We start from the raw sequence: 60948 nt of genomic DNA, 5'->3' as shown, positions 1-60948 counted from the left end.
GTAGTAGTAGAGCACACTGCAGAGACTATCTTCATTTATGCTTCAAAAACACTGGATGCTGAGTTGGATTAGCTTGGCAGGAGAAAGGATAGAGGGTTCACCGAAGGGGCAGAGCCCTCCATGACTCAAATGTGTGCTGACGATTCGGAAATCAGATAAACTTTAATTGTTTCTTTCGTTAAATGTGGCTGACTCTCGGATGCAAAGTAGAAACTTTCTCATTAAAGACTTGGGAGAATTGCACAAATGCATTTAGAAAAAGAAAAAAAAAAAAAAAACCCTAACAAAGACAGGCATTTCCCGTTTGGTGGTAGCCCCCTTAAAAACTGCAATAAAAAGGCGGTCACTTGACCAGCCTTCTTCTCTCGAGGAGTTACCTTAACCTCAGTCCTGAAAGATCTGGATCCAAGCCCGCCCCCCCCCCCACTGTGTACCGACACAGAAAGCAGGTTTTGATCCGCGAACGAGCCCCTACACCACTCTAATGACTGCTAGCTTAGCAGCAGAGGCCGCAGGCAGACATGAGGAGGGGGAGTGGGCCGGGACTTATCTCCTCACCAGTGAGCCTGTCTGTCTCTCCTGTAGCCTCCCTACGCCATACATTCCCCTAATACGCTGTATACTGTACGATGCTCCGCTCGGTCCCTGGCACAACCCTGGGTTTGATTACAAAAATAAGGAGGTGATGAAGCAAGTGAGTACAAAACTGTGCCAGTCACACCACACTCTGCCTGTTGCATCACTTCCCTTTGATTATAGTTCTAAGGAAAGGAGAACACCAGCGGGTGAGAATGTTTTCTTTCTTGCTTTCTTTCTGTCTTTTTTTTTTTTCTTTTTAACTGTATTCGGCACATTAGCAGCTGAGTTTGAGGTATTAGTTTTTGCATGTCAAAATGGAGATCAAAACCCAAATATGTGTTGCTAAATTTTTGTGGTGATTTTCAAGTAACATCAAAATATTTGTATGATCTTGGAAATCATTGGAAGAAAAAACAAAAAAGGTTCAAACATTTTGATCTGGGAGGGAAAATAATCCATTTCATTCTGCGGTGGGCCCTTCTCTGTTCTTCAAAGTTAATTAAGATTCAGCTTTGGTTAACTACTAAGGGGCTCATATACTGGATCTGCACTATTTTAATTGGAAATAAGTGCACTCTTCTTTAGCAACACCTTTTTCAATTCACATTTGCTCTGGAGCCTCTTGTATCAATAGAGAACTTAATCACACCTCTCAGAAATAAATAGCCAATGATATACTGTTTCAACAGCATTTGCTCTGGAGACTTAAAAGAAAAAAAGCAACAGCTCTGCTACAAAAGAAGCCAATCAAATGTCAAATGAAGTGTGTTTGTTTTGGGGCCTCTTATCAAAATCAAATTGTTTAGAAAAAATATGCCAATTGAATAGCAGAGTACCATATCACACCTCAAACTTTCCTATATATGTATTTTTAAGAACTCATAAAAATATTTCAAGAAATCAAACTCATAAATAAAATTATATTACATGTCTTTTTTTCCTTGCTGGACATATTTGGATATAATTCCAGTTTTTCTTTTCTATCTTCAAAATATAGATATATATTAACTTAAAAAAAATGAGAAAAAGGTTCAGTGAAATTAGAGCAAAAAGGAACCAGCAACAGAAAAGTGCATTTATTTGTACAATGATTTGCGACTCCTGCACTACCTGCCCTCCTGCTCGCCTGTTGCCTCTCCCTCTCAGTCGTCCGCTCAGTTCCAGCGGAAGGAGATGTGACGGGGCCGGTCGCCTCCCTCCTTCACCAGGGGTTTGTGAAACTCTCGTCCGGCGCGTGAGTGGATGGCCGCCCAGCAGTACTCGCAGTAGTACTGCAGACAGGTGACGTTGGCGCAGAAGAACGGTGCAAACTTCCCGCCGCAGCGAGTTCCCTGGCACTCGTCGCACAGCTGGTCATCCAGCACGTATGGCTTCACTTCCACCTGCAATCACAGGTGGGAATCATTTGAATTCACCTTACAATTTCTGTTTCTGTAAACTGCTGTTCCCTTATAGATCCAAGTACTGGCAGATGTTTTTCAGCAAAGTTGTAGGAAGGGAAACAGATGGGTTACCTGGGGGGTAGAAAATCTCGCAACATATGGTTGGTTTGGTAAATGCAACAAGGATACTAAGAGTATTGTTATTCAAATTTAGGATCCTTTAGATTTTCAGTTGAACTGTTTTTGATGTCATTTATGGTCAGTGCCTCTTCAAATAGTAGTGCTCATTGTTAGTGGCGGAGTCCGCCATCACCACAGATTGCATACCTATGCACAGTTGATGCAATTTGATTTACTGTTACTGTTCATGATTTTATCTGTGATAACTGTTTTCTGTTCACTCTCCTAACGCTGTATCACAGCTGTCTTAATGTGAACTATCTAACTAAAAAATTGTGACTAGCAATACATGGAGTGGCTTTTATTGTGAAGCAGACACAGGAAACGTGTTTGAGGTTAGCGCTGACTGTGACCATTCATTAAAAAAAAACTGCACATAACAAGCAGATTTTTTAGTTTAGTTCTTAATAATGCAGGGAGAGATGGAACCAGACGGACCAGCCACAGTGAGCTGTTAGATGAAGAAATGTATGCAACATCCTCCAAATGTAGAAATTTGTGGATTTCACCCTCCTATTCCAGACCACACTGTACACCGCTCACTTGCCTTTCCAACTGCTCGGTGATGAGGGAGTGCGCTATTAGCGAGCAATGTCACTAAAGCACCCCGTCTACAAAAATTGCACACCAATTATGCAAATGAGAAAGCATCGTACTATTATTCCTGCATTTTATATTATGATGTTCCCTCTTCAGTTGGATTCTGTCTCTCGTTATCTGATTCACTCACCTCTATTGTGCAAATGTGAATAATATTTGAGTCACTTAAAAGCCACAATAAAGCTGTGGAACTGTAATTCCTTGGCTGCTGATAACGGTGGGTAAGTCATTGATAGCCTTAGCTCTAAAGTGCAGTATTGGCTGTGGTTGACTTGAACAAAGCAGGCAGTGAAATGCTTGTAATGTTACTGCAGACGTCTCATGGAACAATCAGCTATGACAACTAAATCAAAACACTTGAACCTTTCTGTAACTTCAACGCTGTGCTCAATAACCGCCCACCTAACCTGCCTGCAACTGCTTTCATTGAATCTGCGCTTTATTATCCGTTCTAAAAACGTTTTACTTCTCACTGCATGTGTTAACAGGGTACTGCTATATACATGAGCATGTATGCTGTGGCAGCGTCGGGATTGGCCCCGTCTTGTTCTTCCATGTTTTTTTTCCCCTTTGTTCCAGGAAGTTGACGGGTGGAGCTGTGACCTTGTCAGAGACGCAACACACCTGAGCAGGCTCGGCTCAGGAGGCTACAAATCAGACATGCAAGATCCTCTCTCCCACATCCCCTGGCCAATACTGTCATTTGTGTGTACACACACATTCCTCACCATTGCATACATACTGACCTGCAAACAGACGCATCCTATTGTATTGCTTGTTTTATTTGCTTCATTAAAACATCTAGCATTATTTTAAGACTCACACAAAGTAAAGTTGAGCCAGGTTGTTACAGTGCTCACCCAACCTATCCTATATTGTGGAAATAAATAAAGTTTAAATAAAAAAAGAAGGAAGAGACATTAAATTCTGTAAGTCTAAGAGTCAGGACAAGGATTGTACTGACTTTCGCTGATCTTTTTAAACGAATAATTATCTAATGTGCTTCACTACCACAGATTCTGTACTAATAATCAAACAAATTCTACATAGTGCTGCATTTTTCACTCCTAAACAAAACCTAGTAAGACGTTCTCAAAGACTCTTTAAGCTATAACTAAGAAATGGGGCAAAGGTGAGGAGGGTTTGAGAGAAACAGAACAGGAAGTGAGGTGTGGGGAGACAAATGAAGAAAGACGGGGGCTGAGAGGGGAGACCAAAAAACACTGAGCTCCCTTTTCTTTCCACTCACCCGTTTATCGATTTCTCCATGCTGCAGCTGTACAAAGCGAGCACTGATAGCAGCAATGTAACTCTGCTGATTAGAGAAGGCGACCCGCCCCGCTCCCTTGGGGTACTTCAGCTCGGGGTCTGTGTCGATGCCAGCGTAGCAAACCCCGCCATAAAGGCGGTCCATGATCATGGCCAGCTCCACTGCAAAGGGGGAAAATAGACCTAGCTGAACAAAGTATTCATAAAAGCATGTTTGACACACAACAACAAACATCCTGGTAAAATCCAGCGATTACGTGCACACACACACACACACACACACACACAGGCTTAATACATGAACTCATGTCCATGCAGCACAAACACACCACACACCAAGTTGATGAGGGCTGTTGATCTGAGAGCTTAAAGCCGTCAACACAGATGGATTAAAGTTCAGCACAGTTTGATGGGGCAAATATGAGAGTAGTGTCAGCGGCTAAAATGGCTGCAATAAATCCCAACATGTTTATTTACAGTCCTGATTGTATTTTTGTGAACAGCAGTTCACAAATATGTAAATTTAAAATGCAGCTTTACTTAAAACATAAAAAAAAAAGAAAAAGGTCAAATGACAGTTTTTTAATATGCAGATTTTATACATGTAAATGTATTACACCGCAGGGTGTTACAACCTTGGTCATTACCACATCGACAGCGCATGAGTCCAAACACAGCTACCAGCAGTGTGGAAAATGTGAAGCACGCACACAGCACACATAACATTGCTATCAGGATAAAAAGGAATTTAATATTCTACACAGCACAGGACGCCACAGAGAGTACTTCCTGACCGGACTAGTGTAGGTCAAAGCCGATTTCACCGGCACAGTGCCACTTTTAGCTCTGCCCTCTAGCAAGTCTAATGTTTGTTATGAACACAAGTTGATCACATTGCAGCCTCTTACAGAAAGGAGGATTTTGTTACAGCTGGCATTTCAAAGATTGGGATGAAATTAGGCATGAGAAGTGAAGGACGGCTACTTAGTGTTGCTTCTCTGTGACTTACAGTGTAAATATATGCAAAAGTATAAAATGCAGATATGTATTGAAAAGAAGGGAACATGAAAACATCTATCATGAAAAAGACAACACACAGAATTCACTTAAAATGTGAGTGTTGTCATTGTAAAATGTAATTTTTTTTTTGTCCTGTGAAAAAGAGAGTCATAAGTAAAAATGAAGGATACCTGCACGGAGCGGACGAGGGACACCTCCCACAAAGATGGTTTTCCTTGGGTCCAGAGGCTGAGAGCCATCCATCACAAAGTCGCTGTCGTTCAGGTTCCACGGGCGGATCTGGACCTGTCATACACAAAACCAACAAGTTGCATCTAAAATAAATTGCGCTGAGCACAGTGTAACACAAGCTCCTCGTAAAGCCAAGAGACAGCAGGAGATACGAGCAGATGAGTTTGCGTGTGTTCCCACTGACCGGCTTGTCTTTGATGGTAGGGCTGGACACACAGAGGTACAGCTTGCCGTCCTCCTCAATGCACGCATCAATCAAAGCCTGCACCGAGCTCTCATCTTGGAACAGCAGGAAGGCGTAGCCTACACAAAATACAGCAATTATTCATGCTGCTGGGGACACACAGTATTGACAAACAGTCATGTTGGAATTTAGTGCAATGATTGCTGTGACTGTATATTTGATCCCTGCATTGTGCATCCACAGCAGGAGGGCATAAGCTTTTACAAACAGACAGAGAAACAGACAAAGAGTCCAGACACGCTCACAAAATGCTTCACAGCCAACAGATAAAATAGAGACTGCACAGATGCACAAATATTAATAGTATGCCAATAAAGGATGGAAACAGATGATCTGCTGTGGCGACCCCTAATGGGAGCAGCCAGAAGAAGAATGAAGAGGAGAAGAAGTAGTCGTAGTAAGTATTAGTAGTAGAAAACCAAGACAAGGAAGAAGTAGTAGTATGTAGTAGTAGTGGTAGTAATAGTAGTATGTAGTAGTAGTAGTTGTAATAAGTAGTAAACAAAGAAAAAAGGTAGAAGCAATAGCAGCAGTAGTAGTAATAGCAGTAGTACGTATTAGTGGTAGAAGTAGTAGGATTAATAACAGTAGTAGTAGTAAACCAAGACAAAGCTAACACACAATGCTGTGCCAAAGAAAACTAAAATCAGTTACCAAAAACATATCTGTCTTATTTTCACACACAAAGATGCCAAAGTAATGGCTCAAATCTGTAGTACTAATAAACTGGATCGAGCTCTGGTAATACAGTGACAAACACAGCACAGACTGAGGAAGCTGTGACGATGAGTTGACATACCTTTGGGAGGAAAATAGGATTTGCTCTCTGCTTTGTGAGGCCAGTCCACAAACAGGTGTCCAAAACGCCGGAAACTGGCTGTTATCTCATCTGAAATTAAGCAGACAGGTTTTTTAAAAAGAAAGTACTGAAGGAGATGTAGAGTGCAGGGAAAGTCCTGGCCTTCACTGTAAAGCATCCTCAATGTACGTTGAAATGCTTGTTTTGCTGGTGTCATTTTCTGATCTTTCCCGTAAGGTTACCAAGGTAACCCAAGGTTTCAATCGTAACCAAAAATGACCCAGTAATGAAATCCTTTTGATCTAACGTAGCCTCTTCACCTTCATCTATGTCTGGAGGCAGTCCTCCCACAAAGACCTTGCGTGAGTAGCGTTCGACACGCTCTCCATTCTGGTGTGGGAAGCAGTGTGGAGACCCCAGGCCTGCGAGACCCTGATCGCTACGCTCATCGTCAGGGAAACCATCCTCCATGGGGAAGAGAGAGGAGTGGCCTGAGAGAGTGAAGGAGGAGAGGAGAGCAGGAGAGATTTACTTCCTGAGGAGAGGTCACAGTTGTCGTGGTTACAGCACTAGGGCAGTAACTATACATTGGCGCTTTCATTTTTAATTTTTCATTCACTTTTCACTGCATTGAGTCATTGAGTAATCCATCTGGTGCTGGGAAGGATTAATATTACGGCATGCTAGCAGCATGTAATGCACATTACTAGGGACGCATTAAAACACATTGTGGTTTCCGTGGGCACCGTTCTGCAAATATGTTCAAAACCTCAGACTACTATTATGCGTTAGGAGTGATGGGTAACATAGAGCATGAGTAACATACAGCACACAGCGGTTAGTGTGGGATCATGTTAAGCTAAAAAATCATCTTATAACTATTTAAATGAAATGAGAAGCAACTACAGTCATTATCAAAAGTGGTTATGAGTTCATTTCAGCCATGTAGCATGGAGATATTGCCAAAGGTTTGGTCTGAACGCAAAACAAAAAGTAAAAATTAACAGAATGTTAAAAAGTCATGTTTTGTGTGTTTCTGACTACGTTTCATCATTCCTAATAAGTAGCGGCTGTATTGTCTATGGAGGCCTCTCACTGAGTCTGAATAGTTTGCGTGTGTGTGTTGTAGAGGTTAAGCCCTCACTATCCTATTCCTGCTCCTATACAACCTGCCCTGAGCTGCTTTATAAAGATTTATGCAAGGGAGTTAGCCTGGGCTTACAGTATGTCAGCTGTGTGTGTGTGTGTGTGCGTGTGTGTGTGTCCGGCCATGTGCCTGCCATGTCTGTGCTTCTGTTTTAAATCACACACTAGACTTTTTGTGTTTCATTAAATTCAAGCTGAATGTGACACTAACAACTATTGTCTGACTCAACAATCTTGCAAAATGTGTGTGAAAATGAGAAAAAGCAAGCAGAGTGAAGTACAAGAGAAACACACGTTCAAAGGATGCATACGATCACTTCACAAGCTTATAGCAAGGCTCGACACTTAGACAATCATGCAGGCAAACATGTCACTTCACTGTACGGATACGAAGCGCAGAGTCATTCAAAACTCTAAAGACTTTTAATTTACCGACAAAAGCCCGTAGTCAATGAAATTATAACAGCGCAGATTAACATCGAAAAATCTAACCTAGACAGTTGAACTGATGCTGGAAAAGTGACACAATATTATCCGTGATTATATTTTACCTCGTCTCCTGCTATAATTCCTGGCTGCATGTGGAATAAGGACAAATCAAAGAAGAGGGTGATTATAAAAGATGCATAATACACTGTACCTATAAAAGTGCCAGGTGGTCCATGACAATAGAGGGACGTTCCATTGTCTGCCTGCCCGCCCTCTATTTCATTAATCAGCTGCCTCCTAATTATGACTCATAATCATATAAAAAGGAAAGAAGTACTTGTCCTAGGACTGAACCTAGAGGCACACCACAGGTAATCAGGAACATAAGAGTGTAAGATAGTGGTAATGGACCCCGATACAAGTCGAGCAGCACTAACATCTGCATTACAGTCGAAGAAGATCATGTAAAACGCTGATCACAACAACAAACACATCAGTGCAGTCTGACAGAAACAAGACTGACATTCATCAAGTCCATTACTATAATCCAAGCTTTCCCAGTGGCAGTAGTTTTGTTTTTTCCTGTTGTTGATTCCAGTGCAGGGGAAGCACCCGTGTGGCTGTGGAGGGAGTGAAATTTTCCTCCACAACAAACCAAATGAAACTGCCAGTGGTAATAACAGAGCAGTTACCCGCAATTTTTTCTCAGCCGTTTCACAATATATGATTTGCTCTCCTACAGTCGTGCTTTAGACTTTTAAATAAAATGCATCTATGACAGCGGGCGGGTACCGTTGCAACCCCCATTGTTTCCAATGTAAATACGCTAGCAGCCCTGCAGCAAACGAAGGCAGCATTGGCACCGAGGAGAGAGAGGGCAGCTGGACGGCCTCTGTCATTCAAGTTGATAATTATTGAATTTTTCCTGGTAACCTCTGTGTGGTCTCGCCTTGTGCCCATCAAGGTTATTTCAGTTAAGTGAGTCTAAAATAAAAACTAAAACTCGGTGTGAAAAAACATTTAAATTACCTAAAATAAAAAGAAAAAAATAGACTTTAGGGGAAGAAATTACAACAGTATTGTGTGCTTAAAAAAGTGGGTACGGTAACCACAGGGCGCACATTGTGGTAAACAATAGCTTTAACCACTGTAGCATCGTCTAAAACCAGACAACTTTCAATCTGAGAGCACAAATGTATTCAATGTATGGCCATGACAATTGGATGCTGCTTTAAAGAATGATGTTTCACTCTTGAATTAATTCTGTTGAAAGGGGATGAATATATCCCAATGACTGGGATAATGACTGACTTTGCGTGATCATCTTATAAACCACTACAACACTTAACAGATTCTGTAAATGTAAAATTACCCTCACAAGTAATAGTAAAAAAAGTAAAAGCACTCTTTTACTTTTAATTCATGCCGCAGAAATCATTTTTCTGACTTAAAACGTGTCTATAACCCATCTAACAGGTCCATCAGCCCACACTGCTGTGCACTGTCACATGTGTACACAAGACAATGCTCTCTTTACTCCAACGCTCACTGCAAAGAGCTGAAGTGAAAAGAATTAAAATGCAGACACAGGAGAGACTGAAGCATCGACCCATCTAAAAGTGTAAGAACATGGAGGGGGGGGGGGGTGAAGAAGTGAACTGAACACATGAGCAATAATCCTCAACTCCCTCTGTGGACTTTCTAACCCAGATGGACATTAACTCTGGGCGGAAGGTCAAAGAGAGCTAGAAAGAGAGACGACAGACCAACGGGAAAGCAGATTGAAAGACAGCAGAGAAAAAAAAAAGCTGTGTGGGGGTGAGAGAAAATGAGAGTGAGCGAGAGAGAGATCAGGAGAATGAGGAGTGCAATCTGTGAGAGAGAGAGAGAGAGAGAGAGAGAAAGGGGGAGAGAGAGGGGGGGGAGGAGAGAGAGAGCGCTAGTGGCTAGTGTGCAACCTCTGAAACCTGCCTATTTGCTGGCACCATCTGTCTCAGGGCTTGATGACAGCTCTTGACCATGTGATCTCACCATGTGACCCAGCAATCTTGTGAAGAAACTACTGGCCTGTCCTGTTCTACATCCTGGCCCAAGACCAGAAGGCAAAAGCTACAACAACACAATTACACAATGATAAAGGGGATGAGAGTATGCAAGGGCAAAGGACAGGTAGCTGAATATTAAACTGTTGTTGTGGAAACTGCAGCATGTGCAAAGCATTTGCTGGATTTTATTCAACCACTAGGAGAGACATTATTTTCTATATGCAGTTAAAAAGGCTTTTTTTTTTTCTCTACTGTGCAAAAGGACCATATGAGGAAACACATGTGTGAAGGAATATATTTTAGCGCAAAATAAAATCTCCCAAAACTACAAAAGATCTGCACATTTTGCATCAAAGCCTAAAATCAGGTATGTCATGGCAGCTTAGTGGTCTAACACACATATAACATAACTGCAGCATCCCCAGTTTGAGTCTTTTGTGGCATGCCATCCCTCCACTGTATCTGTCAAACAAAGGCAAAATGCATTTAAAAAAAAAAAAAAAGAACCAAAACGCCCACGAAACCACATCTTGTAACATGAAACCTTCTACGCGGAAAACAGAGATGTTATTTACAGGACAAGAAAGTTTTGGCATGAGGTATTAAGATGGCACACATCCACCTACTTATTTCCTGGTGTCAAAAACTGCTACGTAGTCGCCTATCCTCTCATCCTCTTTAATTCCCATCTTCATCCATCTATTTATTTGAGGGACTAGATACAATTTCATAAACAGAAATGCTTGTTGGGTAAAACTACTTTTAAGAGGGCGAGCGTGCTAATGCCAATTTTATTCCATGTTGACATTTACGAAAGCAGTGGCACACAGAGGAGAGATACAAAACCTTTTTGTTGGATTCAATCCAACCAGGACACACAAGGCTTCAAAGTTACCAGCAACAAACTCAAGGTCATCTCACAATGTCCAACTACCTCCACCTGCAGCGCTTGTGTCTCTATATAGTGTTCCCTTCATAGAGATTTAACAATAAAAGTGTGTCCACTGACATGATTGACCTGAAGGAGCATGTTTTTTTTTTTTATACAGCAACTAGCTTTTTGCAACATGCCAGGAGGGTACATGCAGAGATTTTAATTTAGATATAAGGACAACACCATTTAAAAAGACATAGCCTCCTACAAAATGAATGGCGGATTGATTAGAATTAGGTTTTCATTTAATCTGTCAAATAATGACGTATTAAATTTTGCACACAAACTCACAAGGTCACACGCCCGATACAAGTCAGGGAATAAAATGAAGAGTAAGTTGTCGTGTCATACGTACCGTTGAGGGGCAGAGGGTTGTCCCCTCCTGGATGGGGGAATCCCAGACGACCTGCACAGTTAGACACAGAACAGACATAATTAACACGACGGGCTCTACATATATCCAAATGTGACAAACGGAAGTATAAAGTTTTAAAATCATTAAAAGATAATCTGAAGTTTTCATGCCCGTCTTGGAGTCATTACTCTTAACAGAAAGGCTCTGCTATCAGTTAAGCAATTTGTAATTTGACAAAACGCTGTGACCATGATAATAATGCTCTTCCCTGAAACAATATAGGTCATAGTAGATATGAGTGTTGCTTCCACATCAATCTCATTAGAGACTACATCTGTGTGACGCCAACCATCTCTTTCCCTCTCCTCGACCTCCATTTCCCCATGTGTGGCTCTCTCTCTCTCTGTCTAAGCCTCATATCATACATTTTACATTGAGCCATTTGCCAGGGCCATCTTGCACGCACGCACACACCCGCACCCACACGAATGCATGTTATGATGCCAAACAAGCTTCAAAGTTATGCAAGGCCCGCTTGCTGCAGAGGGATAATGAGATGAAAGAGCTGAAATAGTACAACCATTGTTGTATGAGTGCGGACCGCCCTGTGATTGGTGCATTCCGACGCCTCGGTCACATGGAAATCTGCTGGCCCCTCCCCCACACCTCGCCTATTGAGCCCCACAGTACTCAGTAGATGTGGTGCATAAAACAGAACTAGGACTCTCTGACCACAGAAACCAGGACAGACCACCCGTAGCTTTGGGAGCCACTTTACTAAACTACACTACGCGATACTATAGATTTCCATACATTCAAGGAGATTCATAACAGTCTGAATCAGACTGCATCAGAATACAAGTTTGCTCTGTCACTCGGTTTAATCAAAATATATTCAGAGGTGCCATCCTAAACCAGACTACAGACAAGCTAAATTCTCCTCGCCTGTGCAACAGTTTATCTCCCGCTGTAATTTAGCTTAGTAATATAAATGCCGATAGGTTCACCACCCAAATTCAAAGTCCATCTGAGCGCCACCCGTCATATTCAATTTTCAGGGCTTTTAATAGTCTCAGAGGACCAAGTGTGCAGGCACGTAGGCACACCACATCCCTGTGTGCCCGCTCTGTGAACCTTATTTGTATTCTGCTTGCTGCACACATGCACCGCACAGTAATAGTTAATGTACATGCATGTACAAGGCAGTGGTGTGTGTGTGTGTGTGTGTGTGTGTGTGTGTGTGTGTGTGTGTGTGTGTGTGTGTGTGTGTGGCTGAACAGAGGGATCCTTTCTGTCAGTCAGGACAATGCTGGAAGCGATTCAAAGCCACTTCTACTGTAGACATTTTGCCTCGCCTGTTCCCCGGCTTCATCGCTCTCACTTTGTTCAATATGTTCTGCTGGAATGGCAAATTCATGCCCTGCTTATATCTAATGCGCTTGTGTGTGCAGGCTGTCTGTGTTTATTATATTTGTGTGCACATGCGTGTGTGTGGAGCAGGAGACAGCATGAGACAGCTGGCCTGGAGAGGAGTCAACGCTCAAAGAAAATGTGCAGTAATTATGTTTTTCTTCATACTTTGCTGTGAGGGGAAAGGAAAGGACTCACTTAAATCACTGCTACACTTGGCATGGCACCGTCCAAGCCTGTACTATGATTATGAAAACACGTAATAAATAGAATAATTTTTTGAAGCGGGCCAACTGCTATGAGACACAAAAAAGGAGTATGGGATCAGATGTGGTGTGATGCATCATGTGAAGCAGTAAAGAATGAGGGACTGTATGAGGACAAATCTGAAGGAGAAAAATTTGAGGGAACATGTTGCGACACGATATATTGGACGAAGTGCAGAATGAATTGAAATTATACATATTATATTATTAAGAGAAGTTGGGATAAACATCTCTAAATTCTATGTAATTTCAACAAAATTTCAAAACCTTACATGGTTCGGTTTGTAGTGAAGCAGAAGCGTTTGCTTTTCAGTTTAGAAGAAAACTTGTTTAGTCTGCTGGTGCCAAACTCTTGGATCTAATAGTCGCAGGAATCGGTGCCAGCGTGGCTGGAGCTAAGACACCAAAACGTGGCTAATGAGGTAACCTTTCAGTCGTCCTCTCTTAATATTAAGGGAAAGATTTACTAAGGTTTGACAGCAGAACATTAGATCACAGCTGGATGTGGCTGAGCACAGTGGGTGTGAGGCTGAAATAAATATGAGGTGATAGTGAAGTGTCTGGACTTAAGAGTTTCCACTCATCTTGTTATTCTGATAGTGAAACAGGTGTGTGTGTGTGTGTTTGTGTGTGTGTGTTTTACATTGATGTGCCTTTTATGCAGAACATATAGCAATAATATTCAATACATGATTAAACCAGGGACAAGGAGTAACACACGTGCTATATTGGATTTTAACATTTACATTTGCTTTGCCATTAGACACACTGTGCATGCAGGCGAGAGAAGGAAAACATGTTGTCTCTGCCATCTTTTAAGCTCAAGTTAATCAATTTCTGGTCCTCAGCTCATTAGACTGCAATGACCTAAAAAAATGGTGGTGCAGTGGGCGTTGATGAAGCCCTGTGATGAGATAAAACACTAAGAAGCGTGAAGGCTGACAGTTTCAAATCTGCTCGAGAACTAATCAAGCTCCAGTGTCTCCTTTCAAAAGTATTCCCTTTCAAACAACGATCATTATCAAAACTACTCCAACAAGCTACTCCCTCTCTATTGGCCACAGTCTCTTTTGTTAGCAAAGCGCTCCCTATCTATAATAACTGTCAGTTACACCCTCTAAAACAATAAACAACACTGGCTACCTGCTGTATTCAATAACCCATTTCTGGGTTACCATTGACTAACGTTGCCTAACATCATTCAGCCAATATTGGACATTGGCTAGTCTCTATTAATCAATAACAGAAGCCAGTTAGAGTCCAATTTCCAAATGGATGATTGAACAATATATAATAATATAAATTCATATGTCGAGAACGAGAAGTAGTTAAACAAACAGCTGGCAGTGTAACAACACCATCAAATCCATGTGCAGAGAGCTTTAATGATCAGGAATGAGGAATTTACACCGACAGAGAAACAAATTAGTCTAATATCTCATTAAAAGGGGACCTATGTTGTTTGGCAGAGAGATTTGAATGTGGACATAGATAAGGATTCATGGCTTAAAATAATTTCCTCTATGGGATAGATCACAAGAGAAGCACGAGGGAAGCTCACTCATTATAAGATACTCCACCGGTTTTATTTTACTCCTGCACGACTTTTCAAAATGGGTATTCTCCTGAATAATCTATGTTGGAAATGTAACAGTCATGTAGGTACGTTTATTCATGCCATGTGGGCTTGCCCAGTTGTCCAACCATTTTAGGGGAAAATAATCCAAACAATACAGGAATGGTTAGGCACACATGTGCCTGTCTCTGTTCAATTGTGCCTATTGGGAGACAGTTCCTGTTTACCTAATGTTTCTAAAAGTGCATTTGCTTTGGTCCTAACAGGCTTTATTTTAGCTGCGAGAGTAATTCTTAGCAAATGGAAGAATCCTGATGGCCCTGTTTATAAGGACTGGGTTAAGTCCATGACAGATGTGACTTCCTATGAGCTACTGGTAGCTAAGGTACAGAATCAGAGGGAAACATACTTACAAATCTGGGATGGGTTTTTGTCTTATTTAAGGGGTCAGACACATTAGAGTCCACTTTATTTTTTACTTCAATGTGGTGGAATTTTGCTGTAATGTTTCAGTCTGTGCTGTTTATAGCACCTATAGAGTGCTACAGGGTGACGTATGTTTGAAGGCCCACGCAGAAGTTGGTATCACCCCGGTTCCCTTGACAAAACCCTGACTGGATTTTTCCATCAGATCTCTGTGGAAAATGACTTCAACATAATAACCACTAAGCTACACTACAATTTGAAAAAAGAAAAAAAAAAAATATATGTTTGCAAAACACTATAAATGGATAAGTTTGAGTTTGGTATTTAGTGATGCATTTTATGTCATAAGACTAAACATCTCTTAAGCTTGTGTTAAGCACAGACAGTATTTCAGGGATCTAAAAAAAACCCATTGAGAGGAGGGGACCTAAATGCTAAAATGCTAATTCATTTCTGGGTTTAAGGACTCATTCCTGCGACACTCGATAGCCGACATCAGTTTAACAGTATTGTTCGCTAACAAGCCAAATGTTTCCTCTTTACTTTTTAATGGCAATGTATGGAAAGTATGTTCGTTATGATTTGACTTAACGTTAAGAGATAAAACAACCACAACTTCACACTACAGGAAACAGCGACGTGCATTTGTGTCCGTCACAAATGCATCGGACAACTGTGAATCATCGTTGCGTTCAGAAAATTGTTATTATCCTTAAAAATGGGAAGCTAAGCAGCTGTGATCATTAGAATTTAATGACGACCAACAACTTCAGCTCAGATCAGTGGGAGTTCTTCCATCTCTCGCACAAATCCCCTCTTAAATACAAAGCCTAAGCTTTCACCAGCCCTGTATTCTCTCCAAAACGCATGAGAAAAAGAGGTCATACGCATTGCACCACGCTCAGGCACACAACTTACCAAATACATTTTCTCACAAGTGAGAAAACCTCTTTTTTTGTTTTTATTCAAAGTGGGAAGAGGAGAAAAGGAAGAGGAAGACAGAGGTGTAAACTGACTGCTACACAGGCTAACCCTTCTCATTATTGTTCTTTATGGCACCAAAAGAAGACACAATAGCTTAGTTGTCTGACCTGTGGAGGAAGCGAAACGTTTCTGCTAAGAACTGAGGCGTTAAATTGTGAATAAGTGTGAGTGCGTGATGAGATTCAATGACACCGACACACGTATCTTGTTAAGACTTAATCATTATTTTGGAGCTTTTCATTTATATTTTCAAACAATTAAGGACTAATGACTATGTAATAATTACATAGAGAAATGTGCTATATACGTATGCAAGAGGGGCGTTTTCACCTTTCAGGGTGTCCTGCTCAGCCCTCATGATGTCGATCAGGGAGCTCTCCAGCGTGTTCATGTTGAAGCTGTCAAATGACCTGGTGCGTTCCTAAAGAGAGGAGAGACAGAGGAGAAACACCATTTACTTTCATTTACCTGTTTCGTCTCAACAGTTTACCACGGAGCAGCTCCGCGGGAGCAACTCGAGCAATTAGATTTATCTGCAACTTTAAATGTAACATTGCCTCAATTAACCCAAGCTGGCCAAAGTGCACACATGAGAGGAAGAGAGCAATTATCTTCATTTACACAAGCAAATATACCGTTTTCAGCTCAGACTGCGTCACAGTCTGACCATAGTGTGATCATGCCTGACAAAGGTATGCTATGAATAAAAAGGGAGCAGCCAGACACCTTCTCAGTTATTTATGAAGGGTTTTCATTTGATTCTTGCTTTAGCTTGGGGTTTTAGAGAAAAAATTCAAAAGCTATGACATATAGCTTAATTTGTGCCAGCACATATTTCTTTCCACCTTGCTTTGATAAATGTACCAAGGTATTGTGGGGATTTAAAAAGTGTCAGTACCTTAATTTAAGGTGCTGACACTTTCTGTGGGAGTGACAAACAAAACCAATAAGGAGGGAGCCATAGTTTGACATAAACATCGCTGGAATCTCAAGAGATTCCCCAATATACTCTGCACACTGGAGTTAAAAGCAGAGATAAAAAGTAGTGAGGTCAACCGTATCAAAAAGATTTCTGTTAAGGGTCTGTGTGTTTTTCTGCTTGAATTTTCTCTGCCTCCCTGTTTTGGTTTTCTGGCCATCAAAGAGTTGCTCTAAAAAAAAAAAAAAAACCCTCAGAGGCATCTTTATGGTACAGAGATGTTTGCACCATTCGAATAACACAATGATTTTTATAGGATTAAAACTAGGGTTTTTATTGATTAAAACTCTTTTCGGTCTTTAATTTCACTTGGTCTTCTTCTCCCCGCTCCACGTGGTTATTGTCTGTTTAACTGCTGTGTTACTTGCAAAGTTAACTGACTGACTGACTAACTGAGCTGTAAACTCGCTCATTCAATTAAGCAGCATAATGGAAGTCAACAGTAAAACTAGCAGTTGAACCAAACAGGAGATGAGCCAATTCTTGGGCAGCAGCTTTATCACCTACAACAAGGCAACACGGGCATCCTTGGCAAACCAGCCATACTGGGGATGTTTGTATGCACACACAAACACATGTAAACACACACACACCCATACAATGTGTACACACAAAATATGCGCACACAATGAAAACATGTGCCCATGCCCAAGCATAAACACACAAACACACACACACACACACACACTCCAAGTGCAATGCTGATAAGGCTTCTGTCTTGACTCCACCTAAACCAACAAAATATGCAGCTTCTGACAACAACTTGTTCAACTGATAAACTCTTTTAACCACAATTTGGGCGAACAACGCCGCTGAACACCACAACATGAAATTTATATCCTCCTTTGAATGCTAAATGTCTCATGTGCCAGCAACATCACGTGACTGCTTGTCTAATCCCTTCCTCTGTCTCTTCCCCATTTTTTCGGTCATTCTTCATTGTATTCTAAATGTTTAGTCATGATTGTTTTTTTTCCAAACTGTCTGGTCACGACAAAAATAAACTTTTTTTTCCTACTTTCTGCATCATATCTATTGTATCAACCACTTGGATATTTTAAAGTACAGCTGCGATTAAAAATATATTAAAATACTTACATATATTGATGCAGATTATAAAGATGTATTCTTGTAAAATATCAATGCGGACTACTTAGTATGGTTCGATTCACAATTCACAAAAGTCAGGGGACTACAGGGTTGAAATTATGGCACAACTAAAGGCCTCTCGAAATGTACAAACTTTGTGGGCAATAGGGTGTTACGGATAATAAAGCTTCACTATGCTTTTTCTAAGCCTTATTCAGCAACTCAATTTGGTGAATGTGAACAGCCGTCAAGTGGTGCGTTCATCCAGGCTGCTGTAATAACAGTTTACATTGAGGTCTGATTGAAAAAGAGAATTGTCATTTAATGTGCAGCCTACTTGAAATCCCAGTGAGAATTGATAATTGTGAGCTAATGTTGCCAGGTTAAAAAAATAACACAATAACATTAAACAACAGGGATAAATGATATGTGCGAAATCCTGTTAAAGAGAAGCAAGAAGACAAAAGAAAATCTAAAATCCTGACACAAAAAAAAAGTGAATGTGCAGCTTTATGTCACCTCTCCTGAAAAACTTTCTGACATCAACACTGCATGATCAGCTCTGTCCTCGACTTGACTGATAATGGACAGGCCTTGCTTGCACAACATAAATTACGCGACGTGTCTGTCAACCTGCAAGTAACCCAATTGTATAGTGAGTCACTCTCACCATTCACCGCTTTGTCTTTTCAACAAATGCATCTATGCCTAACCTCTCTAGTATGTACTCATTTATCCAGTAACCAGGTTACACCCGTGCAAAAAAAAAAACTATAGGTCAATGTCTGTGGAGAACGGTCTGAAAGAAAAACCACCATGGGAAGAAAAGCTCAGAGCATACTACCTTAGACCATGAACTCCACAGGGGTCAAACACTAAAGGGTTCAGGAAAACAAACCTGAGTCAGTGAACCATATGACCAAGGGTCAGGCGTGCTGGCAACTCACTTTTTCATCGACTGTCTACTGTCTGCAGTGGCTCCCAAAATCTAATAGCTACTTTTACCATCTGATCAGCCAAGAAGCCTGGCTGGATGTCTGCCACACTGGCTGGTGAAACAGCCAAACTTCCCAGCTGTAGCCAAAATCTTACCAGCACTCTGGCTCGTGTAGATCTCCCACACTGACTGGAGGAACATACTACAACAGAGACGACATGGTAGAAGAACACACCCAGCGCACGCTCTCTCCCTCAAAACAAATATCAACACAGGGATATAGGCCAGACTATGTCTGCTATTTTCTCATATCCGCCACTGTATCTTATGTGGACTTAGGCTATTGCTTTAGGTCAAATAAATCATTCATAGACCGGAGAAGCAGAAAGAAGTGAAGGACTGGTTACTGTGGGAAGTATGCACCACTATGCAAGCACACAAACACATCATGCAAGACAAACAGGGACAGGTAGCAGCAAAGTGCAATATTTCTGGGCTTTGCTGTATTTCTAGTGTTTATGGCGTTTCTGTATTATCCTATGATAATTGAACAGCAGCAGAAGGCAGAAGCTTCTCGTACTTTTGTGCCATTGGGTGTCATTATTCTATATTGTATCATCTCCTTGGTACGGTTATATTTTGGCTGACGCAGTATCGCATGGTAATCCTATTATATTGTTTCAGGAGAATAGGAATTCATTTGGTGACTGAGCTGGACTCTATATGGCGGACATGAGACCTGGCTGGTGCTCTGCAGTTGCTAAGCATTAGGCCTTTGAGAGGTGCAGGCGGTGATTAATCATCAGATTCGTGCATCCTTCTCTCTCAACAACTGGCCAGCTGACCAGCAAAGTACTCATCCCTGACAGATTGCAGGGCGTGCACAGATAAACGCGCACGCTCACACAGTCATGGTCACTCGTCACATCCAGAAAAACAGAGAGAGGGAGGGAGAGAGAGAGAGAGAGAGATTAGCTGCAAGCAAGAGCAAGACACACACAATTTACAGTGCATGTGTATCTATGAAAGCTTGCCCACGCTAACCCAAGGCCATAGCTATAAACACAGAAGACATAGCATGACATACTGTATTATTTGCATGCAGTGTAGCTGGATAAACTGAAAAAATATATATATAATAAGCATGATGGGGTCCGGCTAAAGCGAAAAGGATTTAAAAGGCAAGACTTTTCTGCCATGACTGTCAATAAAAAAAAAAAGCCAGCATGATGGATTGATTTGCATTAAGCAGCATAGACTCTACTGAGCCATGTCGCCATTTCTGAATGTTTGACCCTGAATCAACAAATGTGCACTAAACTGATCTACGTGTACCAGGATTACACCAGCAGCGAATGCATCGTCAAATCTGTAATCATCACTTTAAAAAGAAGACAGTAGATCACAGACTGTGCACACATTAAAAAAAAAAAAAAAAAAGAGAGAGATGATGGAATCAACCTGTGTTGGCAGTGTGGGAGACTGGAAACTGAGCGAATAAGATTCAACTACAATGGTCTATTGGTTTACTTATTGTTGTTTTTTCAACCAGACATTCTGGTCAATCCAGCCTACATAGGCTTAGTGAGCATATATACATTTGTTTCTTCTTCTAAGAGGTAAGTCCTTCAGCATGTTCTCTAATGTGAACAGATGATTTACTGTCAAAAAGATGACAAAATAGTACCGTGAGCATTTGGGGTGACTTAAGAATATGCTCAAAATGTACCTTTTGATGAAACCCAGCTGCTTCACCTGGAGTCAGTCTATGGAAGATGCTAATTGCATGAGCTTTGAAGATAACAATATAAACGTAATTTGAAGAGCGGCAGCACACACCAGTCATCTGAGCACATGCCACACACTGGCAAGGCCATATTGACAGAAGAGGGATGTGCCCAGTGTCCAGGATGCGCCAATCCTGGTAGAGACCTGCGATAAAATAGCAGCTTTCTGAGGAGCTGTCGTCATCAATGTGCAGGTTTACATAAAATAACAGGTAGAGGTGCATCATATGTGTTACGGTTTATAAACACAACATTCAAAGGTGACCCCTCCGCCCCGGCTTGGCGCTGCGTAGCGTAGCTTCCCCTTCGATGACTGCTTATGATCTGCCACCAGGTCATCACGTTTTTATGCAGTCCCGCCCTCACATCCTGAGTGCCGTTATTGGCTGGGGAACACACACCCACTGCCCAAAGTCTGACACCCAGAAATGTCCCGAACACAGCAAAATAAGACAACACAGGCAGAGGACAGGATCTCCACCGATAAGGACAGCCACATACTGTCCTACTAATAGGTCACGTGTGATGATTGAGAGGGATTATTTTTGTGCGAGTACATACAATGTTTATTTGAAGAAATTCCTACCTATTCTGCCTTTAACAGTAGCCCATTATGCCACCAAAGTCAAACATCAGCTCTACTCTGAGCAGAGACCACAGTGAATAACCAGAATAACATTGTTGATTTAGAAGAATTTAAGTGAAATGAGTCAGTTTGAATGTCCGAGCTAGTGTTTAAGCATCTATACCTATATATCTATACATTCACAAAATTAAAGCAGCTATTAAAGCTTCACTTGATTGACTGTAAAGTGGAAAACAGGTTGAAGTGACAAAATGGAACAGTTTCCTTGCGCTGTGACTCAACTCCTCTCAACTCTAAATAGGTTTTCATCTTTAGCACCACAAAATAGATACTGTAGGGAAACTACCATCACATTTTCATGTCATGTTGGGAAGTAAAGAATGATTAAATACAGCATGCTGTGGGTGATTAACTCAAACATTAATCTTCCATGTCATCTGCCCGTTAATGAAAAATCTAAGTTGAGGGAGGAGTAAGGAGTAACAGAGTAAGGGACATTAAGAGCATATGGAGTATGCAGTATGAGTTTTTTTACAGGTTCGAGATCATTTCAACATCCACCTCACATTTATTGGTGGGAAAGTTACCGATTTTGCCCTCATTTTTTTGTGCTTCTAATCACATCCGCGAGACAACAGGGAGAGAAAGGAAGCCCAAAGCAAAGAGGGGAAGGGGAAAATGGCAGATGAAAGAAAGGGGATGATGGAGAGACGGAAAGCCAGTAGTGAGGTAAGACACAGTAAAGAGAGAAGAAAGGAGGGCAGGAAAGGGAAGCAGGTTGAGCTTTTGATGCTTGCGATTATGTTTCTTCCTGGTCAAAGTAATTCAAAGGCCTGCTATGACATTAAATACCCCCAACTGTCAAAAACAACCTATTACCAAGTGTCGGCTGAATGGTGAGTGTATGTGTGCGTTTGGGGTGTAACAGGGGCGGCAGAGGCAAGGGTTCCGGTAGTATTTGCATTGCTTGGGGATTAGACTGAGCTGACTCCTTTAGTGTATGCAATGAGCTAGGCTAAATACAATATGACACTTCCACATAGACTCTGCTTTGTCTTCTTCCTTTGTTGAGACACATGTGCCGAAGACATAGGCCAGGGACTAATTAGGGCTCATGCACACATGGGCATGTGCACACACACACAAGCGCTCTTTCTTCCTGTTTCAGAGCGTCTGTCAAGGGTGCGAGAAGGGCACAATGAGGCTGTACGAGCAGCAGAGTTATGTGCTTGCCAGCACATCTCAGGCCACTCATTAGTCTAAAAAACACTTCTCTCATTTAACACCAGTGTAACAAGGACCAGAGGTAATGGCTGAAACCTCGGGCCTCTACAGCTTAATGGCTCAGAGGGTTTGTTTCGAGACGCACATGCGTGCTGGAGAATTTGCATGCACACGTCATGAATACGCGAGAGAATTCCACCTGATCGGACCAAAACGTCTTCCTTCAAAGTAAACCAGTCAGCCTCAACACGGCCCTGTCCTTATCTTGGAAGTCTCTTGCCAAACGTGCACTGACAATCGCTGCACCATTTCTCACATTTTCCACCAGACATAGTTTAACAGAGGCTCAAGTCAGACAACAGGTGTTCAACATTTGTTTCCACTGCAGGCCTGAAGAAGTAGTTTAATAAGGTACCTTCATATAACAGCACTATAAAAGGCTGCAGCATATCCGAGCTACACAAACAGTGGAGCTGTAACCAAGAGTTACCCAAGTAGATTACTGAGACAATATCCTGTCCTGGCTTACACCCCTTCAGGCCCGGCAGGTCCTGCAAGTCACTGGCCAAATACACCAATCCGAAATAGCCTAGTACACCTGACACAGCAGCAGGCCTCTTCACAGGTGATGAATCAGCGAGAAAGGAAAGAAAGACAACATTCCAGTTTCCTTACACAGTATGAAGACATGTAGGTTAGGTTAATTTGAAACTCTAAAATATCCATAGGTGTGAATGCGAGTGTGAAAAGTTATTTCTGTCTTTGTGTCAGCCCTGTGGCAACCTGTCTACCTCGCCTCTGGCCACTGTCAGCAGTCCTCAAGGAAAAGCGGGTATAGCGAATAGATGGATGGACGGACGGAAGGGAAAAAGATGGCTTTGCATTTAAAAGTACAAATTTCTAGTCTGTGGCTAGTCAGTAGCTGACCAGTGTATTAGCGGTGAGCAGCAGTGCGCCTGGCCTGGAGCCCATCCCAAACACTAAAGCTGCTCTAATACAGCAGTGGCCTTGCCCGCTGCAGTAATAGCCACAGTGGAACATTTTCTCCCTCCGTGTGTCATGGTGCTGTACACCACTTTAGATAATATATCCAACAAATGGTGGACGTCCTTGCTCTCAAATTGGATCTACACATTCGCTCATATACACACAAATCAAAACACAAATTGTAGATTTCCCCGTCATGGGACAAATAATAAAGGAATATCTTATCTTATCTTATATCATGAATGTCATGGCTCAAAGCAATAACAAGATAATGTCAAACTCCTTGAAAGCAGGCAGAGCGGAGGATCTCTGCTTTAGTCGCTATCTGTTGTTACATACCACCTGGCCAGTGGCATAGTCCTCTTCTAATCTGAATCTACTGAACAGCATCTAATTGTACATGTTACAGGAGTGCAACTTCATGAGAGTCAGCTATCTGTAACACTCAACTCTAGTGAAGCAATCACATCCGATCCAAAAGGCTACGAAGAAACACTATGATGAACTAAATTTGATTGTACACAGGCAGAACAAAAGGAATTCTGAAGGAAAAGCCGCTGATCCTTCATCTGTTCTGTCGGTGCTAAAATGGAAACTATGCGAGGCAGTTGGAGAAAGCTTATAGTGAAACACTGTGACAACAATTCCTCATGGGGTCTGTTTGGTTCAGAGTTACAGGAGCTTTGGCATTTCAATTACCAAACCTGGTGGCGCCTTATGCAAGGCAACATATGTCATCAGTCAGTTGAACAGTGCATGATCTTGGCAAGCACCATTTTGAGTACAGTTTTTAAAAAGCAAAGCAAAGCTATTGGATTAGTGTAGAATGTTTTTTTCAGGAAAGGCAGTAAAATGGGAGTGAATGAAAAGCCAGTGGCCTAATTGTGCGCAGGTCTTAAAGATGGAGCTACACTGAGGAGGCCTCTGACGAATAAACTTGACACTTTGTTAGCCTGTGTAATAATTTAACAGTGGTTTCTATAGCGACAGCTTCAACACTGCAACATGATCTATATGCTGACACCAAAATGACACATTTTCCAATGCAGTTACGGGGGGGCAGGTGAAACAATACCGTCAGCTTACAGTTCAGGAGAACCCATGATATATGGTTCATGAGCGGGAAACAAACCCCTTAGTAAGACCAAACCATGTGGCGAATGCCTCCAAGCAGCCGTATTAATCCAGACGTCAGTGGAAGATGTTGAAAATGGACGAAACAAAGCAGATGCGTGTTTAGCAGCCTGAAGTGAGGCAAAAAGGAATCTGCTTGAGAAAATGTTGAGCAAACACTTGCAACTATGTCTACTGCAGAGGGGAGCGGTTGTGGAGGAAAAGCAGAGTTCTCCGCAAATTTTGAAATCGTCTGCTTGAGACAATGCTTGTTATCATCACAGCAAATATCTCTACTGTGAAACATTCATTGGCTCTGAAAACATCCTGCTGTTTTTGTTTTTTTTTTATCCAAGTCCAATAGATTTAAGGTTTAAATGTAAACATATATCTTAATTTCTTTTCCTAGACCTACCTTATCAATTCCTTGTTCTTCGTAAATGGGTTACACATGCATAAATGGGTTATACTTGCATAATCAGTTCCCCAAACACTCAGTAAGGCCCTTCTAAGCCCATCCTCCATCTGCCCTTGCAGTGTCAAGAGGGCAGGAGGACAATGCTACTTTGGCTGATCAGATTCAACCACAGGAGGAGCAACATACAGCAGCTACAGTAATGCTAGCTTTAGCTTTAATCTGACATGGGGATGACACAGAAGGGACTCTCCACTGCTCAAAATGGACGCAGAATCACAGTTCTTATGAAAAGCAAATCTTTAAATCTATATTCTTTTTATGCAGCATCTACAACCATTTACTGGTGCTAAGTAAGGTGTGATTTCTTTTACTGAAACAGAGCAGATTCACCTGGCTAGTGGCACATACGACTCCTAAATGTTAACGAGGATTAAGTCCTCATGATGTGGAACAGGTCAGATATGAGCCTGACCCCATGACTATCTACAGCAATTAGGCTGTTAGCTAACAGTAAGTAACTCCTTTGTTACTTATTCAGCAAAAATACCCAAGACATGTCAAGACATGTCAGAACAACATCCTTACTGTTTGGCCCGTGGTGCACTGAGTCATTAATTGCAAGTGGAGATAAAGAAATACCTGGAAAGGTCACAAAATTTCAGTTAATTGCCTGTTTGGTGGGTTTTTTTTCGTTCAGTCCTGAATTGTGTTAGTAAAGATTATGACTTAAACTTGCCCCATGGATGGAAATGGCCAGGAAATAAAGTAGCCCCACATTGGTGGTCTCAATGGCCAATTAGTAATGCTGTTAGGCTATTGACAAACAGCTGAAACAACAAAGGCAAGCAATCATTCAGCTAATTTAATATTATCTACTTCATCAGATATAAGAGTGGGAACCAGTAGCAACCTAGTTCCTATGAGTTTATTTCACAGGGCAAAGGAAACATTGTCCAAAGGTAAGGAGGCAAAGGACACGTATGGTACTTAATGAAACCTTTCATCAGGTCTTCAGGCTTAGCTGGGCCTATAGCAACCTTCCCCTCTTCACCCCCGCCTCCTTGTTAACGACTGACACAATCAATCATGAGCGAGATCAATATAATTAATTTATCTCCATGCTCCCTTTACCTCCTTCCATCAATCCTATCAGCTGTTTTCTACATGCGGTAATGCAATTATTCGAAGTCATCTTCATTTTGTGTGGACGCGGCTGTGAAAATTACACTATGAATAGGTTGGCATTTTGAAAAGCAGTTGCTAGGCTATGGCAGCCATGACCCGGGTGATTAATAAAGCAGCAATCCTGAAACATCATGAAGCATTAGGCCCAGGCTATCAATTTACAGTATTATCCTTTTTTTTTGTTTCCGGGCTGAAGTAAAAGAAATCCCCAGATGATGTCTTCTTTTTCACTGGTGTGTATAGATTTTTCTTTGCATCTCAGTCTCTGTCAGTCTTAGTCGCTCATTCCTGCGATCGCTCTCCTCGCACCTTCTCTCGCTTTCCCCATTTCTAACCTCCCTCTCCCATTTCCATATCCTTCTCCCCATCTTTCTCTCTCCATCCACGATGCCTTCCCCCCCCCACACCCCCACTCCCCCCCATCCAGCCCCCCAGCTTGTATATGTGGCACACACGACTGCAGCGACAGAGCCACATTAGTCATCATCAGGGACATACAGCTGTGGAAGTACCGAGCTCAGCGACTGATTTCTGAGCTAACACGATAACAGATGCATCATGTAAATCCATGCCCTCTCCCCATGTCTAAAAATAGCAGCTATGCCACATACTGTAATAAAATTTACAGCTAACATAAAAGACACACTGACGTTTAATCATTCAGGCAGCAAGTGGCCATTAATGAAAAATATTACCAAACAAAGGCATGAACACACACAGTGCATAAAGAAAAATGTGCAAGTTAATAAAAGGAATAGTATGGCAGAATTATTGCTTCATCATACAATGAGGCCAACTGACCGGAAAGGGGAAGATGTTATCACTGCGGCCGACTCCATCATCCATCCAGGACTTGGGATTGAAGCCTGCGGGACTGTTTCGAGGGTACTTCTGGGATGCCACATGGTTGTTAGGGAAGGTCTTCTTCAGTGGAGAGATAGAGTTGATGGGGGTCATCCCGCCGTTCAGCCCTCGGCGATAATCTCTGCCCTGAGACCCTCCCCAGCCGCCGCCACCACTCCCATAGCCTCCTCCGGGACTCCAGGAGGTGGAGGAGCCGGGGGAGGGAGAGGGGCTCTGGTAGCTGGCTGGACCCCAGGGGGACGGGGGCTTGTTCAGGCTGTTGGACAAATGCGGCAACTGGCTGAAAGCTGGATTCCTGTGCGGAAAGGGCGGTGGAGGGTGTGGAGAGGCCGGGGAGCGGCGATGCTGCTGGTGTTGGTTGTGGGGGTGTTGGAAGTGGGGGTGTGGTGGGGGAGCAGGGTGGTGCTGGGACAAGGCCGCCGCCGGTCCAATCTGAGGGGAGAAATTCCCACCAAAACCCGGACTGACGTGATGTGAGAAGTTCTGGAACAGCAGGGGCCCGTTGTTGGCAGAGGCCGGGTTGAAGAAGCTGACGTCCTCATTGATGATGGTTGATGGTGCTGGCGGGATGGCAGTTGACCAATTATTGAACCCAGTGAGCGATGACGAGGTTGTACTGGACTGCACCGGACCAGTTCCCCCAAGACCAGACGTCTCCTGGTAATCAAAGCCTGTCAGGACTGGAGACTCGAGACGTAGCTGCTTCTCCTTTCCGTTACTTCCTTCAGACACGCTGTCTGTCTTGACTTCCTCTGACCGGGCTTTTTCCAGTTCTGAAATGATCCCACCGCCACTTCCACCCTCCTGGTGACTCCCAGGGGACAACTGCTGCTGCTTTTCTTGCGTTTCTTGCATTTCCTGTTGCTGCTGTGCTTTGGGCTTCTCTGGGCCCCCCAGGATTTCGTCTTGCACGCTGTTGTGGGTGGCAGAGGCAGGGAAGAGCCAGGGAGAGCCTCCCGTGGTGCCATTCCCTGCGGCTGTGGTGCTGTTTATGAAAGCAGCAGGGCTCTGCGACACATTTTGGTGGTGGTGTGGGGGCTGCAGATGCGGGTGGATGCGGACCGGGAATGCAGACTTGTTGCCAGTGTTGTTTTGAACTAGGACTCCAAACCCGTAATCCCCCATTTGTTTTCTCCCCCCACACACAAATGCTATCCCGTGATCGTTTGGTCCTATTGAGAGAAGAGCACACAGGATGGCATGCACTGAGTTAGCAGTCAGCTCATCTCATTCCACTATAGATCAAGGGATTTAGACACAGCTAGGTGATGGACATAGACATTTTCTAGAGACATAAAATATCTTTTTTTTTTTCTGTTGGGTCTGTTTTACTCCCTCAGAGAATTCATACGTAGACATATGATAATCACACAGCACTGTCATGAATGAGCTCATTCTTGCACTGAACAATCTAGCCTTATTACTGAGGGCAGCTGAAAAAAGCCAACCAGTTACAACGTTACATCTTTAGCTAATTATAACCCCGCTACGTTGCCAGCTTGTAAGTCTACAGCTGAGCTTCTGGCAGCCACCAATATAGCTGGAAACACTGCTGTGTCGAGCCGACACAGTCTCCATTTGGAGACGTTTTCTAGACGCAAAGCAAACTGACAGACAATTAATTACCCGCGGTGTAACCTTAGAGAGAGCACGGCGGTGCTAAATATCAATGAATGGTGAAAATATTACCAATATAGCGACGTTACGTTCAGAGGAAAAACTCGACCTTGTTTGACAGCTGTCAGGAGTCCAGCCTCAAAATACATCAGATACAAGTCTAACACTTATTTTCTTTGCGCCGAATGAATACTGTCACACATTTCTGCTCATTATTAACTACATATTTCCACTTGAGGTAGCAGTCGACAGACGAAGCGGTTTAAGCCAACTAGACATGTTAGCCGGCCAGCTAGCACTTCCATCCGTTGCTAACGTTAGCTAGCTAGCTGTTAACCGTTAGCACAGATGCTAGCTAGCTGGACAGGCTTGAATACGGGCGAATAAAATGTCTTTTCACCTTCTGATCACCACCTTCGACCTCGGCGATGTCTTTGTCGAGATCCTTTCCTCTGGGCTGAGAACAAGGTGGTGTCCTTGAGAAAGTGAGTGCGTCAGGCAGAGGTTTTCAGAGGCGATTTGGTAGCTGACTCGTACAGTGCAAGTCGGTCAGCTTTTTTTTTTTTTTTTTTTTCCTCCCTTCTCCTGACGTGTCCTGCCTGCTCAATGACACAGCTCTCTATCTGCTGCTGCCTCTAATCTGGACCGTGTGATCGAAGAGCTTTGTTAACGTGGCAATGTGGGAAATATATTCGACCGCGGTTCTCTCACAAGCCTTATGCGACCGGTTTCATTGTTCGTTTTTGACTCCAGGGTAATTTCTCGCTAACTGTCTTTCCTGCAGACCCAGCCGATTCCTGTGTTGCTCTTCTTGGCTGCCCCTCTCTCCTGGAACCGACCGTGGCCGAATGACAGCGAGAGATCAGCCGAGACCCACTTCCGCTTCCAGCGCCTCCCTCTGCACCGCGACCCCGCCCCCGGAGAGCCACACCTCGGTCAGCGATTGGCCGGACCGCCGGCGGCCGCGCCCATCTTCTGCAACACTCAGCGGCCGTGCACCAATAATACACCCATGCCGCACATAAGCGCTGCCCACTGAGGTCAGAAATGTTAAAATATAAATCCTCCCAGCACGGTCCTGTCCTTTCACGACGCAGCCGGTATCAGGTCGTGAGAAAACTGAGATACCCAACCCCCCCTCCTCTTCCTCTGAAAGGATGGCAATGCATCAGGAAAAGAGCATCCTTGGCCAAAGCTTTCTGGTCGCATAGTAAGGGTGGAAATGAAACATGTATGGTAGGTGTGGTATCAGTGTAATAGCTGTTTATATGTCCCATTTTCTGGGTTAATCATACACAAGATAAGATAAGTATTGCGCATTGTGAAGTGAGGTAAAAAGATTAGTAAATATATTGCACACAGTGAGGTTTTATACCTTTATGAGCCCATAATAAAATGTTTGCTGACACTGCCACAGAGGTGTTAACCAAATTGTATGTGTTGACACAGAGGTCTTTAGAATGATAATAATAATGATGATGATGATGATGATAATAATAACTTAATATCAAACTTTATTTATATAATAAGTAATGGATGATGGATGGATTTATTTATATAGCACTTTTCAAAACGACAGTTGCAAAGGGCCTCACAGATTGTAATAAATTAAGTAAAATGCATCAACGAGCAGCAGTAACAGAAAGTAAAATACATTATAAAAACCGAAACAGGGGCACAAGATGGAAACAAAATAGCAGGACAAATGAAACCAATAGGTTGGGCAAAAAGTTATAAAAATGCCAGCCCGTACAAGTGAGTTTTAAAAAGTTTTTTAAAAACTGGAACAGACCCAGCTGACCTGATAGAGAGGAGGAGGCGATTCCAGAGAGTTGGAAAATGGAGAAAAGCACAGTCCCACTTTAGTTATGAGCCTGGACCGAGGGACTGATAAGAGCAATTGTTCTGAAGATCTGAGTGGTGTTGGTGCAGAGTGTTGTGTTATGAGTTCAGAAATTTAAGAAGGAGTCATATTGTGGAGAACTTTGAATGTAATCAGTAGGATCTTAAACTAAATTCTCAGGTGTTTCTAATATTCTGTAAATGTGATAGACGTAAAACTAGAAAGACCTCTCAGTATACTGTATTCCACTACGACACCGCCTTAAGCTATATCGTCCTTACTAACCATATGATTGAATTTACACATTTCCAACAATGTCAACAAAACTGAGCATATGAGGTTCTTAAAGATAGCGATTATGGCAAGATAGTTTTATTGATTGCAATAAGTTGTGCAAGGGTATCTAATATAGTGATCTTATATATACATTTTTCACCTTATTTCATCCCTCCCTGAAAACCATACATGCTTATATGAATGTTTCATGTAGTGTCTTGTATTTTGCATATGAAGTATGTGAAAGCTACTCTACATCATGTAAATTTAACACATTTCAAAGGTAGATAGTTCGTGCTAAACTAAGATATCTGCCTGCTGGCTGTATCTTAATACTTAACAGAGAGATATAAAAGTGGCATTGATCCGCTCATTAAACTCTGTGCTAGACAGCCACAAAAATGTCAAACTGTGCCTTTAAATAATCCTCCTCTTGTATTTAAAAACTAAAAGCATTGCAGCTATCGCCTGCATCCAGTCTGATGTGCTAGTTTCAATCATCATTCCCTCCAGTTTTTATACAGCATGTCGTGCTATTTCCTGCCGCAGACCATCTAAGAGATGTGTCTGCTTCGCTTCACCACGCTGTCTGACCATCCAACCCCTTTTCCTTCACCCGCCCACACCATTCCCCGTGTCACTTTATCTCCCTCTCTGTCCTCCTCTGTGTCCTTCTCTCCTGTACGGTCATTATCACCTCGAGGTCATCAAACAGCTTTGACTCTGTCAGTCTCGCCGACCCTCAACTGGCAATGTTACATGCAGCCGCAAATGGCTATCTAATAAATCTGTCACTTCAAGTCCAGCTGGGAGAGAGTGATAAATTAGGGAAACGGCGGTGTTCTGCATTATTAAGAGTGTACAGAAAGGATGAGCAGACGGTGGGTGGTGGATGCAGGTATTGGCAGGGTTAGGGACTGACCGGCTTAAAGTAATCTGATTAAAAAAATAGATTACAGATGTCTGATAGCAACACTATTCACATTAAGCTTGCAAATTGGTGCGAGCTGTGCAAATGCCCTCACATGCGATACAGAATTCGGAGGCAAATAGCCTCAAAAGTGAATTTGAGCCATTTATTTTGAGTCACAATGATGCTAAAAATAGTTAGCTCTCCGCATACCTAAAAGAGAGGAAAAATATCAAACTTTAATGTCACTCTTTCCTCACTTTTACTGTTCTCTGCATCTTGTCTGTTCACCAGAGCAGTGGTAACTCGAAAGCAATTAAAATATCTGCAAATTTGGCAAAAGGAACTTATTCTTAACAGCACAACACCCAAATCTCTATCACTTCCAGAGAAAACAAAAGACTTTTAGATACATTTGTCAGTTCCCTGTAACATGGGGCACTTGTTCTCCATCAGAAACTATTACTCTCTGTGAATTTAGAGTCCTCTTTATCTTCTCTCAGATGGTATAATTAGACTTTTAATTGTGTAATGATAATGATATAATAATGCAGCCGCTATCTTCCAGAAACGATCATTTTACCCTGCATTGCTTTTTAATCAGCGTAATAGGTCCAGCTCCAGTCTAACACTTGTATCATGCATTCCTATTATATATTGTAATTTCTATTTGTGACCTCCATTTCCTCTCCCCATTTTCTAATATCCGTTCTGTTCCACAAACAAAAGTGTTCAAGTGAAATCTTAATCATACACTGGAGGGCAAGAATCAGCAGGAGGAAGGAGCAATGTTTGATGTTTGTCGTAAATGTGCTCCAGCTTTACTGTATCTCTTGCGTAGGGCGGAGTATTCCTCTCACAGCGGGGTGGATGATTAGGCAAAGTGCTCGCTACAGTAAATGGATTTCTAGGACAGAATAACCGGTCTTACTGGCCTCACTCTGTAGACAACACCCTCTCCTGCTTCTGTCCCTTTCTCTGTCTGCCTCACACAGACACGCACAGGCATAGTTTTTAATACGAATCTCCTATGTCCAACACACAAAGCAGAGGGGGAAAGGGCATGCGTATTCATTGAATTATTTATGGAATCTATATGTCGACAGTTTCAGCCCAAAATGTTGCTATGTTCAAAGCTACTGATATGTTTAATTTGTCCACTGTATGAACTAGCTAACAGCCTGTTTTATTATGTGTTCTCTCTCTGGCAATGGTTTTGTGTGTGCTCTGCCATATCAAGCCTGGATAGGTGCTCTGAATAAAACATCGAATCCATTAAAAAATTAATCACCTTTTTACCTTAGGCATAATTATGGTGCAATTCCTCCCAGAATATGTGTGTGTGTGTGTGAATGTGTGTTTGTGAGAGTGAGCGTGCATTTGTATGTGCACACAGAGGCTCCTATGTGTAAACATGCACACGCTAAGCTCATAACTCCGATATTGATGATTTAGATCTTAAAGTCTCAATCTGAAGAATTTCTTGCCACTCTGGTGGTGGAGAAAAATGTGAGGCGGACTTTTTGTTCATTCAAATGCATCCACAAATATGGCTGTTTTCCAAGTTGACATGTGGGAAATACAAGGGTTTCGCCTGGCAGCGATTGTATTTGTTTAAATTATGTAGATGTTTGCATGTTTGGTGTCTGAGAGAAAGACGGACAGGTTTGAATGATGTGGCAAAACCTCTTGATGTGCTATATGGGGCTGTGTTTGTGACCCATGAAATATTCAGAGAGCGTACATGTTGCTAACAAAACGGTGTGGACATGCTCCTGGGTGGCTTTGGGACACATCAAGGACCTCTGGGCACAGGGTGGAGTGGGAGGGGGGTGAATCAGATGATAGAATACAACTTTATTGTCCAACCGAGGCAGTTACAATACAAACATCACATTACATCAAGACAGCAAATCTCATCACCTCACAACAATTGACAATTAATGCAACATACAGAGAGTAGAGTATATATTCAACGCAGAAGAGAGAAATGATTGCATTAGAAAAAATAGATCGTATTGTTTGCCATCGCCCTGAGCGGATCAACTCAAACTCCATATGCAGGGGGTGTTCAGTGTCACTGATGATGGACAAAGCTTTCTTATGTACGGTTGAACTGCAAAGGTCATCCCATGACTTTTGTTTGCCGCCTACTATCTTTCCTGTTGTTTTGTCGATCCTGGCCAGCTTGTTTCTGTGTGTTAATGTCAGATGTTCACGCCAGACATAAATAATAAACACAAGAATACACACTGACGTGCGCTTTTTAGAGTGTTATGACTTCTCGGGTCTCTGTATCTTGGCCCCCGAGCTCCTGTCTTCTGTCTTTGACAGCTTCATCGCCATCCCTGAGGAATGCCACCTTTTTGTCATTAATCTTTTGACAGCCAGGGTTTATTACCAGGAGATACATTGACTTCCTAAGTGTTGATTACAGATTCCTCACAGACCTGTATGTACAAAGTGATACAGCCTGTCAGTTCATGAGTGAATGAACATGTCCCAGTTTGTGGCTTCACTCACACTTCTCTCACTTTCTCTGCCCGAGACTTCAGAATCAGGGATGGATGCTAAAACAAATAACTGCATGTATGTAGACCTGAAAGGTCTCATTCAGAAAACTGAAACATTAGATGATCGAGTTATTGGTGTGTCAAATATCTCAGATTTTTTTCAGCATTTTTTTTCAATGCTGTTAATTCCAATCTTCACACACAAAGAAGACTTGATAGATGTGGCAGGGCCATATTGATTTGTCTGAATCAATCATATTCATTGATAACATTGTTTGAAATATGAATAAAAACATTTTCCTTAATTTTTCCTTCATCCTACGACTCCTTTCCTCAGTGTTTCCTCATTTTTTTTTCTACAGCCTGAGACCTTTTACATCCTTCATCGGTCCAGTGTATTTTGCCCTGTTGTGCTCTCCCTAGGGACTCTATACTAATTAAGCCAAAGAGGTCTCTGCCGGGTAGAGGGCCAGGCTGACTGCTTGAAAAAGACACATGGACTGTGTGTGTGTGTGTGTGTGTGTGTGTGTGTGTGCGTGTGTGTGTGTGTGTGTGTAGGTGTATGTGTATGTGTGTGTGTGTGTGTGTGTGTGTGTGTGTGTGTGTGTGTGTGTGTGTGTAGGTGTGTGTGTGTATGTGTGTATGTGTCACAAAGGCCAGGCTGATTTCATGACTCCACTGGGTACAGAAGGGATAATAAATTACAACAGAGCAGCAGCTGGGGGTCTGTGATGTGAGCGTCAATGTGTGTGTGTGTGTGTGTGTGTGTGTGTGTGTGTCTGTGTGTAAAGTAAGCAAACACATATTTCAACATCTTGCACTGTGGCAAAACTGGAGAATCTGATTCATTTGACTCATTTTTCAGTCCTCAGTTGTATCTGATCACAGTTTAACTTCCAGTATTAATAAAGGAAAATATGACCGTCGATATGAAAAACTGTCTGGCTTTTAAAAATGTGCTTAACAATTTATGAACCGCAAAAGATCTAATTAACTTTATTTGGAGAGGCACCAACTTCGGGAAAAAAAAGAGTGATATAATTACTATAACTGGCACAGAAAATTAGTACTGGTAGATTATCCATTTTTGCCCTGGTAGTAATTGTAACAATCAGATGTGAAATGTGCACATTAATACCAAAAAGTTTCATAAAGAACTATGTGAAAGGAGATTTTACATTCTTCTCTAATAGGGACTAAAACCAGTGTCTTGCTTTCGCCAAAATGTTATTGATCCATCTCTGCAGGGCAATGGGGTCGAGGATGCACAGAATGATTGTGTTCATCCATCTTTACATCTTTAACTACATCCCTGTGTCTTGAATGATTCTGGTACTATATATGGTATTGTGCAATGTGTGAATGTGTTGTTGCCATGGCAATGTCAAATTTGGGCTACTTGTTCATTCATTCACCATAAAAGGGATTCTGATTCTTCTTATTTTTATCTATTTGCATCTTTTACTTTCCTTATGAATCAACACAAGCAAAACATTTGGAACCGAGTCTGGATTAGCCAGAGGGCCGTGTGTGTTTGTGAATGTGTGTAATTAAAGAATGTGCACAGATGTGTGTGTGAAATCAATTGAGGAACTGTGCCTCTAAAGCAGGAGTGGTTTCATTTATCTTCTGGGCACTTCTCCATGGCCGATGAGTCTGTTTGGGTGTCAGGTTTCAAGCAACCAGGACAATAGCAGCTGGATGTGGTGGCCAGTTTCAAGTCAAAATCCACCATTTTGATAATTTTTCATTTTTTGATGATGAGTTTTGTGTGTGTTTGTAATCATATGATGTTCAAGTCACAGTTTAAGTTTCAATTTGTTATTTTCTTTGGACGTGTTGTAATATGGATTGTAATATGATACAAAGCGTGCTATATGATGGTGTAATGACATTTCCCCATCATGCCTCATCCTGTTCTTTTTAACCATGATAGCAGAATGGCTCCATGATCGTCTCCACGTCCACCACTTTGGTCCAGACTTTGGTTTATGACCACTTGCAAACCTAATGACTTTCCCATCAGCTCTACTTTGTTTTCAGCGCCAACTAGCCAATGTTAGCAAAACTAAGAAGGTGAACATGCCAATGAGCATAATATTGTCATTGTGAGCATGTTAGCCTGCTGATGTTAGCATTTCGCTCAAAGCACAGCTGTAGTACAGTCACAGATGGTGCATTGTGACTTTTAGTCCAGATAAGTGGAGACTAAGCCTGAAATATGTTGTTCTTTAACAAGTGGACAAACAAGTGTATAGCTCATTTTCAATTAACACTCAATTCTTTAAGTTTGATATTGAATTTTGTTTCAATCTAACTGCCAGAAATGGTTGATTTGCAGCTATTCTGCCTCAGCTTTTTGACACTGTTGACACAAAACATGTATTGAGAATATATTGGTACCTCTGCCTCTGCTGCGAGTTTTGTCCTTCTATTCTGTTCACAGTAAATCCTGATGTTTGCCACCGATAATATTTATTTCTCTGGAAGTTGTTGCTGACGTAGAAAAGAGGATCAAAAAGTCTGTTCGTCGTCTGTTGACCCGTTAGTTGTACACCGACTTGGCTTTTGTCTCGTAAGGTCTGTCTGCGTGGGGTTCATTGTCTGTATTTGTCTTTCTCTTGTTTTCTCTTTCCTGCTTGTCTGTACAGACACACACACACACACACACACACACAGTGCTGACAGAGGCTAAAACAAAGAGCAATGGACAGAGGAATGCTGAGTCAAGCAGACCTGAGCCACCCCCTGCCCCAATAAAGGTACAGAACATGTGGCCTCATCAATAATGGAAAGTCCTCCTTAAAGCCCTGAAAGTCACTGATGTGTGTGTTGAGTTAGCTTGTCTATTAAGACATTGGGCTAGTCTTCTCAGGGTTGCGTGTCTGTGTGTGTGTGTGTGTGTGTGTGTGTGTGTGTATGAAGACAGGGTTAGGCTTATGGCATTTCCAGATCACTCTAACTGCGAGGTGGAGCTCCAAGTGTGTGTTATCAGTCGACGCAGCTGTACCTCCAAGGATACTGCGATGCACTGTGATGTGCGTGTCAGCCAGCAGATGTAGTGAAAACCAGTTTGAATGATGTGCACACTGTGACTACCAGCCAGAGGTTTCCAGACATGACTACATGTTTCTCCCTCCAGCAACTCTGTAATCCCTCAAATCTCAGTTTCTACAACTGTGAGCTGAGAATTAAGGAATTTCTGGTAAAAGTTCCTAAAGGCTGAACCTCAAACCACATACACGCAAAGTGCAACCTTTTCACTTTGCATCGCTTTGATCTATCACAGTCGTCACTTGTGGACATTAATTGGGTATGTTTTGTGCACACTAAGTATCTGGGCCACTCCTGAGTTAATTTAGTTTAATTTAATTAATGAAATCATTTACTCATTCAATGCTTCTTTTTCAGTGGGTGTGTGCAAGTACGCTACATTAACAAAAAATGTAAGGCATACTCATTTTGGAATATATGCTCATTTGCTTATTGGAGAAATGGCCGAGAAAATTGATACCCATCTCATATCTGTAAATATGTTCAGTGAACCCAAGCAGCCAGGTAGCTTAGCTTAGCATATAGGCCAGAAAGACTGGCTCTGGTCCAAAGGTAACAAAATCTGCGTGCCTGAACCTCAAAAGCTCACTAGTAAACACGTAAAATCTAAACGCCACAACTATTGCTGTTATCTTTTGCTATTTTTAAGAGGCCAAAACTCCAGCAATGGTTGTAGCATAACCTGTATAACCTGGTTGTAGGCTTATGGCCTCCATCATAAAACACACTACAGAGGACATTTAAATATGGGGGACGTAAAGCAAAATAAATATAGAAATATATAAAAAATAAGGCCAGTCACATTCCCAAACTACCATTCTTGGTCCAGGAGAAGTACATCTTACTGACGGTACCTGTTTGGCTGGACTTAATCACCTCCACGCCCATAAAAAATACAGATGAAATATGAAGTTGCATTTTATCGAAAGATCTTGAAACAGGACTGTTTACTTAATTCCTCTTATTAAGCCCCTATGTTCAGTGACACACTCTTTAAAGGAACAGGATGTCTCAACCATAAATATTTTACCACATGGGTATTGTATCATGTAAACCTGCTTTGCAGGTAATAAAGTCTTCTTCCTCTATTAAACGTCACCTTAGGTAGGTCAGCAAACACAGAGGTTTCTTTCAAGGATGGGATGTTGAGGAGAATATGCTAATGGTTTAGAATTTTAGTGCACCAAATAAGATGTGACTTATTGTATATTTGGGGGGATGAACCTCCAGATAGGTCTCTCGGCGCATTGAATCCACTTTGTTCTCTGTCTTTCTAATTTTAGATATCATCTGGTCTTTCCTTTTTTGTATTCTTCTGGATCGTCACGTTCTTTTCAGTCCGGTGAGTTGACTTCCAGGTAGACTTTTCTCAAGAGGGATGGGATGAAAGCTTTGAGCATGAAAAAGTGTATCCTGATCTGCAGGTTTGGTGTAAACAGAGAAACAGAAGACAACATCCCTTATTGGTGCGTGTATATCAAGAAAATGTGTTTCTTCAAGGCAATAGTTAAGTAGGCACAGTTACCATTTAAAAACTGTTTAAAAACTCTAATAGAGTGCAGATCAGTCCTTCAGAACAGACATCATCAATATAATGCTTCTGAGAATAATAGTTAAAGGAAAGAACCAGCACGGTTGCAGTATTTGTTTTTCCAGATGACCAACAAAAATACAGGAAACACTAGATGCCATTTTAGTGCCCCTTTCATTGCCAGAACTCTGGGTGTATTTTATTTAATTTAAAAAGAAGTAGTTTTTCTCAAAGAAGGCCAGATTAACAAGGAAAGAGGGTGCTCTCTCCGGTTTGGTGTTCAGAAAGTGTTCCAGTGAGTCAAGGCTGTTTTGTTATGTTTATATTTGGAGAAAATGAGTAAAGTATTATTTTAAAAAACTGTTTTATGGAAGGTTAAGTGCTGGAATATTTCTTGGATGGGATCAGTTGCCAGGCGATTGGTGGAGACCTTCATATTTACTGTAGAGACATGACAGCGGTATCGATCTTCTCATCTAACTCTATCTGTGCATTTCCCACATATATATAACCATTAAGGCACCTCCTTCCCCAATAAAATATTTTTTCAGTATATGAAAGAGCGTTTTTTGAGAGATGATTGATGTCACCTTATCATCCTTGGCTGGAGAAATTGCTGCCAAATATTTGTATTTCACTTCTACTTTTATTTTGCTTTTATCATCCATACATGAATGTATCCATAACATCAGTGCTGACGATTCACAAACGCATATTGTGGTTACTTCAAGCCCACTGAGAAATTCTAATGTGATGGGTTTTATCAGGTTCATTTGGCATGGTCCTCTGTATTAGGAATCAGTGGGAGTTGGGAGCTTTGGAAGGAAAAAGCGATTCCTCGGGGTCAAAGATTTATATTCTGAGAGCCAGATTGTTCTGTCTTAATTACTCCTGCAGATGTTTCTGTCCTCGCTGTGGTCCCTTTAGACAATAAAGCTCTGCCAACTAAAAGCTAACTCAGGTTAACATGGTTGGGAGAATCAAACTATTCAAAGCAAATTTCCAAGCCTTTGTGGCCCGGTTTTTCATAAGATGTGAGGACAATCGCTGTTATATTATTTTGGTCTGAGCTTGCACCAAAAGGGCAGCGCTTACTTGCTGGTTGCTGCATGAAAAGGCAAAGTTACATAACATGATACGCCACATGATTTCTTAATCTGCAATCAAAATGCTGATCTCAGACAATTTCTCAAGACTTAGAGGCTCCAAACAGATCTGAGGGAGGCCTACTGTAAAAGGAAGGTCACAGCTGCACAGGAGGTCACACAGTTTTACAGGGTTTCTTTAGTCTTATTTCATGTCTGGGCGGATGATGATTGCTGTACGAGCTGTGTTAGCGTTATTATCAAGCTGAAAGACTTTGTGACCTTTCCAGTGAGCGACAGTGCGCCTTTAGTAAAGAGATTGATTCCCCCCCCCACCCCAAACCCTCAGAGCCCCCCAGGATCTGTTGTGTTTATTGACCTCAGTTTGCAGAGTTCACAATCTGGCCCATTGGTAGTTAGAGCCATTGATTGGAGTATAACACATAGATGATCAATCTGTTAAAATCGCACTGGCTGGAAACTCAGCCAGTCACCAGCCTCTGGGGTCATGAGAGGCACACAGCAACGTGACTGTTGGGGGCTGGGGGTGGAGATGGGGGCGAGGGAGGGGGGCTGATCTGTGCGCTCTGCATGTATGCAAACAAAAGAGCATTTTGTGTGCAGTCATGCGTGTACGTACCATTCGCATATATTCATCACACACACAGAACAACAGAACATATAGCGTGTGCATTGTGCAAACATGCATTAATTATGAACATGCCATATACACTCTCTACACACACACACACAACTGTCATGGCACCCAGCAATCAATACCTCACCAACCATAACGAACTGTTTAACATATTCTTGGATCATCTGCACTGATGCCCCGAGAAGAACGTTTAAAAGCAGACTGAGAGAAAGCAAATCTCACAGTATTCTTTTTTCTCTTTCACTACTTTCCTTTTAAAGCATTAAAACACTCGTATAAGACCCACAGAAAAAAGAGAGTTTTAAGAAATGACTATAGATACGCTCCTGCATGAGGCCCATTGTGTCGCCACAGGAATAACTGGTGATCCTTTGACTTTTGGTTACTTAGTTTAGTGTTTAGTGATAGTTAGCAAATGGTAGCATTCCAAGGAGGTAACATACCTGCTAAACACTAGAAGGTTAGCACGGTCATTGTGAGCGTGTTAGCCTGATGTTAGAGTTTAGGTCGAGGAATTGTACAGTACAGTACAGCTCATGAGCCAAAAGCAAGTTTCTAACATATTATGGTAAGTATCGAGCTAAACATAAGGCCCAAAACTGTTGAACATTTCAGTAGCGTATATAAACTCTAATAATACTGATGATTTTTCTTCAGCTCCACTCTTATGAATTCATTTGGGATGGTTTTCTACTGGTTGGGTTATGTTACATATTTATAGTGTAATGTTTTCTGTAGGTAACCGGATAGCAGCACATACAACACAACAAGCCAGAAAATGTGTGTCAGTAAGGTGTAGCACCTCACCAAAATGGAAATGATATATACAATAACAGATTATATACTTGTCATTAGATCATGCAAACTTTCCTCATACAGGCTTACCATCCTTTAAACGTAATTTAATCAATCATTCAAACATTACTGGTCAGTCCTCTGTGATGCTGCCTGCACTATGACATGCTAACATTGTTATCTTTCTTTTGTACCAGCTTCGGTGATGGTGCAGATTACGTTAACCCGGTCTGTTTCTCTCTTCCTCTTAGCCAGCAGTAGTGGACAGATGGCAGGATCAAACCCCATCAAACATTTACAACCTCGCAGACACAGCCTCATCGCACTCACTCCCTGACATCGGAGAGGTCCATCCATACCACCCCCACATGTACGTACACACACATGCGCACACCTGCACAAGCTGCAAGCTCAGAATGTTTTCAAATTTAGATTTGAAAAGTGTTCGTGAAGCTTTAGCAGACACCTGACTGGTATGGTAGCGCTTCCTCTCCAACTCAACCAACTCACTTTTTAAGCAAAAAGCATATATGGCCTGCTATACTTCAGCTTAATGACGTGTTTCAGTGATACTGTGGAAATTTTGGTCAAGGACTTTCATCAGGACATATTGAATCCATCAGACTTGTTTTACTGCAGCCTTGAGTCCCCAGGGTCCAGTATCTCAAACAAAAGGAGAAGGACGATAGAGAGGAAGGGAGGACAAGGATGGTGAGTCAAGGGAGAGAGAGAGAGAGAGAGAGGAGGAGGAGGAGGAGGAGGATGACAGTGTTGAGGAGGATGGTAAGAGAGAAACACAGATGATTAGCAGGCGGGGGAGAAAGAGGAGGAGGAGAGGTGGAGGAGGACGAGGCACAGGAACTAAAATGGATAGCTGCATTGCTGTCGTGCTACGATGTCCTTCAGGCTTCCATTGAAACAACAAGCACCCACTGAGTGATGACGATAATATGCAGCAAAGTCTTTTACACAGAAAGAAAACTCGATCCAACATGACTTGCAGAACCATGGGTGTATGTTCAGGTTAAAAAAAAAAAAAAAAACAGCATGCAAGTCCAGCATGAATAATGTCGTTTCTTATATGCAGGGCTGCGCTGACGTGTGCAACACTTCTATGCAGAGACTACAGTTCCTGCAGAGACACACAAATAAAAACACATTAAACACGTAAATACAATGCATATTTACATGGACACAAGTAGATGCATGAGTTAGAAAAATCTAAATAATGATCAGTCTGTTTCTATCCCAACAACCCCACAGAGATTTGGTTGCCAAGTCAACCACGGCCACCTTGATGACAACCATGCAGTAGTCAGCTTGTCTTCACCTCTATTCTACATTCAACTGAATCACGCTTGCTGCTTTTCTCAGCATGAATTTGTATTTTGATTCTCATCTCTCTGATTACACAGGACTGACACAGGATTTGATGATTATTACAGGTCGGCATGTTTGAATCACTGGTTTTGATCATAAGATTAGATCGTATGATAAGTCTATATTGTACCTTTTGTGGCAGCGTGTAAAATCTGTCACTCTCACTCTGGCTTGATTTGTTCGGGAGTTGTGAAGAACCTGGTAAGTAATTCCTATAACATACTGGTCTGGGTGGTGCAGAGAGGCAGCAGGGGGGCAACAAATATTAGCCATTATATGGTGAACACAGTGGGGCATTTAGCAGCTCAAGAGACGGATATTTCCAAAGCAAAAGGAAGAGTTAACACTGGACTTACACTCATAAAATGGACACAAACATAACTCAATATGAATGGCAGAGTTGCTCCGTGTCAGGTGGATGCTATATCAGCAAAAGAAATGACAATACGTTAGTGCTGTGTTCAGAAATAACTCTCAGTGTTATAAGAATGTGAGCCATCACTTCCAATTTAAATGTAAAAATGAATTACTTCCATGCCATTTGTGTGTGCCTTTTTTCCCCCCTTTTTCTTCTTTGAAAAGAGGACACGAGTTATATTCAAGCCTTTATTTAGTCAGACACATTAGTTTAAATACAGACTGGTTTCAATCTCACTGGTGCATTCATGTATTAAAAGAGTAGCAGTGCTGTGTAGTACTACTCATGATGGGTAAACTGGACTTCACGTGTAAAATTGGTGGAGTGCCTCTTTAAGAGAACTGTATAGGGTGCGGTGAGTCAACCTTGCTGGCTATTTGTGGCTAAACGTGCTCGACTTTAGAATGGGCTTAATGTTATCTCAGCCACAAGTTTATGGGATGGGCCGGCATGTTCAACGAAGGAGACACTAATCTGCATGTGCTGGAATGAGGAAGAAAACCAGGAAGAGAGAAAACTGTTTTGCCCCGTGAGTACTGGATGAGCAACTTTTGCTGGGAAGAATGGGCCCTATCTTGGAACACCACTTTGTATTCTACCTTCATGTGTCCAACTCACAGTTGAAACACAGTAGCAGTGGGCAAGTACACATAGAGCGACAGCAATGATGGCGGTTGAAAACGAGGCTGTGATTTTTTGGGGGGAATTTCTGCTGAGTTATTATTCTACAGGATTTTGATAAGTTGTATCACTGTGGAGAAAATGTGCCTTTGAATTTGGCAGTACTGGAGCAGTGCCTGGTGGAGCTTATTGTGGGATCACAGAATACAACAAAATGAGGATGAAAACGGTAAATGAATGTGCAATTCTTGTATGCAGTAAGATGAGTGAGAGATTTCACAGCAAAAAATTCTAAGGATTATGTTATACGTCACTTGTTCGTTTTCCAAAATGCTGCAACAAATTCACGATTTAGATGAATAAGAAGAGGGTGTGTTTACACAAAAATAAAAATCATATATAGTTTCATGAACAGGAAAACGGATTGCCTCTGAATCCTCAAAAGTTTACTATTAAAGTCATGAATGGTACATGACATACTTGGAGTAACAGACACGTCTCATTTTAAGAGCTTTAGGGGAGCACAGTGAAACAGTCACGGCATGGACATACAAGTCATGCATAAACTTCGGAGAAAACGTAGGTCTGCTCACACACGCATCACTCAGTCTCTCCCCCTCCCGCAGACTTACACACACGTTCGCCGACCACGCTGCTTATTGTCACACACAGCCTATAATAAGCCTTGTGAGTCATCAAGCCGTTTTTTTCAGACAGGTAATTACCCACAATGGCACTGGGTATGCAGGTCACCAGGACAGCACAGACGCATAATAACACAGAGGTCACAGTAACACAGTATCTTTGCCTCCATGCCGGCGACACAGAAGGTTTCACTGTTTCACTGTATACACCATAATGTACATTGAACGTCCAACTTTCACTTTCAGTTGAGACGATTTAGAAAGACAGACTCTCTTTCTCTTCCGCTCACACACACACACACACACACACACACATACACACACCTTAGCAATCAGAAACTTAAACCCAGAGCAAGTGATGAGTCTGAATGCTCTCCCAGTGTTGACGGTGCTTGACTCATTCTGCAGTGTGCCTGCAATCATTGAGATGCATAGCGAGGTCTAAACAGAGTTCTGCCAAGTTGTAGTCAGCCATTTAACCACCACCACCAACACACACACACGCACACCAACACACACATACACATGCATGCAGACACAGATGCATAGGGAGGGAGTGACACAGAGACCGGGATCATGTGAGCTGTTTGCTTCTGTGGTGTCAATTCAGCAAAATAGTGTTTGTGTTTGTTGTGTCAATATTTCTGAGAAAATCAATTCACTATACAATGTGTTCATATGAATACTGCAGAGGTGGTTCTTTTTAATTGATTGGATGATTATGGTGCTGTATGGAAAATCAGGCGATTTAAAGTTAGCACAGATCATCTGGGCAGGGAACATGAATTTCTGTACCAAATTTCATAGTGATCCACTAAATCCAATAGAGCTGCGGAGATATCGAATTAAAAACCAAACATATCAACATATCAGTGCTAAGCTCTTGTATGTCTAGCTTGAGTCAAACGCACTTTGTCTGTAAATTTCACTTAGTGGTGTTATGAAGAGAAGAAAAGCAGAGACTTTGCTTAAGAGGCATCATTCTTTGTTGGAGTAAAGGATAGTCAAACATTACCTGTTGGGTTGTGTTTGTTTCTCCTGCCACCTCTCCGCCACAGGAAATAAATAAATAAATAAGTATTAGCACTACAAAGCAATATTTGGAATACTTTTCCCCTGCTACTCCTTTGAAAAGATAAATGGCGCTGCTCATGCAAGAGGAATCACTCAACATCAGGGACGCTGGGGTATGACGAAACAATGCGGCACGCTTCTTTAAAGCAGAGATTGGATCGGGCCATGAGATTACATATGAGATGGATGACAGTGTCCGACAGTCCACAGCTGGTCCACCACTTTGGTTCAGACTAAAATATCTCAACAACTTTTGGATGGATTGCCATGAAATGTTGTACAAATGTTCATGGTTCTCAGATGATGCGTCCCAATGACTTATGTGATCCCTGACTTTTCCTTTAGTGCCCTCAGCAGGGGGACAATTTACTGTCAAATTAAAATGTCTCAGCAACTATTGAATGCGGTGCTATGCCATTCATGCTCCCCATGCTGACTTTAATGATAACTTCACACACATTGATGATATTTGTGACCATATTTTCAAACCCATAATTCTGGACCCTTAGGTATCATATTCATTCATGCATGCACCATAAGCATTTTCATCAGGATGGCTGACTCATTTCGGAGCTTCGCACACCTATGGAGCACACCTTTTAACACCATGAATGCAGCATTTTCATGGCTGGGTACAAAAGAAGGAGTAAGCCTCCTGGAGCTCTTTTGAAAAGACCACTTTTCTCTTGGAAGTAGCATGACAAGTAGCATGACAGCTAGCCAGGTGCTGTCAGAAAGAGCTGCAGGCATCATAGCTTGTGACGCTTGCTATCACACCTCGGATGTTATCACACCTCGGATTTTGCTGTTAAAGCTGCTGTTGCACTCAGTGACTTCTTAGGGAAACACTGCCAATTAAAGTCCAATCGGATATATGGTGCCATACAGACCCAAACACATATTTAGCTTGGAAGCAGGTGCATTCCAAACCAAAAGCACAAAGCAATGCCCTGATCTATAATCTGTGAGGAGCGTTTAGTGGAACAGAGGTCAAAAGGCAGCAGTTTATCTGTATGCATGTAGGGGGAAGGGTTGGCACCATGCCTGGAAGATCAGCCAGCAGAACGTGATCTAAACTGATAATTTAGCTTATTTTCATGTCCAGCTCGTTATTTGAGCTTCTTCTCTCTGTGATTTAAAGTTTGATGTAGCACTGTTAGAGTTAATTACATGTCAGAAGGAGAGTTAAAGAGGAGCAATAGTACGTTATATGTTATAGGACTATAATTGATGCTGTCATTCAGTCATACAGTTGGTCACGCTTGCTCCAATCCATGATGTTGCAGAAACTACTGTCCAGAAATTAGTTATGGATGTCTGTGGTCCCCAGGAGATGGGTTTCAATTATTTTGGTGATTTTCTTTGGTGACATTTCTAATGGCGCCATCATCATGTCACATTTAACCCTTGGCCAACACTTTTGTAAAGCACAAAAATGAATGACCAGATTTCCATTAAACCTGCTGCAGATATTCTTTGTCCCTGGATGATGATTGTTTTTGGGGACCCTTATGAACTTTGTTCTGGTGTCAGCCAATAAATTACTTTGGTTCAAAACAGACAAGGTGCAGAATTCCATTTAATTCGTGCTCTCGCTATGCTGGAAAATGCCCTTTGCATTTGAACGACCCCATTGCCTTTCCTCTACCATTATCCTGAGGACACAACCCTACTTATAAGGCTCTAAAAGTAGCAAAAGAGTCAGTATGTTATTTGTTTTACCCGCCATTTATTCTACATATTGTGGAGTATAATTGTCATTTCAGCCTCAAGCAGGGCCTTTCATCTGGAAAGTGTGATATATATTTATAATGAGATACATTGCATTATTAACCCCTGTTAAAACCTATATTTACAGCTTTATCTTGGGTACTCCCTTGAGATTTTTAGCCAATAAAAGAAAGTATGTTTGCTGTTAAGTGTCATGCACAAGGACACTTGAGTCTTTGTTGCATCTGTGTGAAAGAATTTGCCTTTATTTTTATCTTGCGTCCATTACTATTCAGTCAGTTTATATTCCTCTTTGCCTGCAACCCTCACAGCAGAGTAGATGTCTGGTTCTTTTTTTTTTCATTTTTAAGAAAAATGATAATCACCTGATCCTGCTGTTATAATTGGGGTCAAGGAGAACTCATCACTTATGAAGAAATATCCCCCTTCTCATCCCTTTCACTGCTTCTCCCTCTTCTGGGGAGGATGTCATGGCACCCAGAAAAAAACTGTGACCTTGCTGTTCCACTCCAATTCATATCCATTTGTATGTGTGTGTGTGTGTGTGTGTGTGTGTGTGTGTGCGTGTGTGTGTGTGTGTGTGAGAATGTGCTTGTGTGAGCCTATGTGTGTGTAGTCATCTAAAAAGGCCCCATTGGTGGTTTTTGTACCACATAGGCACCTGACAGAAATGTCTCAGAAGGCCCTTAACAGCTAGACCACAGACTGTGCACACACACACACACACTATCTCACACACACACTCACAAAATGAATACACACGCACCTAAAGGCAGAAACAAAGGGAAGAAGAGCACGACAGTAACTGCACCGCCAGTAAACACCCGGCCTCGTTTTTGAGGAAGCTTTTCAGGAATGCTTCAATGAAAGAGAAACTGCATCGTCACTCCTAACAGAGATGCCATTTTGTTTCAGAGGCAGACTGAGTTATGATGCAGCCACAAGTTTGTCTCGCAGTCTGTCTGTCTGTCTCATTCTTCATTCCACTGAATGTCGCTCTGACACTTTTAACACCTGGAGATACAGTTTTCCTGCAGTGCAGCAGTGTCTGTGACTGTACGTACGCTCTTCGTATCTTTGACTCAAACATGCATTTTTCTGTCACACCCGCTCTTATCTTTCTCCTCACTCTCTCTCTCTCTCTCTCTCTCTCTCTCTCTTTTTTTATGTTCCGAGATGCTTCCAATTGCCATGGGTGGCGAAAAAAAAAGATGATGAGATTACCATGACAACATGAGGGAGTGACGTGGCGGGTTATTTCTGAGGCCGCACAGTCCGTGGAAACGAACTTGATGACACTGATGAATCATCAAGAGGAACAGGACCAGTACATGAGACTCTCTTCCTCCTTTTCCTCCTCTTCCTCCTGATTAACATGCTTACCCCGTATGCACTTGTGCATGTGTACTGTGTGCTGTTTAAACTGGGGGAGTTTAGCTTCATCTACTGAAGTATAACATTTTTTTCAATACACTTTTTTGTATACCAAAGTACAGGATTTTTTAATGTAAATAAGTGAAGGATGTTTTTGGTCTTTTTCAGCGTCGCCCTCATTCACATCAATGCTGACACATCATCACACTCAGTGGGGTTGTACGCTTTGCTCAAGGGCACCTTGTCAGTGGCAGTCAAGGCAGGGGAGAGCATTACTCACACTATTCAGTTTCCTCACACAGATTTTACAGGAGAGGTAGACTGAATTCTGGTCTTTAACCTTCACAATCGCAGAATTGTTAAGCACCTCTTCCTCATTTTTACTCAACTTGTTTCACCTCTCTTCCTCCTCCTGTCGTGTCCCTCATCTCCTGCTGTCTCAAACTTGCCCTGTCATATTTTTGCGTTTGCATTCCCCCCCCTGTTCATCATCATCATTTCACCATTATCCTAGCATCTCTCTGGCTACCGTGGTGGTCTTGTAAATGCAGTCCTCCATTTTCGCACCCACAGCCTCGCCATAGCAACAGAAGTGACTGCGTAAGAGGCTGCATATCAAGGAAGGGAAGGGAGGAGAGGAGAGGAGAGGAGAGGAGAGGAGAGGAGGCAAAACAGGGGGATGAGAAAAAGAGGCAAGGAAGGAAACAGAGCTGAGGGATGGAGGGAGGAGTAGCAGAAACAGCCGTCTGCTTGAGGAAAAATAGTGAGAGGAAACGCCAAGCTTTGGTATCCGAAAAGATAAGTAGGTCAGTCCTAATCTGGGGTTGAGTTTAACGTATAAATAAATAATGAAGGCGGCTTCACAGTAAAAAAAAAAAAAACACCATTTAGGTGGAAAAGCCTCCAAATATAAGAGCCCACAGTACTGCACTACAACAAATACAGTACACACATGATGTCCTCTAATCTTCATGTATAAGGACACTGGTTCACTATCACTGTAAAGCATCATAGTGATGGATGCAGCGATAGAAGCAGATGCTGTGTATAGCCTGAAGAAGCTAACTGTAAGCCAGCTAAGATGTAGTAGATGGTGAGGAGGTAATCAGTGGCAAATTATGTCATTGCGTGTGTATGTGTATGTGGTGTGTGTGTGTGTGTGTGTGTGAGAGAGAGAAAACCTGGACTTTGTTGGGGAAATGGCACTGTTGGAGATATGAGGTGCATTAGACAGATGGGGCATGTGATAGGTCACATCTGGTAATGGGAGGAGAGGAGAGGAGAGGAGAGGAGAGGAGAGGAGAAAACAAAGCATAGTTAGATTTTTTTGCCTCCAGAGTTTTAAGGATATTTCTGTACTTTTCAGGAGGGAAACTATATAACATAAAAATATCAGAGACTTTTTTATTTTAAAAGGAATACTGCAGCATTTTCAGGGAAGTGTGTTTATTGGCTTTCTTTTCGAGAGTGAGAGGTGCAGAGCTGCAGTCAGCACTTACTTAGCTTAGCTTAGCATAAGGCTCTGCCCACTGTTCAACACTACACCTACCAGCACCTCTAAGTGAAATATTTAGGCAAAGCAAGGCAGCTTTATTTACATGGTGCATTTCAAACATAATTTCATTACGAACACAGAATGCTTTACATAGGCAAAGAAAAGCATCAGTGATATTCAAAAATGAGAAATAAACCAGAATAAAATCAATTAAAATGAGATAAAATTAGACTGTGTATCTCATGTTTTTTCCTGTACATAAACTGTATGTGGGTTGCATCTTAGTCTCAGGAAGAAAGTGCATAATGTAGAACTGTTCTTTTAAATAATAACACTCAATCTTCTACATTTCTCATCTGAAGCTTGGAAACCAGCCTACAGGCAGGCCTTAGAGAAGAGCATAGTGCAGTTTTCCCCATTCAATGCCCCCAAAGAGTCCATCATCCATTGCTGCATGTTGCCAACGATTTTCCTCTGCATCAGGGCATTTTATGTTTTTGTGTCCATTTGTAATTAAAAACCTTTGTATCTATCTTATTTGGACATCCACAACAAACACATACATCGAACAAACCTTCTACAGTGGTTCAAAGAGGACACATCTCTGAGCCACATGTGACTTTGAACACACACGAATGTGCTCAGGGTGAAACAAAAATAAGTAGCTCTAATTTGGGTTTTTTTTTTTCTCCCCATTGTCGCAATTGGTGTCGTAACCCTTTCATGAGGGTAGTGTTGTTTCCCAGGTCCTTGTCCCTGGTGTCAACACACAGCTTCATTTATTAACCTGGTTCCATAACATATATCCTGTTCTAAGGAACAACACCTGTGCTTAACCCCGCGCTGATATCTGGGACACCGCTGTGCTGCTTGACACACTTCTTTGTCATTATCAGCCTCTACTGATTGGATCTATTTTTCTTTGCCCTAATAGGGTACCATAAAGCCACCTTTGATTTGCCTTTGAGACAGACTGAACAAAGACTGCCAACACCTCCCCTACTGGCATTAGGCTTCAGTTTCCTAATCTCACCTTGCAGTGGCTCCATCACTTTGTTAACCCCATTCACACCAGTGCTGAAATCTCAAGGGACTCATAGATCACCATGTTGTAACTGAATATATAGGTTGTCTGTGGGAACACTTTGGTGTTTCTGCTGCACTCTTGTAAACCACTACAATAAAGCCTTGCATCATGAAATAATACTGCCGTAGTCCTCATAACCTCAATACCAACGGTGTTTGTGCTTTCACGTGGAGTAACAGAATGTCACTTTGTCCTTTATTGACCGTATACGTAGATGTGCTCCGACTCTGTTATTTGTCTTTCAACGGTCTTGGAAATTTTGGATTGACATCTGCCGCGTATGCTCACATTGCAGCTTCATTTTAGCAAATATCTGCCTACTTTTATAATATAGCATGTGCCTGAGCAGGAGGAAAATGAGAGACATCATTCTGCAGCAGTCTGACAAACATAAAACACTACTTACATAGCGACCACTAATTAGCTCACTTCCCCTGCACAGGATTTGCTGCCTCGTGTTTCTGTTATAAAAGTTATGAGGACTGGTGAGACTGTGTTGCTGTTTGTGTTTTATTACATGTTTATAATAGGGTGTTTTTCTCTTCCTCTTTCCTTAAAAGACATATTTTGAAAGTCTGAAACTTGTGGCTCTATATTATGAAACCATATGGAGACTGTGGACTGCTTTTGGTTGCCCAGTTTGATGTATAAATGTACCACATTGCAGAGGGCTGGCTGTAATGGGTGATCTGATTCCCCAGGACAATGGGTGACCTCACCGTGTGATTGAACACCAACACTGGTATCTCTGGTTACCGTCGTCGTAGCAACGAATGCTAATGCTGCATGTCCTGATCTGTGTTGATGATGACAGCCGGGTTTGGACAGTTAATCCCATCCTATCAGCAGAATCTTTCCTTTTTTGCTTTCCATTAACTCTCCCAACCCCTCATCCTCCTCCCCTTATCTATCTGTAACCCTCAATCACAGTTTTTGTGCAGTTTTTGTCTGTTACTCACTTTGTGAAAGGTTAAGGGCTCCTCAGCGATATTGTCTTTTCTAGTCAGGCTTATTAAAATATGCTTAAAGATTAAACAAAACAAAACCTGAACACATTTCTGTTGCCTGTGCCAGCATTTGTGTTGCCAGTACCAGTAGGGTTGTATAGGGCTAGATTCTTATCATCTAGTCTGATTCCTCCCGTGGGCTGTGCAAATAAATCTGCCTGCTTTGAAGGCCAATTAAGAGAACAAAAATTAAGACAACAAAATCCTTTTGTATTCTGTCAAACTGCAAAACAGTAAGTCAGACATGTCACTGAGAATGTGCCCCAAAGGTCCTGTTACACATTTAATTGAACTGTTTCCACTTCACTTTCTGAGATCTTTCTCTGGCTTTGTCAAGTTTTATTTTCTTACTGATAACAAATATCATGAAAAGGCCAAAAGCAACAATAAATTGATCCTACTAACATATTATTATCTCTCAAGCCTGAGATAGTTCATTCCTATAGAGCTCCACTGTGTCCAAAAAGTATTAAAAACACACCAATGAGCCGCACAGTCGCACTGGGTGACATGTTCCTTCATTATATGACTGCACTGACAGCATTGTCCAATATACCCCAGAGGGACAAAAAGATGCTTTTATAAAAGAGATACCGAACTGCAGGACAACAAATTATGTGTGACAAACCTTGGTTTCAAAAGCCACTCTGTCTGGCTGTACTTAACCCTTGAATGGTGTTTGGGTCTGTGGGACCCGTTTATTTATTTATTTTATTTATTTTATTTATTTTATTTATTTCATTTCATTTTAATTAATCATTTTTTCAAGTCTGAGTTTGGAAAAGTGATTAATCGTATCATTTTGATACGAACATGAAGAACATGAAAACGGATGAAATCGACTCCCACAAACACCGTACAAGGGTTAAGCACAGCCAGACGGTGGATATATTCAAAATCTAGCTCAGTGTTAGTTAGTTTAGTTAGTTTCTCCAATGCTGCCCACTCTACCTATAAGTCAATGAGTCACCCAAGATATTGGTGATTAAATATTAGGATATTTCACAGGATATGTGAAAACTTGACCTGCTGGTGGTGGAGCAGGAAATCATCAGGATTCATCCTCTGTGGGCCTTGGATATCAGTGCTAAAGTGCGTAGCAGTCCACTGAGTGTTTGTGGAGATGTGGACCAACCCACCAACCACCAGACATTGCCACCCCTATGGAGCACTGCAGCTAGTATAATACCTGTAAAAATACCTGTAAAATGCATGTATAAAACCCACTCCTGTAGCTTTCATCACTCTCCGTGTCTTTCCCTGCTGCACTCTGTCACCTTAGAGTGGGTTTCATAAGATGGGCCTGGTGGTAGACTGCACTGTGTGGTCTGACCGGGCACAGCTGCTGTTTATGATCTCCTGTTGTTATTCCTGCCCCATTAGGACACCACAGAGCAGCTGAGGGAAACAACAAAGGCACACACAGACGAGCACAAATATGCATAGCATAGCTAGAACACTAGGCCTGGCAGCTACACAGCACCTGTTACACTAATTGTCTGAAGGGGCAAAGTTTTATATGTGCACTCATTTGCCAGTTTATTAGGTACACTTAGCCAAAACTAATGCAGTCTAACACAAGAGTCTTAAAAATAAATCCTACCTTCATAAACCTCTTAAATTTTTGTTTGATTCAGCTTCATTTTCATTTGTCATTGTAAGTAACTTGCTAGGGGCAACAGGTAACAAAGATAATGTGTTACAGTAATGTATTACCTTTGGTATTAACACAATAATATAACGAGTTACTTAATAGGATTTTGGTAATATTATCCTATTTACTATGTCAAGTAACACGTTACCAAGCTGACTTGGAGCTGCAGCATACCACCATGGAGAAAATGCATCCACACCAAGCAGCCATCAGGGGAGACTGCATGGACCCCACTGTTTACTCTGAATTGTTTCATGCTCTCTTGAGCTCTCTCTTCAAAGTTTTTTTCAGCTTTCCCTTATGGTAGGCCTACTTATTCTTTGGTCTCATGCTGGTATTAAGCCTACAGTTTAGCTACACTGATAACATAACGTATGCAGAGTGTTTGCAGGCAACACCTGCAGCACATACAGCCGATACGTGTTGCATACACACCACTGCTCTCACGCCTGGTGTGGCCAGTTCATTGATTATAGTGGAAGCGTATTGTTGCAGTAGCCGTTCCGCGAACCATCCGCACGCGTTACATGTTCAGTGTCGACTTTGTGGAGTTTAACGCCCGCGTTTGGCTTCACTCCCAAACAAGCGGACTCCGAGAGGACTGGAACCCGGTGCATCAGGGTCTGTCAAGGAGCGCATCTGCAGCCCGGACATTGAACTGTTTGCTGTTGGTCTTCGTCCATATTATCTGCCACGGGAGTTTTCACATTTTGTCGTGGTGACTGTTTACATTCCTCCTTCTGCCAACCCAACTTCGGCGTGTGATGTCATCCACTCCGCCATAGCCCGGGTACAGACTCAACACCAGAGTGCATTCACTGCTATCTCTGTCTTCAACCATGTCACCATGGCAAAGGCACTGCCCAACTTCACCCAGTACGTGAGCTGTTTCACCAGAGAGGAGAGGACCCTGGACTGTGGACTCACCTGATTTACTTTTGTGTTTGAAGTTTATTCTTATTCTTTTGGAGCTATGTGCAACAAAAAGCAATTTCCCCCTGGGGATTATTAAAGGAATTCTGATTCTGATTCTGATTCTGATTCTGTTACCAGTCTCACTCCATCCACAGGCTTTCTACCTTGATCCAAACCCACCGTGCAAGTAGTCTTTTGTACACCACATTCCCACATTTCATGTTGGATGGGGATTCAGTGCTGAGCTCAATTGATGAAAGTAGTGTAATGAGTAATATAAACAGACAGTAATGATGTAAAGTAAATTATTCTTGTGTTCTTGTGATCAATTAATGCAGGTTTAAGAGGTAAAACCAATGGATTAGCCACATAAACATTCATACATGCTGAACTATGCTTCTTACAACAACATGTAATCTGCTATTTTCATCCTTGATGAGAAAATAGAAACATTCTCTGAAAAAACACAATATCGTAACAGAAAACTGGACAAATGGTTCACAACAGACCTTTTACAAGAGCCTTGCATGTGTTATTCTATCGATCAGCCTCTTTCTGTCTCTCTCTCTCGGACTGTACACTGTGACTCAGAGATGTTGTTGTTCACAGCAGCATCCTTTTGAGACACCTATGACCTTCCCTCCTCTCCTTTCACTTGCCTCCTCCTCTTTTTCTCTGTCCCTCTTGGCCTCTGAGTGTCTGCCCACCTCCCGCACCTCTCTGCAGTCATTTTTTTCCTCCCCCTCTTCTCTCTGGACATCGTAGCTGAAGTCAGATAAGAGCAAAGAGATACAGAGGCAGATAGATGGCCGAAGAAATGGGCAGGAGGGCAATTTGCTCCTGAGACACAAAAAAAGAGGTGTGAAGAGTTCAAGATACATCAATTTTGTCCAAAGAAAATCATTATCTGAAGCTTTTTCAAACTCATTGTAACTTCACATAATGGCAGACAGACACAGACTTTCAAGTGCTGAGTGCAAAAGGGACATAGCTGCCTTTGTGCGAGGACAAAACTTCATACACAAATCAGCTCGAAACTACTTTTTCATTCATTACCAAATTCACTTCCACCCTTTTTACCTTAATGGCAGGATCAGACTACTCAACATTTGAGATGGTCACCATATTAGATTATGATTATGCTCCACCGTATCGAACCCCAAACGGTATGTACAGTCTTGTGTCCTCAGAAATTTCTTCAAACACGGCATCAATTTGCTTGTCTCCGACGTTGGTGAAAAATTCTGACTGGGCTTTGTCAGGTGTCTGTGATGTCCTCCACTATGATACACTGTGTGTGAAACTCATCCTTCCCAGACTGGCAATGAAACACCTCAAAGTCATCATCAACAGCCTAAGACAACTTAAAATATCAAGACAGTTATGACTTGATTACGTTATATTATGTGTGATTTCGTTATGCATGTCAATGATGTCTTGAGCAGGTCTGCTAACTTGCCATAGTGCTTTCTGGTCCTTTTATTGGCCAAGTATGTGAACACACACAAGGAATTTAACTTCAGGTTTTCCACTGCTCTCGTGTACTCACACATAAACAGACAAAAAGGGAGACAAGAACAACAAAGCTGAACAAAGTAAACACACATTTAACTTAAGCATAAAAAAATAAACATTTAAGGTCTATTCACAATTTAAATATATATAATATAAGTATAGATGTAAAAAATGACAAAGAGTGTAAAGAAGATTAATGATGCAGAGTGCAAAGATGCTGGAATAATAATGGAATGACTATGTACTGGTTCCATTATATTCATGAGGTAGGTAGGATATGAGTGTATACAGTATGCTTACCACACTGCACAACAATAAGTGATCATGCTTTAGTCAGGCACTGGAGGAAGTTGATCAGGAACTGTTTGGGTAGGTTTTGTCATTTGTGTGGGCACTGCTGGGCCTCACCCACTGCTGAGGGGGTATTTGTGGTGTGTGAAAGGCCCATGACGATGTGGACCCCAAGAGATTTGAAGCCTGTTATTTTCATATCACTTGATGACCTGCACCCATTTGGAGATGCAACTGCAATTTCATTGTCAGAGACAATGGCACTAAAGCTCTCTTGAAACCATCTTGAAATTTGAATTGCTGCGCCTGATGCTCATTTTCATATTGGATTCATATTGCGCAGTATGATCCCGGCATAAATTTAACCCCGGTTTTGGTTTAGAGCTTGTCTCTTTCAATTGATATCATTTTCACGAAATACATTTTTTTCTGATCAGAGAGAGTTCATCAAGAACTTCATCGGGATATATGAGGTTTAATTTCAGACAAAATGCCACATTCTGCCCTTTTCTCAGTCAATCCTCACTGTCAGACAAACAACAAGGAGACCAGTCACACAAACAACTGACACACTGAAGCATAATTACAGCGCTGTTTTTATCAGCACAGTCACACACTGACACACACACACACACACACGCACACACACAGTGAGAGGATTGTTGTGTGAAGCCAGTTCACCAGGCCTCCAGCAGCAGCACATGGTGAGTCCATGTGACCTTATCCATGTGACCCTCTCTCTCTCTCTCTCTCTCTCTCTCTCTCTCTCTCACACACACACACACACACACACACACACACACACACACATCTGCATGGCCACAGGCTTGAGGATACAGAACATCTGATCCACGCATACAACATACTACACATATACTGTACGGTTCTGTAAACACAGCACATATGCAGTGCTGTAAACAGGCACATGTGGCACATGAACGTGTAAGAACACAAGGTGACTAAGATAATACTTCAACATGAGTTGCACACACACACACACTTCTTCCCTTTGTTGGCCAGAGATTCATGTGACACTGATCATATGACCAACTTCCTCTTCACCCTGAAGCTCTCAAGTCAAAGTCATCTTGTTGCATAATAAACTGAATTAACTCTGCCATGACAGCTGATAATGTGTACAGTGCTGTGTTGGAAACGAGCCTAATGACCATCTCCAAACACAATTTGATAATCATCTTCCTAAACAACCATATGTCATGATGTTTCATCTCCACTTTAACGGCCAGGTGTGATGAAGGATTTCACAGCCCTGTTAAAAACACAGGCACAGAGGCAGTGTAGCATATTGCAAAAATGAAATGAAAATTTAACTCAAACAAGCTTAAAATGCAAATGATTTGGAAACATACAGTAACACGGTTGCCTGCAGGTTGAGATTGTGAAATGCTGCTATTTTTAAGCGTGCCAACTCATTTGTAAAAGGAGCTAATGAAGAAGAACCAGCACAACAGTTTGAATCAACATGGCTGAATGTTACTGATGAAAAGGAACAAAAAGTCCCAGCTTATTTTTCTCTAACAGAAATGTGGGTCATCAAATATCTGAGGTGTCTTATATATAGACCTTCTGTTTCAGGGATACTGTTGATGAACACACTTTTTGTGATTGTTATTTTAGGTTTCAGATTCTTTTCTGATGTTTTTTAAGCACATTTTGTATCTGCATCATCTGGCCGAGGTCATGACGTCACGTCTCTATTTCACCAGCTTCTGTAATTCATTTCTTTCACTGACCTTTCTGAAAAAATGAAATGTGTTACTGGGGTTCACTTTCCATATGCTGGGATGTAATGGCATCCAATACAGCACTTGCTGTAAATAACTGAATATTTTATTGTTTTAAAAAAGTTTAACAGTGATTACTTTGTGAACATAAATTAAACAACAGCTCCCACTATGTGAAAATACAGCACATTCACATGGGTGAAAGTGATTTTCCATTTTTTGTTGCAATATATGCTGCCTAATCATCAATTCATGCCAATAATGTCGCCTCTACTGTCAGGTCATAACATTTAACTCGTAATATTAAACTCAGAAATATTCAATAAACTATATTATATCGTATTTGTACTGTCTTTACCTCAACATATGGAGTGAACACTAAGATGTCTTTTTATGTTTAATGAAGTGAAGCAGTCTAGTTCAGGCAGTCAGCCCGAAAACTTGCAGCAAGCCCCACCTCCATCCACCTGTAGGCTCGGAATTAGGAAGTTATTATCATCACTCCCCACTCGCTGCTGCGCTCAACGTAGTGCCTCCTGGTGGGGAGTGATGAGGTCAGAGCCTAAACACTGAATACCAATGCTCTCCATTCACATTATAATCTGTTTCATGTGAGTTGTGTGTACAGTGCTGCGTTGCTTGAGGGTAACCTGATGTTCAAATAATCTCCAAGCTACTTCATAATTTCTAATAATTATTTTGTCGGTTTTGCTGTAACCCAGTGTAAATAGTACACTTTTTATGGAAAACGCCTTAAGCCTGGAGGCAGCGCATCGGCCTATAGGATGACGCTCACCACATGACAGGGTGTAGCTGCAGGGTAGTGTGTGTGTGTGTGTCTGTGTGTGTTTGCGTATTAGTGTAGATGACACGGCCCTTGTGAGGATCCTCTCAGCACTTACTGAGGATGTGAAGAATGAAAGAAAGGGATCACTGCTTATCTCAGGACCTCAGGGTACATCCGCTCCATTCTCTTTCCAGCCTTCTACCATAACGTCTTTTAGCCTGTCTGGATGAGTAAAAGGAAACTCACCTAGGGCTTGGCCCCGAAACAACTGCCTCGCAGAGCAGGAGGAGCAAGTAATGGCTGACGTGTGCTCTGTGTGGATAATGTAATATGCTGCATATGTATGTGGATTAGCAGCTTACCAGCAGAAGAGAGGGTGTAGGGTGTAGGAAGGGAGAAATGCGAGAAGGAAGGAGGAGAGAAGAGACTAAACGAAGAATGACAAAATGGCAGGATAGAAGAGGAGATGTAAGGGAGCTTCAGCTCTGCAGCTCTAGCCATGTGTCCCGGACCGCAAGGCCTAATTGACTGAGACAGCTAACTTCCAGTAATTCAGCTGATGAAGCTTTTCACTCTCAGGACTGCTGGCTGGACACAAACAAACTCACTAGCAGGGCAGCAGAGGAGTGGAGACGAAGATAGAGGAGCAGGGAGAGGGGGATGCAGGGTGTTTTGTTAACATGTCGACCCACAATCAACCCCCTACACACACACACACACACACCATCACCACCACTACTGAGAGGAGACAAAGTGCTGATAGTGCTGTTCCCATTCCAGGGTTGGTGAAGGCACATGCATGGCTGGCTGGAGCTGTGAAGATAATGTGGCATGCTAGGCAGTAGACAGTCCTACTGGTGGTGCAGAGGAATGTTGTCTGACCCTGTTTGGACTACATTTTTTTTAAGACTAGCCGCAGCCAGAGCTTTTTTCAACCTGATTCAAATGATCTAAACTAGTGTGTGGCCAGAGCAAGTCCAGCCCAGAACATACAACAATCAACACAAATCAGCTCAGCCCAGCACAGCCTCAACCCGACTAATTTTCAAGCATCGACAGGAGTGTGCAGGCAGATTATAGACCATTGCTTTCCACTGAAGGCAGCCCTGCACTTCTCACCCCTCCCCTCCCCTCCTCCCCCCCCAAGGCTCTCCCAATCCCTGCCTCACTCTGCTGCATGTGCATGTGTGCCATAAATAGCATCAGCGAGGCTGCAGAGGGAGATCTGCAGATGAGAGAGGCACGACCTTAAGATTACCTGCTACTGCAGTCTCCCTTGCTGCCACAATCTGCTCTGATGTTCTGGATTATGCGGTGGGAATTAGTGAAAGGAAAGGAAAGGAAAGGAAAGGAAAGAAAAGGAAAGGAAAGGAAAAAGAGGGTGTAAAAGAGGTGGGTAGCAGAGAGGACAAAATAGGATTAGAAATGCTCCATCATATCTGGGATTGGCTTTCTATTGAGGTTCCCCAGTAATATCTCGGTAGATATTACACTGATATTTCATCATTGCACACTACAGTAGATTAGATTTCTGTCCTTAAATCCCTTTTCATACTTGAGCATGAAATGTCACTGGTATTAGTTTGAAAGCAATAATCTGCCTCCACGTGAAAGCCACAGTAGACAGATTTATGAAACAAGTGAAACAAAGTGAGAGATGGTGAGGAGGAAAAACGGTGGTGTGATACAGGGATGAATGAGGGAAGCTGTGTCTGCTATAATCTTGTTCTTGATCTCTGCACATGAAGGTGTGTGTGAGTGAGTGAGTGAGTGAGTGAGTGAGTGAGTGCCCTCAGTTATATCACATGTGACTGGGGGAATAAAACAATGAAAATAAGGGTAATTTTTCACTTTCACAGATTTAAACTAAGAGTCTACAACCAT

The 60948-nt window shown here is 42.0% G+C and overlaps 1 protein-coding gene across 1 annotated transcript; it reads right to left on the bottom strand.

Annotated features, from left to right (window-relative positions):
- Positions 1 to 420: 420 nt before the first annotated feature.
- On the bottom strand, positions 421 to 29496 carry cpeb4b (cytoplasmic polyadenylation element binding protein 4b). The gene is made up of 10 exons (XM_070843107.1): positions 29062 to 29496; positions 26982 to 28216; positions 16206 to 16296; positions 11214 to 11264; positions 6625 to 6795; positions 6305 to 6394; positions 5446 to 5564; positions 5201 to 5315; positions 3991 to 4172; positions 421 to 1961 (listed from the first exon to the last, which is right to left on the bottom strand). Exons 2-10 carry the CDS (start codon positions 28167 to 28169, stop codon positions 1734 to 1736), a joined length of 2235 nt encoding a protein of 744 aa, XP_070699208.1. The 5' UTR covers positions 28170 to 28216; positions 29062 to 29496; the 3' UTR covers positions 421 to 1733.
- Positions 29497 to 60948: the final 31452 nt, after the last annotated feature.

Source organism: Pempheris klunzingeri, chromosome 14 (genome assembly GCF_042242105.1).
Source record: "Pempheris klunzingeri isolate RE-2024b chromosome 14, fPemKlu1.hap1, whole genome shotgun sequence".
Lineage (NCBI taxonomy): Eukaryota > Metazoa > Chordata > Actinopteri > Acropomatiformes > Pempheridae > Pempheris > Pempheris klunzingeri.
This window is presented reverse-complemented; position numbering and strand designations above follow the sequence as displayed.

What these genes read in the sequence shown, in the direction of transcription:
- cpeb4b (XM_070843107.1), bottom strand. Translation starts at nt 28,169, where the DNA reads ATGGGGGATTACGGGTTTGGAGTCCTAGTTCAAAACAACACTGGCAAC. An exon ending in TGAGCAGGACACCCTGAAAG is followed by an intron (nt 11,265 to 16,205) that starts GTGAAAACGCCC and finishes CTAACTGTGCAG; the next exon opens with GTCGTCTGGGATTCCCCCAT. An exon ending in CCCTCGTCCGCTCCGTGCAG is followed by an intron (nt 4,173 to 5,200) that starts GTATCCTTCATT and finishes CCCCCTTTGCAG; the next exon opens with TGGAGCTGGCCATGATCATG.